Raw genomic sequence first — 72,089 nt, 5'->3', positions numbered from 1 at the left:
TACTTTAAAATTAAGAAAAACGTTAATCTTTTACTCTGAGTGAAGAATTTTTTAAAATTGTATTACGCTAACCCAGTTATATATAAATCGTATGGAACTCAGTTTAATGTAAACTGAATCAAGTTTCTTTATTCACAGTCAAACAATAAAAATCCTAACGCATTTCTTCCCACTAATAGACTTGTAAAACAATTATTTGTCCTTTGTGTAACATTACTCTGCTAATTCGCTAGTTTTCAAAACTATGGCCTCAATAACTTGTAGGTAAGGGATTACGTGCTAGTAGTAAAAACGTGAAAGTGAACATTGGGAAAGTTCACTGAATGGAAAGTAGAGAGCTGATGTTGGTCGTTAATCATGTGAACTTATAACTGGATAATGATGGTATTTACATCCCAGTTGGGTTTCTCGCCACTTTCCCTCACTTTCTGAAACTTCAATTTTATTGCCTACAACGTTTCTCCAAACAAATTTTGCGTCAAATGAGCCTTTTCTCATATGTTACACGTTTTATGGCACCAAAACGTATGTTGTTCGACAATTTCGAATAGTTACCTCTTTCTCATGTAGCTTTGGTGCAGGAAAATTTAATCAAATGGCAAATCTTTGTACTCAATCGGTACAGAATTCAATGCTCTACGTTTTGGTAACCTTGTTTTTTTAGATTAAACGCTTAGTTTCGGAAGAAGAAAAACGTCCGAAATTTTTTCGGTTTTCCTTTCATCACGACTGAAGTTTCACTCATAAATCGGGGCAAGATCAGTTTATTCATATCACAGACCTACTTGAGTGATTAAAAAATATGCAGAATTCTATTAACTTATGAAGGCGATCTCCTTTTTGGAGCTAATTTTACTGGCCTTTAACATGCTACATTGTGTTCAAATCGGAACTCTGGGCAGGCCAATCCATTTCAAGTACATTATTCTCCACAAATGGACATATATGTAGCTTTATGACACGGACCATTGTCACACTGAAGCAAACAATCATTGTCTTCTAACTGTTCATCTATAGTGCACATTGCAGTAGAACTTGTTCATACCATTCCGCATTAATCGTTTCCTTGTCACTGTTGCCAGTACGCCTGGTGACAAGCAATGTTCCCCAGGCATTCGCCAGGCCGAAACTCTTCCATCGGATTGCCGCTTGCCTCAGGGTACAGTATAGCGTGATTTGTCACTCCAAGTCGCTCGTTTCCTGTTATCTACCATCCAGTGATGTCGTTGTTTACACCACAGCAAGCGCCGGTTATCACTGACTACGGATATGTGTGGTTTACGAGGAACACTCATTTTTTTACTCTCTAATTACGGTCACTGCGCTACCTAGACTGTTGGTAGCACTTTGGAACTCACGACTCATTCTTTTCGCTGGTTTCATGCGATCTTTTACAGCCACCCTACGCAGTGCTCGGCGGTTTCTGTCCACCAGTATGTGATCTCTGTCTGATCTTGGTTTGTCTGTGGTTGTTGCTTCGCCTTTCCACTTCACAATTACATCATCAACTGTCGTTCTGGTCAGCTTTTGAAAGGTTGACATGTCCCTGATGAATTTGTTACTCTAGTGGCATCCAATAACTACTCAATGAACGAACTCACTGAGTTCTCCTAACGATCTATTCTGTTGTTAAATTTCATAGTGAAACCTTCAGCTGTCCTTTTCTTAGCGTAGTTCAAAACAAAACAAAAAATGGTTCAAATGGCTCTGAGCACTATGGGACTTAACATCTTAGGCCATCAGTCCCCTAGAACTTAGAACTACTTAAACCTAACTAACCTAAGGACATCACACAACACCCAGCCATCACGAGGCAGAGAAAATCCCTGACCCCGCCGGGAATCGAACTAGCGTAGTTCGCTACTAGTTTCGGTCAAATGACCATTATCAAGCTAGCTGTCATAAACGGCAGGAAAGCTATACCATTTCCTGCCTTCTATAACAGCTAGCTTGATAATGGTCATTTGACCTAAACTAGTAGCGAATTGTGCAACATAAAGGACAGCTGAAGGCTTCGCCGCCTGCAAACACACGTAAACCATTGTGTTGTTTCTGCTTCTTTAGTGGCAATAAAATACCCCACATCCTACCCTTATTTTATCCATGTCCGGTCCGTCGCTCGTGCATCCAGTGGTCAAATTTGCATTACAAAAGGATGTCCGGATATTTCTGATCGGATATTAAAGATCTGCTTGTAGATTTCGGCAATATTTAGATGACTAGACGATTAAAGAGTCGCACCTGGAATGTGAGCTACACGACACGGAAATTTGGCAGAGACAATACGTGCGAACAGAAAGTACGATTACGGAGTAGGCCGCCTTGTTTGCTAAAACAAACAAGATATACCATTCATTGGTTTGATACTGCAGAACTGCATTCCATGTAAGAGACAAAATGCTTATTAGATTACGGAATTCTGTACAAATGATCCATTCGATAGGGTATTTAGCGTGCTGAAAAAGATTCTACAAATTTGAACTAACAACTGAGAAAGATCTGTAATTCATTAAAGTCAGCTGAAAGGACCGCTTTTCCCACGTATCGATCAGTTCCCAAACTAGCTGTCGCTTAGACAGCTTGACCATACAATTAGGTTGCCAACTACTCTCACAGAGAAGTTTTTTTTTTCCTATGATCCACCAATGGTAGGTGTGAAAGGAAGGCTGGATATGATATAATAAAAAATACGCTTTGGTACGCACTTTACAGTGAATTGCATAGTATGTATGTCAGTGTAGAACGGTGTAATTGAGAACAAATGTCGTCATCGGAAATTTTCAGCGTGACGGTGAGTCATACAGTTTTCGTTTTCGTCCACTCAGGGAGAAGCAGCGACAACATGACAATTTTACGCGCTACTGTATACCGAGGCTACCCGCGAAGGCCCCCAATTTGTCGCATAGACTGTCAAGCTGTGCCTCGATTGTTATCAACGGAAAACAATTTTGACCTCAATTGCTATCGGTTGATTACCACAGACGTTTGCGCTGTCGGCTACATTTCCCGACAAAATACAGAGTCACAGTTGTTCTGGGCGACGCGGCCCAATTACGGCGGTGCTTTGTCATCCGCACGGAGTCTGTAACAGCTTCCTATCACCCACGGAAACTCTCCACTCTCGTGTTTCCAGAGAGCAAGCGGCAAACATTGTGGCTGTCGGACTGGACGGCAGAGAATCTGCGGACAGCTGCCGATGGCCCGCTGGCGCGCCGGCGAACTTGCGCGGCGCCGCACGCCAGCCAGCTGAGCCGATAGCTGGCGCGTGACGAAGCCCCGCCCCACAAACAATTGACATACGATCGATCCGGCTTCTTGCTTCGTCCGCTGTTCCTGCTTGCTTAGTTGGCGTCGCGCGGGGTTGGTGGGTCGGGGGCTCGGGTGGCAGCTCGGAGGGGGTGAGATTTGGGAGCCGGGGGCGGCGTGGCCTTGACTGCGAAGCGGAAGGCGCGGGGCGGGGGCGGGGGTGTGGGCGCCCCCGCGTAATACGAGAGGCGCGCAGCCCGTCCCGGACCCGACTGCCGAAGGCTACAGCCCCTTTAAAAGGTCCGGCGGCACCCGATTTTCGAAGCGCTTCGCTTACGCGCGTTATCCCCGCGGGGGAAATTGGTCACGCTCACTACACGTGTAGCGCAGCTCAATCAATTAGCCGGCCACGCGGACAAACGTACGCATCGGTGCGTTCTGAACGCGCGGCCGCGCGTGGCCGCACCCATTCCTACACGTGCGAGCGCGCAAAATTCGACATGTTTTCGGGTGGGACGTTTACGCACGGCAGTAATAATCTTTCCATTCACGCTTGTCCGGTGCGAATGCGAAATTCATTTGTCGTCCGGCCTTCACTTGTCGCCGAGCCCAGACTGGCGTGAAATAGTAGAAAATAAAAATGGCCGCCGCCATGTCTGATGAGTGGGTGCCGAAAAGCTTCGGGATGCGGGCCGTGTCAACATGGTACTGGAGAAAACTGTCGCCAACTGGTTTCGAAAAATTTGTCAGCTCTCTCTGCGAGTTCGCACGTACGTACCAGCTCTGCAGTGTTTGTTTTTACTAATTTGGGGAATAGTCAGAGTTACCTAACATGGCAACTCTGAGCACGTACTGCATTATGTCGAGATTCTTCAGTCGTCTGAATGATAACTATATACTACGACTGCTGTTGCACGATGTGAAATTTGTTAATGCAGTTCGTTATGGTAAATTTATTGATTACTATTTAATGTTTTCTCTGTATAATTATAATTCTTTACTAATGTTAATTCTCTGTAAATGTCAATGCTTTAATTTTTATTTGGTAAACAATTACATACACTCCTGGAAATTGAAATAAGAACACCGTGAATTCATTGTCCCAGGAAGGGGAAACTTTATTGACGCATTCCTGGGATCAGATACATCACATGATCACACTGACAGAACCACAGGCACATAGACACAGGCAACAGAGCATGCACAATGTCGGCACTAGTACAGTGTATATCCACCTTTCGCAGCAATGCAGGCTGCTATTCTCCCATGGAGACGATCGTAGAGATGCTGGATGTAGTCCTGTGGAACGGCTTGCCATGCCATTTCCACCTGGCGCCTCAGTTGGACCAGCGTTCGTGCTGGACGTGCAGACCGCGTGAGACGACGCTTCATCCAGTCCCAAACATGCTCAATGGGGAACAGATCCGGAGATCTTGCTGGCCAGGGTAGTTGACTTACACCTTCTAGAGCACGTTGGGTGGCACGGGATACATGTGGACGTGCATTGTCCTGTTGGAACAGCAAGTTCCCTTGCCGGTCTAGGAATGGTAGAACGATGGGTTCGATGACGGTTTGGATGTACCGTGCACTATTCAGTGTCCCCTCGACGATCACCAGTGGTGTACGGCCAGTGTAGGAGATCGCTCCCCACACCATGATGCCGGGTGTTGGCCCTGTGTGCCTTGTTTCGTATGCAGTCCTGATTGTGGCACTCACCTGCACGGCGCCAAACACGCATACGACCATCATTGGCACCAAGGCAGAAGCGACTCTCATCGCTGAAGACGACACGTCTCCATTCGTCCCTCCATTCACGCCTGTCGCGACACCACTGGAGGCGGGCTGCACGATGTTGGGGCGTGAGCGGAAGACGGCCTAACGGTGTGCGGGACCGTAGCCCAGCTTCATGGAGACGGTTGCGAATGGTCCTCGCCGATACTCCAGGAGCAACAGTGTCCCTAATTTGCTGGGAAGTGGCGGTGCGGTCCCCTACGGCACTGCGTAGGATCCTACGGTCTTGACGTGCATCCGTGCGTCGCTGCGGTCCGGTCCCAGGTCGACGGGCACGTGCACCTTCCGCCGACCACTGGCGACAACAACGATGTACTGTGGAGACCTCACGCCCCACGTGTTGAGCAATTCGGCGGTACGTCCACCCGGCCTCCCGCATGCCCACTATACGCCCTCGCTCAAAGTCCTTCAACTGCACATACGGTTCACGTCCACGCTGTCGCGGCATGCTACCAGTGTTAAAGACTGCGATGGAGCTCCGTATGCCACGGCAAACTGGCTGACACTGACGGCGGCGGTGCACAAATGCTGCGCAGCTAGCGCCATTCGACGGCCAACACCGCGGTTCCTGGTGTGTCCGCTGTGCCGTGCGTGTGATCATTGCTTGTACAGCCCTCTCGCAGTGTCCGGAGCAAGTATGGTGGGTCTGACACACCGGTGTCAATGTGTTCTTTTTTCCATTTCCAGGAGTGTATTTTTACGATTTAATCTGACTGCAAAAATCTGCTACGTGCAATATCTATTACAGAGCGAAGAATCCCATAGTCTTCGTGTTCAAGTGGATGTCATGATACATTTCTTCACATCAAGTGCGTGTTTCCGAAGCATTCAATGGTTAATGTGCCCTGTTTCACTAACAACTTGGCGGCTAGCGTTGGTTGAATGTGAGGCTCCTTTCATGCGGACGTTTTGTGGGAAGTTGTTTAATTAAAAGAATAAATCCACAGTTAATAATATTGCATTGCAAATTCTTCTTCTTCTGTCGTTTCACCCGAATTTAGGGTATGTTACATTAATCAGTTATTACTGTTCTCTACCTTTCTGTTATCCAGGCACGGTTTCTTTGTTTCTGATCTGGCTTTCCTTTCTTCTTCAGAGTTTAGAATGTTTGTTTGGCTTTCATTTTCCCTTAGAATCTCACCTTCGTGCCTTGTTTTTTTTTTTCAGTGTTATCAATGAACATATTTTCTGTGAGTTAGAGCTCCTTTAAGTCCTTCTCCGTTTCCTTAACCCATTTTTTTTGTGAGGAAGTAGTCAAAAATTTTTTGTTAATCTTTTGGGGTTCACTCTGAGGATGAGTCCATAACAATCAGTTCTCCTTTTCCGCATTGTCTCTCAAGAAAAAAAATGGTTCAAGTTGCTCTGAGCACTATGGGACTTAACATCTGTGGGCATCAGTCCCCTAGAACTTAGAACTACTTAAACCTAACTAACCTAAGGACATCACACACATCCATGCCCGAGGTAGGATTCGAACCTGCGACCGTAGCGGTCACGCGGTTCCAGTCTAAAGCGCCTAGAACCGCACGGCCACACCGGTCGGCTCGTCTCTCAAGAGTTTTCTAGTAGCATGGTAAGGGATTTTGTTTCTAGTATGAAGTAGTCTGTTGTTTTGGTATCTGTGGCCAAGGATTTATCCTGATATCTTCCGTTCTTTGATCTCCAGCCTTGCAACTGGTACGTGGTTTGTTAGCGACAGTGGTTCGGCTGCATACAGGGCTTCCGGTGTGATTGCTGTGTTGTAATCTCTTATTTTTTGCATTCTGTAAGGGAGACTTTTTGTTGCATGTTTTTGCATGAATCAGAAGGCCATTTCAACTTTACTTCTTCCAGATTCCATCGCCATTTTTTTCGGGGGTACTCTAGCTGATCCATTCTCCAAAACATTTACATTCTTTGACGATCTCTATTATTCCCCTACTTGAATTTGTTTTGGTTTTTTATGTCTGTCATTAGTATGGTCTTGCCGAAGGAGATTTTGAGATCTATTTTTTGTGCTTCTTTTTGTGGTTCGAGGTTCTGCTCATGCATCTCGTCATGTCTTGGCTAGTAGGGGCGTTTCAACTGCAGAAGCTAGACAATAGGCCTTTCTTTTTCGTTCCGAGCAGTGCTGGGAGTTCATCTCGTAGGCGTACACCAGTTTTTTTTTTGCGAAGGGGTCGGAGAGTTCTACTATGAATTTGACTTTGGAGTCTGGAGTGTGTATTGGGTTTCTCTGAATGAGTTTGTGGTTTTGTTGTCCAGGCATAATTCTGTTAGTATAGAGATGAGGGTTTCCTGGTCTGTTGAGTCGTATGCTTTGTGAAAGGCATTGAAAGTGATAACATATAATTTTGCTCTTGATTCTGGGTAGGCCATCAGGTTTCTGAGGTATAGCGGTTGCTCTTGGGAGGACCTTCTTTTCCTGGAACTCTCTTGATATTCTCCATCTTGATGGTCTGATTGAAGTTTTGCTTTGCTTAGTAGGACTTCAGAGAATATATTGTATGTTCCTCTGCAGCTGTAGGGGTCTGTTTGGATTTGCTTATGGAGTGGATGGATGAGGACCGTCATCCATTCATCGGGCATTCTTCCATTTATCCAGATTTCTTCAAAGATGTTTTGGAGAGAGTCTATGGAATTTTTGATGACGTTGTTCCACTATGATTTGATTTTCTCATGAGGCCTTGCAGTTTTTGAGATTCGAAATGAGTGTTTTCAGTTCCTCGCTGGGATTGGTTATTGTTGAGGTCATAAAGTCCATTTTTCCCATTGTTTCTTCAGAGATGAAGAGTTTTCTGAAATGTTCTACCAATATTTTCGTTGACAATAGTATTTCCGTTATTTTCATAGAGTTGTAGGGAAGATGGACTATATTTGGTTCTATCTTGTTTAAGTTCCTTGTGTTGTGTTTGCTGAAGTCTTCGTTGATCTGGAAGACGAGTTGATCTCCTTGGGCTTCTTTTATTCTTTTCAGAGTTTTCTCACTAATTTTCTTACATTTAGGAAGTTGTGTCTGCTATGCACATTCTTCTCGGATTGCAGATTCTGCCATGCTTTTTTTCTTTGTTAGTGGAGTCTGTCACATTCTTCCGTCCACTAGAGATGCTTTGGAGTTTGGATATCTGAGCCAATTTTTCGGACCTTCCTTATTGGCCTTTCTTTTATTTGACCCCAGTTTTGGTTTTGCATGTCTTGAGTTGCAAGGGGAAACTCCTTGGAGTTTATTGTCTTTATATAGATCGCATTTTCTTCTTTTTGGATGTTGGTTCAGTTTTCAATTTTCTAACTGACTTGAGTTTTACTTTAGTAAGGTAGTGATAAGAATCTGGATTAGCTCCTGTGAGGACTTTGACATTTTGTATTTCTTTATGGAACTTCAATTTGACTGCCACATTATCGAGTTAGAATTCACCTAGATGTGGGTTTGGTGAGATACATGTTTTCTAGGTAGCTTTCTAAGTACTGTGGATTTCAGAATCATGTTGCGTGCTTTGCATAGTTCCGTGCTATTTTGGCTAGTTCTGTTATGCGCTGGGTAGTTTACAACACTTTTTTGCACCTCTTCTTCTTCCCTGTCTTGAAATTGAGGGCTCCCACAAGTAGGACGTTGCGCTTTTCTGGAATTTTTTGCACCACATCACCTAGCTGTTCCCAAAAACGTTCTTCCTTTTCTTTTCTTTTCTGTTCTCGTTTATGAGGGCATGCGCATACAAGATGGTGTATACTTTGTTAGCAGATTTAAAAGTAAGTGTGGAGAGTCTTTCAGATTGTTATTCAGACTTGATAATGGAGTCCAACATATTTATCTCTGTTATGAAACCATTTCCAAGTTGCGTCATGTGTTTCGTAATTTTTTTGCCTACCTTCTGTTTGCATATTCTGAAGCGTCCAGAATCAAAATCAACCATTTATCTGGTTTGTTGTCAGGCTGTTAAGAGAATTTTCCCGTTCTTGCTAGAGAGATTACGTTGAAAGGTTCTATGTAACCTGGCTTTTATACGTGATCTGGTGTGAGGTTCCAAGACGTTCCGACTCGCCTCCGTGTAATGCAGCAAACTGACCAGAAACTGATATCTGCTATCGTACTTTGGTGCGGTGGATTGTCTGAGGTAATTTGTTTCACATCACGCTCTTCCATGACTGATAATGTTATGCATAGGGTAGCTCTTATTGTTAGAGTCACTGATTTAGAACCCTGGAGGTTTTTTTGAGCCGCCCCTAACCAGGGAAATTGACCCTGACCAATGTCCGCCCAGTCAGAGGACAGCCGCCTTTGAATTTTGATTTCTGAGCTGGTCCGCGAGAGATATCTCATTTCCCACCTACCCTGCATATCTGCAGAGCCCTTCCCTATCTGCTACCTGGGCCGCGGCCCTGTAGGGGAACCGAAAAACTGGCCGGGTTGCTGTAAATTATTATAGCTCACTTTACTTTTTCCACAGTAGCTGTTAATATGAAAAATTAATACCGATTTCACAATCTGGGTTAGTCTTGTACAAGATTTTGTCTAACATAGACATCACTGCAGTACGTTTCATTATTTTACATGTAGCATTTTCGCCTTTCTTTTACCCTGAACATTTTATTCCAAAAGGTAGTTTTATCAGTACTTTCGATGCACTCTCACGTTCCCCATAGTCACTAACTTCAGTGCTACCCTCCGCCTCACACTGTCGTAGCGTCCCTTCCGCGGGGTGGGTCTGCTTGTGCTGCACGATGTGATCCCCACATGAAGAAGAGGCACGGGTTAATGGCAACAAAATGTGCGCTTTTCGCATGTTCTTCTAAGCAACTGCCTTTGTTTACGGTACTTTTATACCTATACACTTACATCAAAGATGCGTCAAGTTGCGAGTTTAGATATACATTTACTTGCAAAGGATTTTAGTTATCCGCGAATTAATAAAAATGTGAAGTTGCGTCGAAGGTCTCCGAGGACATGGACACAGTGCAACCATCTCACGCACTGGCTGTCAGTGGCTGAACTAATGTAAGACTTTTTTATATGAAGTATATCAATGCTTTGTGTCTGCTTTTTTTTCGGACATTCATATAATTGATTGGCCTCGACGGGCAATTAAATCCTCAACCTTCAGTGTGGATGCACATTTACGTTCATTCTACAGTGGAAATCCAAAATTAGCGAGCATGGAGAACATGGTGATAGATGGCGCTGTGTGGGATTGAGTCGTCTGGGGCGCGTACCGAGACAGTCCGCGCATTTGCGACAAACACTGTGTTCGGGTGGCGCAGTGGTTGTGGGGGGGGGGGGGGGGGGACCTGGGTTCGAGTCCCGGTCCGGCACCCGTTTTCATTCGTCGCTGCTGGTTCCACCTTAAGTCCCGATGCAGCTGATACCATTAACTTATTCCCTTTCCTTTCCTTTCTTCCCCTTTCAACATCAATTTACCGAATACTAAACAGTGCGTTGCCGGACTTCCAATTCAAGACTTTCCACCCTGTGCTTCCGGAACAACAGTGACGCAGCGCTCTACCTACAAAGAAGGAAATCCGGTTGGAGTGGCCGTGCGGTTCTAGGCGCTACAGTCCGGAACCGAGCGACCGCTACGGTCGCAGGTTCGAATCCTGCCTCGGGCATGGACGTGTGCGATGTCCTTAGGTTAGTTAGGTTTAAGTAGTTCTACGTTCTAGGCGACTGATGACCTCAGAAGTTGAGCCAAAGAAGGAAACCCAGTTGGAACAGCTAAGAGGAAATAAAAATAAATGTGGTGGTGTGTCTGGTCTACGATCCATAATCGTTTGGGAAGGAGCGCCTGGTCCCCGGCATGAATCGGCTCGGCGGAATTGTATCGAGGTTCTTCCGCCTCAGCTACACTATGTCGGCGATTGCTGCGCAAACAAGTTCTCCATGCATGCTACACCACCATTACTCTACCACGCAAACATAGGGGTTACACTCGTCTAGAGTGAGACGTTCGCCGAGGAGGGGTTTGGGCATCGGGAGCCGAACCGCACAATAACCCAGAAAGAGTGGTTCGGTGTGGGGTGGCGGAGGGGTGAAGTGGACTGCGGTAGTCGTCGCGGGGTTGTGGCTGCGGCGGGGACGGAGCCTCTCCGTCTTGTCTAGCACCCTGGTTAACATACAATACAATACAATACCCATAATCGTCATTTATCTGTAGAATTCTGTTATCAGTGTACAACCGAAGTTTCGAGGTTAACGAATCCAACTATTGCAGTAGCACAAGTTGCTCAATAAAGAATCATCTGTGCTGTACGTACAATAAAACCTGTGACTTGGTGCTGGGAGCGATTCGTGACTGCGCCAGACATGGGTCTGACAGGGCAGGCAGCACAAGCGGGTGAGACAAAACATTATAACCAACTGCTACAGATCATATTTGTTCCGGCGCAAAAGTCGAGCGCCTGCACGGCGGTCAGGAACGTTAGAGCAGAGGGGGCTGTGAGATGAAGTACGCTGACCGACCCCTCTCTAAGACGACACCGAGACAGCATCGGCCTCTAGGTGAACATAAGACAGCAGCAGCTCAGCAACTGTATTATTTCACTTGTATTAGGAGTTGTGTATACTGAACAGATTTAGCTTAGGAACTGTATTATTTCACTTGTATTAGGAGTTGAGTGTACTGAACAGATTTTCTTATTTTGTCTGTCGCTCATTACTTGCGACACAGCATTGAAAATTCTCAAAGTTAAGTGTTCTCATTTATCTTACTGTAATAAAAATTCATTGATACGATTTGCTGGAATTGTTGTCTAGCGGTCCGAGAAGCAGGTTTCCTAGGCACTCCATTTTCGAGGAGGAGGAAGGACACAAGTGTCAGCTCACCTGTGCAACATAATACAGCAGAGATTCTGCATCGTATGGGTTCGAGAAGTGAAAGGTATGTTTCCAGAGATATGTGACACCAAGTGTGTACACACGGGTCATGTAATTTGTTCTCACGCAGCTGGCGCGCGATGGAGTTCGAAATGTGATCCATCGAGTACAAGTCAGGTGAATTTGGTGGCCAAGACATCATCATCATCCCATTACGATGTTTCCTATACCGTTGTAGCACTATACTGGCCTTGTTATACTGACATGTATCCTGCTGGAAGATGCCACCGGCATCAAGAAAGACATCAAGCATAAAGATATCCAAGTCCACATCATCTAAATCTGACATGGTGCCTTCGATTACTACCATAGGTCCCACACAAGCCTAAGTGAATGTCCCGCATAGCATCGGTATGCATGCGACAGTATGGTTTCCTAATGTGTTCCAAACCGCCGCGCAGGAAAACAGGATTTAACAATCCCCACATATCGAGTTCTGTTGGTGATAAAACGGTTGGCTCAAGTGTTTTGGACAGAACCATTCGTATACCCAGCAGAAGGCTCTTCTTACTGTCACTGCTCCACAGCACAGGATCAAAATATACACATTACACACTTCCTGCTGCTTAGGTGAATGGAGCAAATGGGTGGGTGATTTTCGCGTGTGATGTTGTCTACGGTGGGCTTGGTGGAACATACGGAGGCACCATTAGTTCCTCGGATAACAGCAAAAGAGACTTTTTTTACTACATTTTCGTCATCGATAGAGGACCAACACCCAGCGAAGCATTCCAAGACGACTATGCGTGAAAAATGGCTGTATATTTTGCGATGTATTGTTAAGATCACGATCTCGAACAACCTTTACAACTTCCTTCATATGTTTATCCGTTTCCGAGAAAATGGGTTCGAATTTACCCCACTTGTTCACGTAAAATACGGTGTGAGCTGCGGACATAGTTTATGAAGTGACGTGGCACGCAGAAATACGCTGTATAGTGTCTCCGTTACCATTCTGTAGTACTGAAGCACATGCAGAGGTTTTTCGGACGTATAATCCGGTGTGAGGTGTAAAATAAGTTGAATTTCACATAAGTAATCTGTTTAAATTATTCTGACCGATACATTTCTTTTACATGCCGTGCTGCAGCAGGTAAAAGAAGGGAACCAGCGGAAAATTGCCAGAATAAGCAGTAGAAAGAACAAATGCGAATATGCTCCTGTTTATTTAAAAGACTCTGACTTAAAAGTGGGGTTGCAGCTGCCTCATCCTACCTCCCTCAGATTCTTTTAAAAAATTTCCCAAAATTTTGGGCATGCAAACATATTTGCGCATTTATGTGCTTAGAGGGAAGTAGGCAGTGGCAAAGAAATGGAAAAGTAATAAATTCTGGAAAATTGTAGACTGTAGTTTTGTTACAGAAAGAGCGAATGAAACAATGACAGTGAAAGAGGAAGAGAGGGACACAGTGGCTGTGGAACGTAGTTGACAGAACAGTGCTAGGAAAAGAGTGGTGGAGACACTGCCAAGGACGGGGAGAGGGGGGGGGGGGGGCAGGTGGAACAAAGAGAAAGTCTAATTGGCTCGTAGCCGCTTATAAAGAGAGTCAGAGTATACGACAGTGACAACGAGGAAGAGAGAGATAGTCTGAGGAGACAGTAGCAGTAAGAAGGAAGGAACGAGATACTACCAGTGGGGGAGAGCAAGAGGGAGACAGTAACAGTGAGAGAAGATTTCAGTAGTAGGACAGGACGAAGGGGAGTGTGGCTGTGACACAGGAGGCAGTGACAGAGAGACTCAAAGAGATATTGACAATAAGTTGCGGTGAATCAATGAGCGAGTGGATGGTGTGAGCAGGGATGGACTAGCGGGTATGAGAGAGTTACCGTTAGTGAGAGGTGAGATGCTTGTCAAGAAATGCTAGAGTATAGTCACGTGCCCAAATTTTCGGGTGTGTGTATCCGGAAAAGAACATCGACCTAGTCTAACAAAAAAAGGGGTTCAGTCTGTCAAGAATTTTGCATTGGTCCATGGTGCAATCTCGACAATATGCGCTGAACGATTCGGCCCGCAACACTTTTGGCTGCACTACCACGGTACTTTGACGTCAGATCTGCCGCAGGTCACCTCCTGTTCTGCACGACAAAGCGGGCATGGCTCCGACCTCCAAGCTTCGTGAGGAGCTGTAGACATCGGACACCTCGTCGCCTACTCGTGGTTTCGCCGTTCTTCATCTGCTTCACATGGACTCTCACGACAGTAACACTCGAGAAGAGGAACGACTCCGGCGTTTCAGAGATCCTTGTATCGTCGCTGCAGTCATTCCCCATCCATCTCTGCTCCGGTTATATACTTTATTTGCTGCGTCATCTGCTGGCGACATCACGAGACGTCATTCATAATCGTAGTGGCCGTGGTCATAACGATTCACCTCATCACTGCAAAGAAATAAATATTTACATCAACTATGAAAATATTCTCCTTACATAGAGCCTCTTACGTCTATAATTTCATGTATATAGATTAAAGCTGTGAGTGAAAATTTGTACCAATGTCGGGAGTCGAATCCGGGTCTCCTGCTTATAAGCAGGTTCGTTAGCCACTAAGCCATCTTAACACAGTGGTTCATACACCTACACGGATGATCAGAGCAGCGCGAGGGTGGCTGATGCACCTGCATCGTAAGCAGGAGTCCCGGATTCGATTCCCAACCTCGGTACAAATTTTCACATTGCCTTCAGTGTATATACCTAAAACCATATTTATATGAGACCAGTAAAGTCTATGAAATTGTGTCATTTCATTTGCATAAGTACCTAAACCTGGTTTCAAGTTTTTACATGATATGCTGAGGTGCTATTCCAGGACTGCCTCGGTAATTTCGTTCATGCGTAAGAGGGAATAAAACGCAGTCTGGGGCGGCAGTGAGAATTTGGGTCGAGCAGGAAGGCGTACCAGGGTAATCCGTGCAGTTGTGTGAACCGCCGTGCCAGGCTGGCTTAGTGGCTAACGCACTCGCCTCGCTTTTGATACAAATTTTCACTCTCCCCTTCCGTCTATACACTCGTACATAAAATTATAGACAGAATACGGTTTTTTAAGGGTTACATCACTTAGAAAGTACTTCGAGTCGTAGAGACTCATATCAAGAAATGATCGTCGTCGGCGACGGTCATCCACATTGCTAAATGCCGAAACCGGTCATCACGTCGTCCAATCCGCGTTGCAGGGTGCCTATCTACCGCCTCCCAGGGGCAACAAAAATTTGGTTTTCAGTATTTCATGTAACTATTGACCAAATTCAAAAATTTGAAAAGTTGTCATAATCTTTTCGTTAAGAGGTATAGACTGACGTTAAAGGATTAATACGGTAATTCAGGTGATAAAGTTGGAAAGTATGTGTACGTCTAGCCGCAGCTCAACGTACGGCGCGCAAATTACCCAATAGTTGAGAGTGAGACCACACAGCGTCTTCCAACAAAATTCCACGTAACTTAAAACCATTTCAAAATCCTCCACCCCACCCCGCAAAATAATGATAGTAAGAAGTTTATCGCTTACTGGAATTTCGCTATTGAGGTAGTAAAAATTCACAATCGGGCAAGACGTCCTAATTTATTACCTCCTTAGTACTAACTCTATTCGAAACATTTTTGCAGACAGTTTCCACATATACCGTTAAATCTACCTACAAAATTACGTCATTGTGCAGGAGAAGTTCTAGAAGATAAGCTGTGATAAACACTGAGATGTATGAAATAGTATGTTTTCGAAAAAGGGAGCGTCTTCATACATAGAGGTTTCACATGTTCAGCGTCAGACATATAACGCATTAACCACTCAGACATTTTAAACTGTTCCATACACGGAAGTTTGATTCTTTAAGTGGTCGAGGGTGGCGTGGTTACTGGTCAAACTCTAATAATCCTTCCTTTGATTCCCTAGAATGGCTATTCAGATCACTATCCTCACTAAGTGGTGACGTCTAGACACCATACGGATCGTCACTGTAAATTTATCAGAAACAAACACTACACTACGCAAGCTCCATATTCGCTTACTACCTTGTTTCATTCTGCAGAAGCGACCGGCAGATGCGTGCGATCTACGGGCAAACAACGAAATTTACTACCCTTTTCGGGGTGTGACAAAAATATTTTGTGTACTAAACTGTGAGCTAGTACCTGACCAAATTGGAGCACACAATCTCCCGCTTAGTGCGCGGAGAGTTGGCCTATGGTGAGTGCAAGGTTTAGCCACTTTAAGTTTCTCAAGCGTTTTCTATATGGCGAGAATCGAAACCTTGCGTCGTGAACTATACTGTTTTTATATGAGGATCATAACAAAGAGGTTGAGAGTTATTATATTAATTATTTTTGGTGAGGACCCTCTGTGGGTGACTGTAGCTACAGACCGAACCACAGCTTTACGACCAATACAGCAAGAGCGCACGTAAAGCAAAATCAGCACACACAGCCAGAGATGTTGGCTTTAAAAAGTGGAGTGAAACCCGGTTGGTGAAACAAATATTGCTTTATTACATACGATACAGATGCTCTTTACCTGAAAATCTTAAATATAATACACTACTGGCCATTAAAATTGCTACACCAAGAAGAAATACAGATGATAAACGGGTATTCATTGGAAAAATATATTATACTAGAACTGACATGTGATTACGTTTTCACGCAATTTGGGTGCATAGATCCTGAGAAATCAGTACCCAGAACAACCACCCCTGGCCGTAATAACGGCCTTGATACGCCTGGACATTGGGTGCAACAGAGCTTGGATGGCGTGTACAGGTACAGCTGCTCATGCAGCTTCAACATGATACCGCATTTCATCAAGAGTAGTGATTGGCGCATTGTGACGAGCCAGTTGCTCGGCCACCATTGACCAGACGTTTTCAATTGGAGAGAGATCTGGAGAATGAGCTGCCCAGGGCAGCAGTCGAACATTTTCTGTATCCAGAAAGGTCCGTACAGGATCTGCAACATGCGGTCGTGCATTATCCTGCTGAAATGTAGGGTTTCGCAGGGATCGAATGTAGGGTAGACCCAAGGGTCGTAAAACATCTTAAATGTAACGTCCACTATTCAAAGTGCAGTCAATGCGAACAAGAGGTGACCGAGACGTGTAACCAATGGCACCCCATACCTTCACGCCGGGTGATACGCCAAAATGGGGATGACGAATACACGCTTCCAATGTGCGTTCACCGCAATGTCGCCAAACACGGATGCGACCATCATGATGCTGTAAACAGAACCTGGATTCATCCGAAAAAATGACGTTTTGCCATTCGTGCACCCAGGTTCGTCGTCGAGTACACCATCGCAGGCGCTCCTGTCTGTGATGCAGCGTCAAGGGTAACAGCAGCCTTGGTCTCCGAGCTGATAGTCCATGCTGCTGCAAACGTCGTCGAAGTGTTCGTGCAGATGGTTGTTGTCTTGCAAACGTCCTCATCTGTGACCCAGGGATCGAGACGTGGCTGCACGATCCGTTACAGCCATGCGGATAAGATGCCTGTCATCTCGACTGCTAGTGATACGAGGCCATTGGGATCCAGCACGGCGTTCCGTATTACCGCCCTGAACCCACCGATTCCATATGCTGCTAACAGTCATTGGATCTCGACCAACGCGAGCAGCAATGTCGCCATACGTTAAACCGCAGTCGCGATAGGTTACAATCCGACTTTATCAAAGTCGGAAACGTGATGGTACGCATTTCTCCTCCTTACACGAGGCATCACAACAACGTTTCACCAGGCAACGCCGGTCAACTGCTGTTTGTGTATGAGAGATCGGTTGGAAACTTTCCTCATGACAGCACGTTGTAGGTGTCGCCACCGGCGCCATCCTTGTGTGAATGCTCTGAAAAGCTAATCATTTGCATATCACAGTATCTTCTTCCTGTCGGTTAAATTTCACGTCTGTAGCACGTCATCTTCGTGGTGTAGCAATTTTAAAGGCCAGTAGTGTATTAACAACTGAGAATTGACACATCAACAACAATAAACTGTAAGCTACGTTTCTACATGTCTTTAAATACGCCAGTGATTTTTGTACAATCTTGCTTTATTGCGCCACACAATGATAGTTTCGAAGCTGCACGTGATACGACTTGGAAGATCATCAGGAGACTTAACGAGAGTGGCTACAAATCGCCTCGCAATGCACTTAGTCTGTGTTAACAGTACGGCGCTTGTTGATATAGACTGCAATCTAATCACATCGATTAGCTGCAATGGAGCTCTCCACACATGCCGAAGTCTGGCGCCAGATTTGGGTTTCAGTGTATAATTTTAATCCGTCCCTGAAGACTCACACATTTTTGTATGAGTATAACACCATCTTAGATTTGTGAAGAAAAGCTATCAGCAGTTTGAGTCGAAGGTTTGTAAAGGGTCCAAATCAGTTATTCGCCTGTAAGGCAGAACATTACGACCACTGCCCACCCCGTCACAGAATGCTACCTGTTAGCGTTATCAGCTGGTGATGCGGTTAGGGATGTACCGTACGTAAGTAGAGGAGAGACCAAATGGGAATCATTGTACAGACTATGCGGGCCACTAACATAAGCGACTTTGGCAAGGGGCAGATTTTTATGACACAGTGTGGGCAACGTACATCTCGCAAAGGGCGGAAGTTGTCTGTCGTGAGCATGTACGTGAAATGTCTGAGGAACGATTAAACAACACGAAGTCTTGCAGTGTGTCCAGAACTCCTGCACTTTTATAGCATACTTCCGTGATTCGTAAACCGAGTGTCAGCGAAGATTAAATTACGCTGCGTGCAAAATTCTCCAAGTCGGCTTTTGCTTTTATCCCTTCCCCCCAGCCCACGTTCTATTCCTACTTTTCCTTTGTCTTCCTTTGTTATTACCAAATTCCAGTCCTCGATCTTGATTAAATTTTCGTTTCCCTTGATTAGCTTAAAAATTTGCTTATGCCATTATAAATTCTTTCAATCTCTTCAACTCCGGAACTTGCTGCTATATAAGCTGTAACTACTTTGATGACTGTTTGTTTCGTGTATATCTTGGCCTCGACAATGCGTTCTTTATGCCCTACACAATAGCTCACCTGCATTCCTGTTTTCTTATTCATTGCGGAACATGCTCCTGCATTAGCCCTATTTGATTTTGTGCTGATAACTCTTTACTGACCAGACCAGAAGTTCTGTTCTTCCTGCAATCACCTCTAACTCCTCCCCACTAACACTAACTTCACCACCATTTACCACTAAATATAACTTCAGCCTACACACTTCCCTTTTTTAATTTTGTATCCTGGAACTCGTGGTCTAAGGGTAGCGTCTTTGATTCATAATCGTCTTCGGTCCCGGGTTCGATCCCCGCCACTGCCTAAATTTTGATAAATAATCAGCATTGGCGGCCGAAGACTTCCGGCATAAGAAGTCAGCCTCATCCTGCCAACGGCCTTGTCAAACAGGGCGGAGGAACGGATAGAGGTTCAGGGCACTCTCTTGTCCTAGGGGTGGGAAATTGCCCCTAAAGGAGGAAGAATCAGCAATGATCAACGACATGAGGATGCAGAAGGCAATGGAAACCACTGCATTAAAGACACATAACGTGTATCCATAGGACATGTGGCCTGTATTTGAAGAAGTGTCATGATGATCTCTCCATTGGCAAAAGATTCCGAAATAGTCCCCCATTCGGATCTCCGGGAGGGGACTGCCAAGGGGGAGGTTACCATGAGAAAAAGATTGAATAATCAACGAAAGGATAACGTTCTACGAGTCGGGGCGGGGAATGTCAGAAGCTTGAACGTAGTAGGGAAACTAGAAAATCTGAAAAGGGAAATGCAAAGGCTCAATCTAGATATAGTAGGGGTCAGTAAAGTGAAGTGGAAGGAAGACAAGGATTTTTGGTCAGATGAGTATCGGGTAATATCAACAGCAGCAGAAAATGGTATAACAGGTGTAGGATTCGTTATGAATAGGAAGGTAGGGCAGAGGGTGTGTTACTGTGAACAGTTCAGTGACCGGGTTGTTCTAATCAGAATCGACAGCAGACCAACACCGACAACGATAGTTCAGGTATACATGCCGACGTCGCAAGCTGAAGATGAACAGATAGAGAAAGTGTATGAGGATATTGAAAGGGTAATGCAGTATGTAAAGGGGGACGAAAATCTAATAGTCATTGTAGGGGAAGGAGTAGAAGAAAAGGTTACAGGAGAATATGGGCTTGGGACGAGGAATGAAAGAGGAGAAAGACTAATTGAGTTCTGTAACAAGTTGCAGCTAGTAATAGCGAATACCCTGTTGAAGAATCACAAGAGGAGGAGGCATACTTGGAAAAGGCCGGGAGATACGGGAAGATTTCAATTACATTACATCATGGTCAGACAGAGATTCCAAAATCAGATACTGGATTGTAAGGCGTACCCAGGAGCAGATATAGACTCAGATCACAATATAGTAGTGATGAAGAGTAGGCTGAAGTTCAAGACATTAGTCAGGAAGAATCAATACGCAAAGAAGTGGGATACGGAAGTACTAAGGAATAACGAGATACGTTTGAAGTTCTCTAACGCTATAAATACAGCAATAAGAAATAGCGCAGTTGGCAGTACAGTTGAAGAGGAATGGACATCTCTAAAAAGGGCCATCACAGAAGTTGGGAAGGAAAACATAGGTACAAAGAAGGTAGCTGCGAAGAAACCATGGGTAACAGAAGAAATACTTCCGTTGATTGATGAAAGGACGAAGTACAAACATGTTCCGGGAAGATCAGGAATACAGAAACACAAGTCGCTGAGGAATGAAATAAATAGGAAGTGCAGGGAAGCTAAGACGAAATGGCTGCAGGAAAAATGTGAAGACATCGAAAAGGATACGATTGTCGGAAGGACAGACTCAGCATACAGGAAAGTCAAAACAACCTTCGGTTACATTAAAAGCAACGGTGGTAACATTAAGAGTGCAACGGGAATTCCACTGTTAAATGCAGAGGAGAGAGCAGATAGGTGGAAAGAATACATTGAAAGCCTCTATGAGGGTGAAGATTTGTCTGATGTGGTAGAAGAAGAAACAGGAGGCGTTTTAGAAGAGATAGGGGATCTAGTATTAGAATCGGAATTTAAAAGAGCTTTGGAGGACTTACGGTCAAATAAGGCATAAGGGATAGATAACATTCCATCAGAATTTCTAAATTCATTGGGGGAAGTGGCAACAAAACGACTATTCACGTTGGTGTGTAGAGTATATGAGTCTGGCGATATACCATCCGACTTTCGGAAATGCATCATCCACACAATTCCGAAGACGGCAAGAGCTGACAAGTGCGAGAATTATCGCACAATCAGCTTAACAGCTCATGCATCGAAGCTGCTTACAAGAATAATATACAAAAGAATGGAAAAGAAAGTTGAGAATGCGCTAGGTGACGATCAGTTTGGCTTTAGGAAAAGTAAAGGGATGAGAGAGGCAATTCTGACGTTACGGCTAATAATGGAAGCAAGGCTAAAGAAAAATCAAGACACTTTCATAGGATTTGTCGACCTGGAGAAAGCGTTCGACAATATAAAACGGTGCAATCTGTTCGAGATTCTGAAAAAAGTGGGGGTAAGCTATAGGGAGAGACGGGTCATATACAATATGTACAACAACCAAGAGGGAATAATATGAGTGGACGATCAAGAACGAAGTGCTCGTATTAAGAAGGGTGTAAGACAAGGCTGTAGCCTTTCGCCCCTACTCTTCAATCTGAACATCGAGGAAGCAATGATGAAAATAAAAGAAGTTCAGGAGTGGAATTAAAATACAAGGCGAAAGGATATCAATGATACGATTCGCTGATGACATTGCTATCCTGAGTAAAAGTGAAGAAGAATTAAATGATCTGCTGAACGGAATGAACAGTCTAATGAGTGCACATTATGGTTTGAGAGTAAATCGGAGAAAGACGAAGGTAATGAGAAGTAGTGGAAACGAGAACAGCGAGAAACTTAACATCAGGATTGATGGTTACGAAGTCAATGAAGTTAAGGAATTCTGCTACCTAGGCAGTATAATAACCAATGACGGACGGAGCAAGGAGGACATCAAAAGCAGACTCGCTATGGCAAGAAAGGCATTTCTGGCCTAGAGAAGTCTACTAATATCAAATACCGGCCTTAATTTGTGGAAGAAATTTCTGAGGATGTACGTCTGGAGTACAGCATTGTATGGTAGTGAAATATGGACTGTGGGAAAACCGGAACAGAAGAGAATCGAAGCATTTGAGATGTGGTGCTATAGACGAATGTTGAAAATTAGGTGGACTGATGAGGTAAGGAATGAGGAGATTCTACGCAGAATCGGAGAGGAAAGGAATATGTGGAAAACACTGATAAGGAGAAGGGACAGGATGGTAGGACATCTGAAGAGACATGAGGGAATGACTTCCATGGTATTAGAGGGAGCTGTAGAGGGCAAGAACTGTAGAGGAATACAGAGATTGGAATACGTCAAGCAAATAATTGAGTACGTAGGTTTTAAGTGTTACTCTGAGATGAAGAGGTTAGCACAGGAAAGGAATTCGTGGCGGGCCGCATCAAACCAGTCAGTAGACTGATGACCAAAAAAAAAGAATCCTGTCAACATATGAGAATGGAGGCTGTTTTACCTCCTGAATATTTAACCGAAGAGGACGCCATCATGATTAAACCATACAGTAGAGGTTCAAACTCTCATGGAAAATAACGGCTGTAGTTTCCCACCGTTTCCAGCCAATCGCACCACCGGTAGAGCAGCGCCACGGCAAATCGACAGGGTCCATTGTTCATGATGGTGTACTAGTAATTGGTTCACTTTCATCACAAATGTTTAACACAGTACTTGTGCGTCGCCCGTCGCAATACGAACTCCTTCAAAATAAATTGGTATTGGCAATTTGTATTTCATATTTTTACTTTGATTCTTGCATATTCTTGGATTTAAAGTGGACTGAAAATAGCAATAATACTTTGAAACCGGTGTGCAAATAAATACATTTTTAGCTGCTTAGAAAAAAAATTCTCTTGTACGATAAAAAACGCTGCAGCGGAAACAGCACATTAAAATAGCAACGTGGGAATGTCTAAATTCGCGCAGGCGCCGTTGCCAAAAGAGACATATTTCAGTGAGGATATCCGTTTTGCAACGTATAATATGTGTTCTAGGTACGTCACAATTTTGTAACGCTATAGCTGATTCATTACGGCGAGGAAACGAAACTGAACGGTAAATAAGTCAAATAATGGGGCGAACGGCCACTAAATTGTGGTCAGCCATTTAGATGCAGATGAATGTGTATACAAACTGGCGACAATTTGTACGAGCGACGAACTATCTGCATACTGATGGGATGGTATTTAAAGCGCCGACCGATGCGGGCTGACTTCACGAGTTGATGAGAAAAGTCGGAAGCTTTTAAAACTGCAATAGGGCACCCATGTGGCAGGGACCGTGTACCATTATATCACGGGGAGGTCTGTTATAACACATTTGACACCTTGATACGTATTTAAAAACAATAATCTTCTATTCAGGAGTGCGTTACAGAGAGAACCGTGCATGCCAATAAAACGATTTGTAATGAACTTTTACAACCTGTCCAACACCCTACCTAAGGCAACGTTCTGAAAATTACAAGCAAGCGATGTCCCAACTGTCGATTCTGTTCATGAAGGCCTACTATCTTTGTTTTACAGTTCAATATACGCTAATCCTCTAGCAGGGAAGCATTTCGCCTTGTGTCTATAGATCTAATCCCAGGGGATATAAACGAGAAGCTCAAATGTAAGTTTTGTACTCTTTTTTATACATAGCTGAGGAAACGTCTTATGTTGCATTCACACATTCAGTTCTATAGCAACACTCTTGTAAGTTGGCACAACTTCTGATACTACGCCTTATTTCACATACAGCTGCCAACATGAGTGACGTAGAAGTGGCTCTGAGTACTATGGGACTTAACATCTATGGTCATCAGTCCCCTAGAACTTAGAACTACTTAAACCCAACTAACCTAAGGACAGCACACAACACCCAGTTGACGTAGAAGTAAATATCCTCGGAGTAGTGAAGTAACTTGAGTCACTTAATAAAAGCAAGTCTTCAGGTCCAGACTGTAAACCAATTAGGTTCCTTTCAGAGTATGCTGACGCGTTAGCTCCATACTTAACAATCATATACAACCGTTCGCTCAACGAAAGATCCGTACCCAAAGACTGGAAAGTTGCACGGGTCACACGAATATTCAAGAAAGGTAGCAGGAGTAATCCACTAAGTTATAGGCCCATATCGTTAACATTGATATGCAGCAGGATTTTAGAACATATACCGTATTCGAACATTATGAATTAGCTCGAAGAAAACTGTCTATTGACACACAGTCAACATGGGTTTAGGAAACATCATTCCTCTGAAACACAACTAGCTTTTTATTCAAATGAAGTGTTTAGTGCTATTGACAAGGGATTTCAGATCGATTCCGTATTTTTGGATTTGCGGAAGGCTTTTGACACTGTACCACACAAGCGGCTTGTAGTGAAATTCCGTGCTTATGGAACGTCGTCTCTGTTATGTGACTGGATTTGTGATTTCCTGTCAGAGAGGTCACAGTTCGTAGTAATTGACGGAATGTCATCGAGTAAAACAGAAGTGATTTCTGGCGTTCCACAAGGTAGTGACATAGGCCCTTTGCTGTTCCTTATCTATATAAACGATTTGGGAGGCAATCTGAGCAGCCGTCTTCGGTGGTTTGCAGATGACGCTGTCGTTTATCGACTAATAAAGTCATCAGAAGATCAAAACAAACTGCAAAACGATTTAGAAAAAAAACTCAATGGTGCGAAAAGTGGCAGTTGACCTTTAATAATGAAAAGTATGAGGTCATCCACATGAGTGCTAAAAGTAGCGCGGAAAACTTCGGTTACACGAAAAATCAGTCTAATCTAAAAGCCTTAAATTCAACTAAATACCTTGGTATTACACACATAGAAAATGTTCTGGGGAAGGCTAACCAAAGACTGCGTTTCATTGGCAGGACACATAGAAAATGTAACAGACCCACTAAGGAGACTGCCTACACTGCGCTTATCCGTCCTCTTTTAGAATACTGCTGCGCTATGTGGGATGCTTGCCAGGTAGGACTGACGGAGTAAATCGAAAAAGTTCAAAGAAAGGCATTACGTTTTGTATTATCGCGTGATATGGGAGAGAGTGTCACAGAAATGATGCAGGATTTGGGCTGGAAATCGTTAAAAGAAAGGCGTTTATCGTTGCGACGGAATCGTCTCACGAAATTCCAATCACCAACATTCACCCCCGAATGCGTTAATATTTTGTTGACACCGACCTACATAGGGAGGAATGATCACCACGATAAAATAAGGCAAAGCAGAGCTCGCACGGAAAGATATTCACTCCTGGAAATGGAAAAAAGAACACATTGACACCGGTGTGTCAGACCCACCATACTTGCTCCGGACACTGCGAGAGGGCTGTACAAGCAATGATCACACGCACGGCACAGCGGACACACCAGGAACCGCGGTGTTGGCCGTCGAATGGCGCTAGCTGCGCAGCATTTGTGCACCGCCGCCGTCAGTGTCAGCCAGTTTGCCGTGGCATACGGAGCTCCATCGCAGTCTTTAACACTGGTAGCATGCCGCGACAGCGTGGACGTGAACCGTATGTGCAGTTGACGGACTTCGAGCGAGGGCGTATAGTGGGCATGCGGGAGGCCGGGTGGACGTAACGCCGAATTGCTCAACACGTGGGGCGTGAGGTCTCCACAGTACATCGATGTTGTCGCCAGTGGTCGGCGGAAGGTGCACGTGCCCGTCGACCTGGGACCGGACCGCAGCGACGCACGGATGCACCCCAAGACCGTAGGATCCTACGCAGTGCCGTAGGGGACCGCACCGCCACTTCCCAGCAAATTAGGGACACTGTTGCTCCTGGGGTATCGGCGAGGACCATTCGTAACCGTCTCCATGAAGCTGGGCTACGGTCCCGCACACCGTTAGGCCGTCTTCCGCTCACGCCCCAACATCGTGCAGCCCGCCTCCAGTGGTGTCGCGACAGGCGTGAATGGAGGGACGAATGGAGACGTGTCGTCTTCAGCGATGAGAGTCGCTTCTGCCTTGGTGCCAATGATGGTCATATGCGTGTTTGGCGCCGTGCAGGTGAGCGCCACAATCAGGACTGCATACGACCGAGGCACACAGGGCCAACACCCGGCACCATGGTGTGGGGAGCGATCTCCTACACTGGCCGTACACCACTGGAGATCGTCGAGGGGACACTGAATAGTGCACGGTACATCCAAACCGTCATCGAACCCATCGTTCTACCATTCCTAGACCGGCAAGGGACAATGCACGTCCGCATGTATCCCGTGCCACCCAACGTGCTCTAGAAGGTGTAAGTCCACTACCCTGGCCAGCAAGATCTCCGGATCTGTCCCTCATTGAGCATGTTTGGGACTGGATGAAGCGTCGTCTCACGCGGTCTGCACGTCCAGCACGAACGCTGGTCCAACTGAGGCGCCAGGTGGTAATGGCATGGCAAGCCGTTCCACAGGACTACATCCAGCATCTCTACGATCGTCTCCATGGGAGAATAGCAGCCTGCATTGCTGCGGAAGGGTGATATACACTGTACTAGTGCCGACATTGTGCATGCTCTGTTGCCTGTGTCTATGTGCCTGTGGTTCTGTCAGTGTGATCATGTGATGTATCTGACCCCAGGAATGTGTCAATAAAGTTTCCCCTTCCTGGGACAATGAATTCACGGTGTTCTTATTTCAGTTTCCAGGAGTGTAGATGTTCATTCTTTCCGCGCGCTATACGAGATTGGAATAATAGAGAATTGTGAAGGTGGTTCGATGAACTCTCTGCCAGGTACTTAAATGTGATTTGCAGAGTATCCATGTAGATGTAGATATAGATAACCGAAATATGCAGGGTGAATCAGCTGCCCCTACTGATGTGATTTTATGCACCCTGCGATTTTACATCCAGCCTCCAAAACCTATGATCGGGATTTTAATTTTCTCTCGCTCGCTAACAGCAAATTTTTAGTCCCACAGAAATGATTAACAGCATCTTGTTGTGGGAAATTTGAAGCAGTTAAATTCTGTACTGCGATGCGTTTTCGCTAGAGACGTCTTTTTTTCGATTTATTCGAGAAAAACGTACAGGAGAGACCTTGAAACGATCCCCCGGCCCCACACTCATTCCTCACACAGGGTTTTTAGTATCTTGCTCGCGACGCTCCCTCCTCCCACAGTACAAAGATTTTCGGCTACACGATCTGTTCCCGATATTCCTTTCTTGGTCTGTACTGATGCGGCTGTTAAACCACTAGCAGAGTCGCCTATTTTGTTAACATTATTAACTTGAACGTGCGCATGAAGATGATGGATGAGAAATCAGTGTTGTAAACGTTACTCTAAAACTAATTGCTCTGACAGCTCGGTCCAAACCTAACCCTTACTGGGACAATGGTTTTATAGTTAAAAGGCCTGACGAACACAAGTGTGCGATTGTTCATTTTATGCTGTTAAAGATTCAAAAAACAGTTAGTAAAAATTTATACAAACATCAATATTACGATTTGTAAATGCTAAACTAAGCTGGCGACGTAATAAAGCCAGTTAATGAAGACCAAAGACGTCGAATGTGCAAATAAATCTTGGAGTCGGAAATTTTTGTGCAGTGGAAAGAGGGAGTGCCATGAACAACATAACAGAAACCCTGATCGGTGGATGCTGAGCATGGGAGTGGGGGTGTCTCTGAAAGTCACTTTTGTACATTTGTCCTGAATAGCTTGGAAACTACAGTCTTTAGTGAAAATGTATGCCATACAGAATTTCAGTACATTAAATTTCCGACATAAATATCCTGTACCTTTTTTCTGTGGCACTAATAGTTTGCACGTAGAGTGAACGAGAATAAGAAAACCCCGCGCGTGCTTTTTGAAGGCTAATTAGAACATTGCGGGTTGCATAAGATGACATCGGAAGAGGGGGAAGGGGAGCTGAATCACCTGTATACTTCGGTAGATAAACTCTCAGAGGATTTTAGATGCCTCTGCAAGAACTTCTAAAGCAAGAAGGAAAAGGAACTAATACTATCTTTCACACCTCAAAACTATAAGAAATAAAGAGCTAATCGCTGCTGCAAGCATGGACCATATAATAACCAAATACGGAATAGACAAACAATATCTCGACTTACTAAACGTTCACTTCGAAAAATTAGATACAGTTAACTCTTAGAGATAAATAATTTAAGAAATGGTTCAAATGGCCCTGAGCACTATATGAATTAACTTGTGAGGACATCAGTCCCCTAGAACTTAGAACTACTTAAACCTAACTAACCTAAGGACATCACACGCATCCATGCCCGTGGCAGGATTCGAACCTGCGACCGTAGCGGTCGCGCGGTCCCAGACTGTGGCGCCTAGAACCGCTCGGCCACCCTGGCCGGCGATAAATAATTTCTTGATTGGGAAGAGTTCAACTTCTCCACCACCTAACACACCTCATACTATGCAGAATAGGTTATGATAGAGTTTGGTTTGAAAAATTCAGCAAAACACGCTTACGAAAGATGAATCTCAATGTTGAGATGTGAAAACCTGCTTTGGAACAGTGATGACATTTGCTGTTAACGTATTGTTAATGGAACCTTCACAGAGATTAAGAGGTGAATAGTTGTTTGATAAGTATTTATTTTCAATATTGTCGGTTAGAGAATGCGCAGCTTAAGCATAAACCGCTGCACAGTGGACCTTCCACATCGAAGAGGAACTAAAATACTATTAGTACAATTGTATTACTGATATTTGGCATACTATCATGTAATACATTTTGTGCCTGGCTAAGTTCTACACAAATATAAAGAGCAGTTATTCAGTGTCATCATTGCAATTACCGTCTGTTCCGTTGGAAGCTGACGACTTTCACGAACCCTCTGTTACAATTACATTTCTTGCCCCATGTCTCTAATTTCGTTCTGAAATCCAGAAACCCTTTTGACTAAAGTCTCCTGTCCTTTGTCCTAAATCTTTAGCCCTGTTTCAAATTTCTTCCTATTTGTAGGGTATTTATTTCTCTTTATACATCGCTTTTACATGTTTCTTTGTGCTGGTGTTTGTAAACTATGCCTACCATTTACCTGAGTTAAAACGTTGAAAGTGTCCCAACTATCATTTGCTAGCGTCTCACGTGTTTCAGTTTCCAACACAGGTTTCATTTAGGTGTCTACTATCGACCCTGACTGCCTCCTTTCTTTTCATCTTTCATTCTTTGATGACATCTACTTCGGTTCTTTTCACTCCTTACTACCACAATTCCTTCCAGACTACGATCTCCTTTTATAAATGTAAGAAACAATTGTTAATTAATCATGTTATGACGCCGCAACAAATCCAACATTATTGCAATTATGTTACCATTTTAGTGAACTCGATATCAGAATAGTAACATTTTCTGTTCTTCCTAAAATTGACACGTGTTCTGGCGATCACTAGACATCACCTTCCACGTGTACGTGCAGCCATAAGTAACCTTCACCTCTCGTTTAAGGACCGATTATGATCAACCTACTAATACAAGTTGTGACCGTGGTGGGGGTTGGGGGGGGGGGGGGGGAAGAGGTACGCTGTAGGCTACAACTGAGTGCAAATAAGAGTTACAGGTGTAGAAAACAGAAATAATGACAGAAGTCGAAATTACAGACACTAGAAGCTAACCAGTTAATGTAACAGTACTGAATTTAATGACAAAACATGCTGAAGGTGTAGAACTTTCTTGCTATTGCACTGGCAGGCACTGCTCAATAAACATGAGATCGAAACAAGAAAGTCAGTTTTCAGTTGTTCCTAAACAAATGAAAATGCAAGGTATTGCCGAATTTAGTTCTCGCGCCACTGCAAATGATGGGTGGTATATTAGTGTAGGTGGTGTTGAGAAACAGCTGAAATTAATATAACTGAACAGAGGTCAAGGCCCCTCTGCAATTGCATTCTAATTCTACACAGATTTAGCCGTTGAGTTGGACCTATGTTAACCTTAATATTCCACAGATCCTTTGAACAAGAATCCATGCCTAGTAGTTGAAGAAAGCATGTAACACACGTCTACTAGAATGATGACAGAAGTGATCTACAAAGCTGCCATCCAGAATCCTTAACTTCAATTTCTTGCAGATTGTTAGAACACTTTCAGAGTTCAGACACAACGAAGTATCTCAAACAGGCAGTCAGAATGGATTCCGAAAACATCGTTCATGTGAAACCCAAGCCGCACTTTTTTCACAAGATATCCTGAGATCATGGATCAAGACAGTTAGGTAGATGCAGTACTTCTCGATTTCCGAAAAGCATTTCCTTTTCAGAGTATGGATGGTCATACAGATTGAAATATAGAAAACGTGAGGGTGAACTAGAGACAATTTCTGTCAAATGTGATCCAATGAATTTACAACTTTTAATTTCACGTGAGTGATCGAGGAAAGTGGCGCAGTAGTTCACTCGCATTCGTGAAGACGGTTCAAATCCGCGTCCGACCATACTGATTTAAGTTTTCCGTGATTCCTGATTCCCCTAAATCACTGCAAGCAAATGCCAGGATGTTTCCTTTGAAAGGGCGCGGCCGATTTCGTACCCCATATTTAAAGTAATGCGAGGTCCTACTCCAATGACCTCGACGGAACGTTAAACCCGAATCTTCCTTCCATCCTTTTGACTGAGTTGGAACATGTACGACCTCGTGGCTTGTTTCGCTGAAACCTCGGTGCTAACATCGGAATTTCGATTAAACTGTTTGCTAGTTGAAAATCGACAGCATTTCTTTAACCTCTGAGACCTCAGTACTCTGGAGTACAACATGGCGTCTAAGGTGCAGGTTCCTGTGATCTAGGGGTGCCTGTACCTTTCGCGAAAATCCATGTTGACCTCTACACAGTTACCCAAAAAGTCTGAGCTAACGCTCTCTTTGGCTGTTATTTAAAACCTCTGCTGCCAAGGATAACAGTCTAGGGACCACAGTGGCACAATATTTTATAGCTAGTCTCGTTATGTCGTTTGCAGCAGTGCTGAAAGGACCAACGGCGAACTTAAATCGCCACGCACTAGCATCTTCTAGGACTCAGTTTCGCTTTTCAAGTGTATCTCACCAAGTGAAAACTTAAAGTCAATACAAACCCTAGGTTTTTACGGAAATCGCCATACTGGCGTTACTTTATAACTTGTAGATGGAACCTTCAAGTATGAGGGCAAAATATAGCTGTACCTATATTATTATTATTATTATTATTATTATTATCATTATTACTAACGTCAATTGCCCGTTAAGAAGAGTACTAAAACACAGTCAATTTGATGACTTTTTTTATTTCTCCTTCTTTTTCCTCCCCAAAAACCTCTTCCTCCCTTCTGTCCATTTTTACTTTTTTCTCCACAAAAACCACTTCCTTCCTTCTCTTCACTCTTTTCCTGTTTTGTTCTCTTTGGGTGTTTGGTGGAATCTCTGTTTCCAGATTTTTTTTCTGTATCTTTCCCTGCCTGTCATGTCATCTATGGAGAAGTTACGTTTCTTGAGGTCTTCCATGATTCCCCTTACCCAGTTAGTTTTCACTGTATTAATTCTCACTACGGTAAAAAACCTTCTTGGTCAATGTATTTTCGTTCATCTTATGTATCCGTAGAACTTTGCCCTTCTTTTCCTGGTGTTATTTATAATATAAATAATGTAATTTATTTACAATATATATTAAATAATATAATTTATAATATAAAGTAAAGGGACGAGAGAGGCAATTCTAACGTTACGGCTAATAATGGAAGCAAGGCTAAAGAAAAATCAAGACACTTTCATAGGATTTGTCGACCTAGTAAAAGCTTCGACAATATAAAATGGTGCAAGCTGTTCGAGATTCTGAAAAAAGTTGGGGTAAGCTATAGGGAGAGAGGGGTCATATACAATATGTACAACAACCAAGAGGGAATAATAAGAGTGGACGATCAAGAACGAAGTGCTCGTATTAAGAAGGGTGTAAGACAAGGCTGTAGCCTTTCGCCCCTACTCTTCAATCTGTACATCGAGGAAGCAATGATGGAAATAAGAGAAAGGTTCAGGAGTGGAATTAAAATACAAGGTGAAAGGGTATCAATGATACGATTCGCTGATGACATTGCTATCCTGGGTGAAAGTGAAGAAGAATTAAATGATCTGCTGAACGGAATGAACAGTCTAATGGGTACACAGTATAGTTTGAGAGTAAATCGGAGAAAGACGAAGGTAATGAGAAGTAGTAGAAATGAGAGCAGCGAGAAACTTAACATCAGGACTGATGGTCACGAAGTCAATGAAGTTTGGAAATTCTGCTACCTAGGCAGTAAAATAACCAATGACGGACGGTGCAAAGGGGACATCTAAAGCAGACTCGCTATGGCAAAAAAGGCATTTCTGGCCAAGAGAAGTCTACTAATATCAAATACCGGCTTTAATTTGAGGAAGAAATTTCTGAGGATGTACGTCTGGAGTACAGCATTGTATGGTACTGAAACATGGACTGTGGGAAAACCGGAACAGAAGAGCATTTGTGATGTGGTGCTGTAGACGAATGTTGAAAATTAGGTGGACTGATAAGGTAAGGAATGAGGAGGTTCTACGCAGAACCGGAGAGGAAAGGAATATGTGGAAAACACTGATAAGGAGAAGGGACAGATGATAGGACATCTGCTAAGACATGAGGGAGTGACTTCCATGGTACTAGAGGGAGCTGTAGAGGGCAAAAACTGTAGAGGAAGACATAGATTGGAATACGTCAAGCAAATAATTGAGGACGTAGGTTGCAAGTGCTACTCTGAGATGAAGAGGTTAGCACAGGAAAGGAATTCGTGGCGGGCCGCATCAAACCAGTCAGTAGACTGAAAACAAAAAAACAAAAAAAAATTATAATCGTCGATGTCTCTTCCTCAGGTCTTTTCTCGTTCTCTTTATCCTGATCTCCGCTTTCTGAACTGGCCGTAGATCTTTCTCGGTATTTTCCTTTCTTGTTTTTCCATATCCTTAATTTTCGTTCTTCCTTTGATTACTTTTGTTTCTGAGGCGTACAACACCTCTGATAAGACTACTGTACGGTAGTGTCGTAATTTTCCATTAATGGAAATACGTCTTTTGTTGTAATGGTTCGACGTAAGTTTGTGTGCTTTTTGTAGTTTTGTGGTCCTTCCTTCATCGGGTGATGCGTTCAGTCCTGTTTTCTGTATAATGTCTCCCAGGTACTTGAAACGATCTACTTGTGTTATATTTCCACACTTTGTTACCAGTGCGTGTCTGTCTGTGGATTTTGAGTCCATGTATTGCGTAATGACTGAAGATTCTGAATTAAATTTTAGCCTCAAATGCTTGATTTCCTTTAATGTATTTTTGAATTTTTTCCTTTCGTAGACAACCCTTGAGGATGTGGTAACACAGAGTGTTATACTAGTTTTCCTATCACCCGGAAGTTGGTAAATCTTCTATCTGTTACTCTTCTAGCCTCGTCAAGCAGCTTTCTCCACAGCTTTCTGACGCCCTCTTCCCTTGCAAGGTTGATAGTAAAAGATTCAAAGGCTGTCAGGCGTAGATTGTAGCCTACCATTGCGTCACACCTACTGCCTTCTATCCCAGTAATGTCCTGAATCCATAAAATAAGTAACAGTGTACAAAACCCTTTTTTGTATTTTTCCAGCCGCAGTGCACACAAACTGTATCGCGACTATTGTTGACTTTTATTAAGTCATTATCAGGTGATCTGTTCAAAGGAAAGAAAAAGATAATGTTGAATCACGGGGAGACCAAAATACAACTTCAAGAGTGTGGGGAAGCAAGTGCTGAGGCTACATGGCAACATGGCGCGCGAGTGAGAGCGCGGCTTTCCCGCCACTCGGGTCACTGCCAATCCGGGCGCACCACACGGGTGCACAGGAGCTCAGTCAAAGGATTGAGCAAATGTCTAAAGTGACGTTAAATATTAAAGTAATTCCATAATACTTATCCAGGTGATGTAAAAGCATATCATATTTTGAGTTTCAGTATGATCCGTTAGTTTAAACAAAGACCCACTTTTTATGAAATTTCAAAAGCACGTAAGATTAACGGTAGAAAGTGATCCTTTTTGAAGTAGGTTCAGTTCTAAATAAAAACCTAAGGTACAGATCTGTGTCGAGTTACCTCTTACATTTTCTAGTGATTATATATATTATGATTTTGGTACTGAAATTGGGAAAAATATGATACATTAACTAGTCTTTAGAAATTAGTTACCATGGTGAAACTGCAGCACTATCTTTATACGAAGTAAGGATGGAGCCGTAACTAACTACAAGACACTCGTGTTGCTTTGCTGGCAGAGTTTCCAAAAGTGTACAGTCTCACTCGTACAAAAATTCGAATGTTTGCTATTGTTCAATTAAAAATACTATGTGACAATTTATGCGATAATTTTTGTCAGAAAGGATGGCATGTAAGTTCTAACTACATGTGTTGAGCTTGCCGTCCGGTCCGGAGCAGCACCGAGGGTATTAAAGGATCACCATGGCCGTACAGAGAACTGATTCGATCGTCAACACTCTCCAATGACGTATCTCGCTTCGCTTCATAACGTGGCGTAATTCTGTCCGCGGCTGCGTCCGCTAAGACTCGATGACTGACTTTAGAGAGTTTATCGATGGAATTAGTTATTGCGTATATTTTCCCAAATGTGTAATAGAGAACTATCATGAATTAATAATTCGTAAGAAAGCCTGTGTTTCGTTTTCGATGTCTTGTTTCGTATGCCACCTTTGGTGTTGAAGAAAACTGCGTGGCAAGTGGTGTAGCTCATTCACCGCTTTTGTGGCGAACAGTCAACTGCAGTCGATCAAGATGGAACGCTTATTAGCAGTACTTGGAAATTCGAGTAGAAATCATCTGTGAATTGTGCTGAGTACTGATACGGACAGGCAAACTTCAACGCTGCGACAAAAATGGTTCAAATGGCTCTGAGCACTATGGGACTTAACTTCTATGGTCATCAGTCTCCTAGAACTTAGAACTACTTAAACCTAACTAACCTAAGGACAGCACACAACACCCAGTCATCACGAGGCAGAGAAAATCCCTGACCCCGCCGGGAATCGAACCCGGGAACCCGGGCGTGGGATGCGAGAACGCTACCGCACGACCACGAGCTGCGGACAAAACGCTGCGACAGTAGCTAACGGTTATTACTGATGCAGTTACCCTTCTTTCAAACAGAAGTCCATTTAAGCGCACCAGTTGCTTGTCTACCTGCGGTTTCTTGCACTTCAAGCACTTCGGCTATGCACGGCTCTGTTTAAATAGAATAGTTCGGTGTAGAGTTGAGCCGAGCATGTCTGCTTTCACGCCCCGCGGCTAATTCGCTGCAAATAATAACCTGTAGCTATGATCCTTTGGCGATTTTGCCACTTGGCCTGACTGCCTAGGCAAACAAGGAGTGGGCAAGATGAATGAAAATAGTCTACGGTTGGTTGAATTCTGTGCAAAGTATCAGCTGTGTGTCACCAGTACGTACAGGGTCATTACAAATGACTGAAGCGATTTCACAGCTCTACAATAACTTTATTATTTGAGATGTTTTCACAATGCTTTGCAGACACATACTAAAACTCAAAAAGTTTTTTAGGCAATCACAAATGTTCTATATGTGCCCCTTTAGTGATTCGGCAGACATCAAGCCGATAATCAAGTTCCTCCCACACCCGGCGCAGCATGTCCCCATCAATGAGTTCGAAAGCATCGTTGATGCGAGCTCGCAGTTCTGGCATGTTTCGTGGTAGAGGAGGTTTAAACACTGAATCTTTCACATAACCTCACAGAAAGAAATCGCATGGGGTTAAATCGGGAGAGCGTGGGGGCCATGACATGAATTGCTGATCATGATCTCCACCACGACCGATCCATCGGTTTTCCAATCTCCTGTTTAAGAAATGCCGAACATCATGATGGAAGTGCAGTGGAGCACCATCCTCTTGAAAGATGAAGTCGGCGCTGTCGGTCTCCAGTTGTGGCATGAGCCAATTTTCCAGCATGTCGAGATACATGTGTCCTGTAACGTTTTTTTCGCAGAAGAAAAAGGGGCCGTAAACTTTAAACCGTGAGATTGCACAAAACACGTTAACTTTTGGTGAATTACGAATTTTCTGCACGAAGGCGTGAGCATTCTCTACCGCCCAGATTTGCACATTGTGTCTGTTCACTTCACCATTAAGAAAATCAGATTCGCACTGAACGCATCCTCTTCCATGAGCTGTTGCAACCGCGCCGAAGATTCAGAGCGTTTGTCTTTGTCATCGGGTGTCAGGGCTTGTAGCAATTGTAAACGGTAAGGCTTCTGCTTTAGACTTTACCGTAAGATTTTCCAAACCGTCGGCTGTGGTACGTTTAGCTCCCTGCTTGCTTTATTCGTCGACTTCCGCGGGCTACGCGTGAAACTTGCCCGCACGCGTTCAACCGTTTCTTCGCTCACTGCAGACCGACCCGTTGATTTCCCCTCACAGAGGCATCCAGAAGCTTCAAACTGTGCATACCATCACCGAATGGAGTTAGCAGTTGGTGGATCTTTGTTGAACTTCGTCCTGAAGTGTCGTTACACTGTTATGACTGACTGATGTGAGTGCATTTCAAGCACGACATACGCTTTCTCGGCTCCTGTCGCCATTTTGTCTCACTGCGCTCTCGAGCGCTCTGGCGGCAGAAACCTGAAGTGCGGCTTCAGCCGAACAAAACTTTATATGAGTTTTTCTACGTATCTGTAGTGTGTCGTGACCATATGTCAATGATTGGAGCTACAGTGAATTTATGAAATCGCTTCAATAATTTGTAATAGCCCTGTACTTTAAAGGCAAACTGAACCACAAGGTTTCCAGGATGCATCCCCGCTCGAAACACTAGTACCAATTATATCTTATTCTAACGTAAAGGAAAGATCTGCGTTACTTTCTTCATATACGTTCTTCCCTTAGTGCAGATTGTGACCAGACCATGCACTAGTAAGGACGAAAGTGCGCTTTGTGACTGAAACGTTCCACTCTACCAGAACTCCTTCCAAAACAAAAATTAATCTTTGCCAAACAAGAAACACTGCTGCAGTAGAAGTATTTAGACATGACATACGAAAAGAGGAGGATCCATGGGACCCAGCCGTTCCTAGTTTTCAAGACTGGCAGAAGATTAAATCGCTTCTTACTGTTACGACTGGAAATGTGAACGGTAATCTGGAAGCATAAACCCAGGACTGGTTCATCGAGAACGTAGATGTCCTGAAACCTCACCTTGAGGGTAAGCGTTAGGCCACTGTCATCCGGCATAAAAACCCGTGTAATTCTACACGCAGGGAGCTAAGCAAAGCATAGGCAGCTGTTCAACGCACTGTCCGCAAGTGCATCAATTCCTGTTGGTAGCAGCTTTGCACTGGCATACCGGAGTGTTTCAGTGCTGGCGACATTGGTGGGTGTGTACTCGGGCATCAAACGGGCCATTCGACCCATTCCAAAGAAGAGCACACCACTCAAGGAAATAGATGGAAAAGTCGTCACACATCGGAATCGTAAATTGCACCGTTGAGTAGAACCTTACTCCAGCCTCTACACACATCCCATCAACATTAGCCCAAACGCAATTGATGAAATTTCCTCAGATGACATCTTACCGTGACTTTGATGCCACGCCAACTATGGAGGAGGTTCAAAGAGAAATTTCACAGCTCAAATGTGGGAAGTGCGCTGGCAAAGACAACATCTCCATAGAAATTGTAATAATTCAGCCAGTTTTTCAGCTGCTTTTCAAACTTATACTGAAATGTTGGGCTGAGAGTACTGTGCCACAAGACATGCGCGATGCCAATATTGTTACTTTATACTAAGGTAAAAGTGATGAGCAACAATGTGGGTTCGTCCCCTCTGCAGTTGATGTGATCTGCACACTCTGTCAAATTCAGGAAAAGTGCCACGAGCAGAAAACCCCTCCGTTCATTGCCTTTATCGACCTAAACACATCTTTCGACACGGTTAGCAGAGGACTGTATGAAATGCTTTTGAAGATAAGGTGTCCCCCAAAGCTCTTAGAAATGATCACGGCTTTTCACGAAGATATGGATGTTTGTTGTTTTTTTGGGGAAGGAGACCAGAGAGCGTGGTCATCGGTCTCATCGGATTAGGGAAGAATGGGGAAGGAAGTCGGCCGTGCCCTTTCAGAGGAACCATCCCGGCATTTGCCTGGAGTGATTTAGGGAAATCACGGAAATCCTAAATCAGGATGGCCGGATACGGGATTGAACCGTCGTCCTCCCGAATGCGAGTCCAGTGTCTAACCACTGCGCCACCTCGCTCGGTGAAGATATGGAAGTAGCTTGGACGGAATCACATCTGAAACGTTTGCTGTGAAAAGAGGGGGTTCGTCAAGGCTGCGTATTGGCTCCCACTCTGTTCAATATTTTTTTCTCAGCGCTCCTCAAAGTCCCTTTAGGTGAAACTAACCTGGGTATTCATCTGTATACCAGAGCTGATGGGAAATCTGCAACATTTCTCCACTCAGATCTAAGGGCTTCCGATAAGACTTGCTTGCAAATAGCCTTTTCTTTGCTGACGATGCTGCGTTTGTAGCCCATACTCAAGACGATCTGCAAGAACTTGTGGATAAATTCTCTACTGCATGCAAGCTCTTCTCCGCGTCCATAAACGTAAAGAAGACGGTTGTCATGACACAGGGATACACAGATCCGCCTGTCATCAAACCGGACGACTACTTGTTGATGGTAGTCGATAAATTCTGTTACGTTGGTTCAATAATGACAGATGATCTCCCCCGGGATGACGAGATAAATGCACGAACAGGAAAGGCTGCCAGCACTTTCGGGAGGTTCCGCACACGAACATGGGACAAGAAACATATTACATTGTCGAAAAGAATACTTGTGTATCAATCATGTGTGCTGAGTACTCTCCTGTACGTATCTAAGATTGGACGTCGTATGCCAAACAGAAACTAAAGCCAAAGGCCTTTCACCTGCCATGCTTACGGAGCATCTTGGGGATATCATGCAAGGATCATGTGACAAATGATACTTTCCTGAAAACTGCAGTATCACTGCCACGCTGAAGCAACGTCGCCTGCGCTGGTTAGGACATCTGCATCGTATGGATCACTCCCGTCTACCGCGGCGCACATTACTCAGTAAAATAGCAGGGGCAAAGAGACCTCGCGGAAGACCTGCACTACGCTTTATCCATGGCGTCAAGAGTGATATGTGCGCATTTAATATTGACTGTGGCAAGTGGGAGCAACTCGCTGACGGTCGCAGCAAATGGAAAAAAATGACTGCAGATGGAAGCAAGATACATGACCAAGTATGGCTAAACAACTTAGTTGCAAAACGATCGCGCAGACATGAGCTTATGACTAACCCTCCTGCTGGAGCGACTCGTATTGGGCGCCAAGTCGGCTCTCGCGTCGGACTTCTGAGCCACCAGCGAAAATGGCTCCAATATGTCACTTGAATCTCCCGACAGGAAGCATCAGGTCATTATATATACAGGTATTAATAATGAACCATGCTGGAACCAGCCTTCACATGAATGGTGACCACGTGGAAAACTTGCAGGCCGAAAAAGAAGTTGACATACGGGAACAGTTTGATGCACAGGAGGAAAGCTTTTAACAGAATTTTTTGAAGCAGATTTCGCATAAAGATAGTAAAATTAATAAATAATTACATTCGAAATTATGACATGTTATACATCAGTCTGTTACTGAAGTGTTCCAAACAGAGTTTACTACTGAAACTCATACTCCATCCCAGGTACAAAACAATGGGTGGTCACTAAAGAAATATGAGAAACATTATAGTGGAAAATTATATAACCATCACTGTCGCCTTCTTGCAGCCCTATATTAGCAGTAAGTAAGTATGGGTGAAACGTCTGTCATGGACTAGATGCATGGGCTACTAATCAAATTATATTCGCAACATGATCTTAACAGTATCTACACTCACGATTAATCCTATTTCTTCACTAACACTCGAGAAATATGAATAATTAGTGGCATATTAGCAATTAACTTGTGATTCGTGGAGAAAATATTAGAATTAATGTACTCTTGCACATGGAATCCACACGGACTGGGAGAAATCTCTGTCAGCATTGATGTTTACATTTGAACACTTTTTGCTTGCAGATGACTCCGCTGACTAGTGCGTACATTAAGCAATCTTTGTTACAATAACAGCACTTAAGAGACGGACTAATTATCGGACACTGCTCTGTCTGCCACACAGCATGCCTAAGTCCAATTTATACAAGGGTGAACATTAATAAAACTGACCAACTGTAGGGGTGTATTCCTGAGTGTAAATGGAGGAAAAAAGGTCCAATTAACATGTGTCGGGAAATGCATTTTTTCCATGGTAGATGGCGCTGATGAATGGAAGTTTCTCTGACCACGTGCCATATGTTGCTTGTACGTTTCTGGCTGCGTGGTTGACTGTATGCAACATACTGGTCAGTTATTCACGTCGGGAACAAGGCGAGATGATATTTGTGTGTAGCCAAGCAGATCGAAACGGTCGAGAGGCAGCACAGATACACGAAAACACGTACCCTCACTCGCACTAACCACACCACACAACACCTCTAGCTCGTTTTTGGCATTTGTGTGCTCATGAGTCCTTTCAGACAAATGGTTCAAATGGTTCTGAGCACTATGGGACTTAACATCTGAGGTCATCAGTCCCCTAGAACTTAGAACTACTTAAACCTAACTAACCTAAGGACAGCACACACATCCATGCCCGAGGCAGGATTCGGACTTGCGACCGTAGCTGTCGCGCGGTTCCGGACTGAAGCGCCTAGAACCGCTTGGCCACCGCTGCCGGCCCTTTCAGACAGACGAACAAGCAGGGAGGAGGTGGGCAGTGGAGAACAGGCTACTACAGCCTGGATCGCAAAAATATCTCCTCATTTATGTCAACAGGTTTCGACAGACTGTGCTGTGATTTTCAGGTCTTAAAGATCGTTTCGCTGTGGAACGTGTTCATTTTATGTTCAATCTCACGCCAAGTTGTCATGTGGAGGGAGGTCCAACTTAGAATAAACAGGTTTCATAAAAACAAGATTTGATACGTGCTGAAGGTGACGGCAAAGTCTGTCGAAATCGATTTTTATGAATAAAGAAATAGTTCTGCGATCTAGTTTGTTGAATATTTTTAGGAAGTAAACAGTCACTCCTCCGGTCTTCTCAAAATGAGAAAATTCGTTCGAATTCTGCAAGATATTGAGACGAACCCTAGTATAAGCTCCAGGCAGGTGGACCGCCAAAATTGTGTGAGCCAAAGTACGGTTGTGTGTAACGTGCACGTCACCCGCTGCTACCGCTACCACCTACAACAAGTGGAAGGATTATCAGTAGCGTATTTCCCTCTACGGGAAGGATTTTGTCGATGGTTTTGCACCAGACCACACAGTTATGGAATTTTTGTCATGGGTCCTCTTCAGCGACAAGCCAACCTTTAGCAGAACTGGCATCATCAGTCTGCATAACCGTCATCTGTGGGCTACGGACAATGGTTGAGGCACCTCATCAGCTTCAGTTCGGCATCAATGTGTGGGCAGGAATGCTTAGCTACCACGTACTTCGGCTGGCTATTATTCCATTTCGCCTCTACGGAGAAATGTGCCTAACTTCCTGTGGAGTACTCTGCATGGGCTTCTTGAGAATGTGCCTTGCGCAGTACGACAAGTTATGTGCTTTCTGCATGGCAGAGCACCAACCCACTTCCGCATTCCAAGTTGGCCGACACCTCAATATCATCTTACTTGTATGTTAGATAGGACACGGAGGCCCCGTACCAGGGCATGCTAGATCACTGGGCTTACGCTCCGGGAGCGTCTGAAAAGCGTCGCGTACACTGATGTGCAGTACATGTAGCAGCGTGTTCACAACATGTCGCGCTTGGAGCTATTGTATTTTCATTTTCATTCTTCCGTGTTCTTTCGTTTTCAAGAAAATACGCCGAAGTTTTCTTCAGATACTTAGATAATGTCGTCATGGCCTAGCTGAATAGTGAAATTCAAAGGGATATTAATGTTTTAAGACCTCAGAGCAGAGTCGAAAGAAAACCTAATGCATGGTGTGGAATCTATTGCTTATTGCGTACCACCGATATATATCCTAGTAAATTATGTACATATTTATCCTGTAAATATTTTGCCTGTGTTCTGCTTCATCAAAATATGGAGATCTATGAGAATGGAATTAATGAAATTTATTGTAACAAATATGTACTGAAAGACTATGGTTAAGTGAACACAGTCTTGAAATGTTTTTGCAGTGAGTGCATGGGGAAGATATAGAACCCTGGTAAAAGAGTACGATGGTATCAGGTGCTGAAATGGACAACGAAACTATTACACTGACAATAAACTCTTTGAAGAATTTTGGCACTTACCTGAGTTGAAATCAGCCAACTGCTGTCTTGCTTGTGGTGCTGTGTAGGGGGTTAAAATCTTATTCGAGTGAGGCGAGACAGTTTTATGCGCGCTTGCGCTCGCTGAGTGACTGTGATGGGTGTGTACTGGACACTGTGTTCTGGCGTGGAGGGCTCGAAACCCGATTGCCGAAGCAGTGTAACCTGTGTGCTCAAATGGTTCAAATGGCTCTGAGCACTATGGGACTTAACATCTATGGTCATCACTCCCCTAGAACTTAGAACTACTTAAATCTAACTAACCTAAAGACATCACACAAGACCCAGTCATCACGAGGCAGAGGAAATCCCTGACCCCGCCGGGAATCGAACCCGGGAACCCGGGCGCGGGAAGCGAGAACGCTACCACACGACCACGAGCTGCGGACTTATAACGTGTGTGCTGTCATTATTGATTAAACTGTGCGAGTAGACATAGACAAAAGTTTCGTCGACACAGTCACTGTCTGTACATGTTGTGGACATTAGCTATTCAAAATTGATACTGACTTCAACTTCTGATTCAAAGCTATAATTGATTGTTAAATCGCAGTACACTGAACACTACTGCTTTAAAAAATGAAATGTGGGAGGCCTCTGCAAAGTTAAACCCAGATCCATTTCACGTATTTTAGTTAATCTCTGTTTTTGTTATCTATGTGAAAGATTACTTACTTGTTAACGAAGTTCTTCTTTTCAGCACAACTTACTTAAATTGTGGATTACTTAGTTCTGATTCCTTTGTGCAACTGTTACAAGTAACTCGATTGCGAGTGGTTACCTGATACCTCTTTGAGATGTGACCTAACTACACTGAGGCATGCTACCTTGTGTTCCGGTCATCTATCTCACTCTCTGGATGTCACCAACCCGATGGTCATGTTCTTGGAGCCATCTCATCTTGTTTTCGCCAGCTGAGTCATTCGACCACCACCACAATCCAACATCTCCAGCTCCTGAATGCCTTCGTTTTAAATATGAACTGAGGTTGTGCTATACTGCACGTGTGAACAACAAACTCAAAGCAAATACACAGTTTAGAGATTGATACATCCAATGTGGTATAAAATGATAAATATTTGTTTGTAGAAAATGATAAATAATCTTCACATACAGAGACTTTTAAAACCTCTGGTAAACATCACTTCCTTAACCAATATGTTTTGTTGAATTAACTCATCAGAAGAGCAACAGCTAAAATACTCAGTATCTGCACTACATTTCGCTAAAAAATTTAAATGAATTTAGATTTACTTTGCAATGACTTGTAAAGCTTTTGATCCTCTAAAGTGTCTGAAGACCACGTCGCAGCTTTTTTTCCTCAGTTTTCATGATGACTAAGCACAAATGGGGGAACTATTCAGTTTAAAATATTCCTCATAGTACAACTAATTCCAGACTTCAACACTACTTGATGACACCTAGTATTTTATTAAATCTCTGCTTTTCAAGACACTTAGAGGAATGTCACGACAAAGAAATCTCTCTTCATTATATTAATTTACTGAACTGTCTATTGTTTTAAAGAAATTGCTCCATGCTCCTGTCTCAACGCCTCCGTGATTGCTATTACTGTGTATCGACTGTTTCGATTCCCTGAGTGAAGAGGGTAAAGTGAAGTTAAATGGCCCATCCATGTCCATCAATACACATTCTCTCCGTCATTCAAGTGGGCGGTGAAGCAAAACAAAGTGTCACAACGACGATAGCGACAAGACTGTATCTCAGTGTATGAACTTTATCTCGATGTCATAATTATCAGGGAAAATTTTGATTTTCTCGTGTTAAAAGATAAGACAACTATAATTCAGCCTTTCTTCTTCTAGTCTGACCCTCAGTATTCGAAGGTTGTGTCATCCACTGTACGATGAAATTTATTATGAAATAATACGTATTATCTTTATGTAACTAACAAATTTACTATAAAAGTTGAGTTCATAACCCTGTTCACTTCTAATGTGAAATCTTTTGTATATTTTTCAGCCATTTATATTTGTTGGAGGTAGTCAAGGTGGTGAAGTCATAAGCGCGTTACCCCATTCCAAATCCAACTCTCATAGTTCGAACCAGCAGTCTATGTTTTAGATGAATTTCGATTGTAATTATTATTTATCACGCAAACAATTTCTTTGCGATTAACAGCCAACACTAACACAGTCTTGTGTCACCAAGTTAATTGCTTATCAGTGAGGGCTTGTGGGCCTGTAGCAATAGTCGTATCAGTAATGAAATGCTCTCTTGCAGAAATATTTTATGCCACGCGGACTGTGGCTGATTTTCAGATGCACAAGTTTCCTGATCTTGCTGTGAGTGCCAGGTTTCCTTCCTTCATCAACATTTTACTTTGTTATTTAATACTAAAATCACAAAAATTAACGCCCTATCACGGAGGCAACATTAAAGGCTCTGTTATAAGGTATTCATGTACTCACAATGTGTAATAACGGGAAAGTCACTGGATGCGCACCTATGTTTGTTATAGTTATTGGCTTGTTTCAAAGCCGTTTATTCAACCCTTCCGTTTCTGCCTATGATAAGCAAGCACACAGTATAGTCTAAATTAATTGTCATCCATAAGGTGTCTTACATTCATTATATCAATTTTCTCCAGTCATTTTAGTCCACAAAGGCTGTAACTACACGGTGTCCAAAATTAAAGCACTAAACCGCTAGTTCCACGTCCTTTGCCTACTCCGCGATATAATCATACGAGCTGTCTACATATGCCCGTACGGTCGTCTTCTGCATGGAAGATGGCGTTCCGGTCAATGGATTACCATGCCAGCGATGACGTCAGGACCCCTATGAAACGAGTGTTTGCAGAGTAGCCCCAATTCACAATCGCTGTCTACAAAGTAACAGACTGTGAAGTAAGAGGTGCATTCAAGTGCTAAGGCCTCCGATTTTTTTTCTCCGGACTGGAAAGAGATAGAAACATGCTCATTGTTTTAAAATGAGGCCGCGTTCATTGTCAATACGTCCCAGAGATGGCAGCACCGTATGGCAGAAGGAATTTTACCGCCAGCGGCGAGAATGAGAACTGTTTTAAATACTTAAAATGGCGACGTTTTCCTTACTTGAACAGCGCGCAATCATTCGTTTTCTGAATTTGCGTGGTGTGAAACCAATTGAAATTCATCGACAGTTGAAGGAGACATGTGGTGATGGAGTTATGGATGTGTCGAAAGTGCGTTCGTGGGAGCGACAGTTTAATGAAGGCAGAACATCATGTGACAACAAACCGAAACAACCTAGGGCTCGCACAAGCCTGTCTGACGACATGATCGAGAAAATGGAGAGAATTGTTTTGGGGGATCGCCGAATGACTGTTGAACAGATCGCCTCCATAGTTCGCATCTCTGTGGGTTCTGTGCACACAATCCTGCATGACGACCTGAAAATGCGAAAAGTGTCATCCAGGTGGGTGCCACGAATGCTGATGGACGACCACATGGCTGCCCGTGTGGCATGTTGCCAAGCAATGTTGACGCACAACGACAGCATGAATGGGACTTTCTTTTCGTTGGTTGTGACAATGGATGAGACGTGGATGCCATTTTTCAATCCAGGAACAAAGCGCCAGTCAGCTCAGTGGAAGCACACAGATTCACCGCCACCAAAAAAATCCAAAGGGCACTACGGTAACAGGTGCATAGTACGAAAATGTTTTGAAGAACAAATTCCTTCCTGCACTGCAACAAAAACGTCCGGGAAGGGCTGCGCATGTGCTGTTTCACCAAGACAACGCACCCGCACATCGAGCTAACGTTATGCAACGGTTTCTTCGTGATAACAACTTTGAAGTGATTCCTCATGCTCCCTACTCACCTGACCTGGCTCCTAGCGACTTTTGGCTTTTTCCAACAATGAAAGACACTCTCCATGGCCGCACATTCACCAGCCGTGCTGCTATTGCCTCAGCGATTTTCCAGTGGTCAAAACAGACTCCTAAAGAAGCCTTCGCCGCTGCCATGGAATCATGGCGTCAGCGTTGTGAAAAATGTGTACATCTGCAGGGCGATTACGTCGAGAAGTAACGCCAGTTTCATCGATTTCGGGTGAGTAGTCAATTAAAAAAAAGATCGGAGGCCTTAGAACTTGAATGCACCTCGTATGACACACAGAAGATGCCTACCATACTCGCTGCGGTCTAGTGTCACAGAAAGAAAGGAAGCAGGATAATCGCAAACTGATTCAGGCCGATGGTTTAATGCGAATCTCTCTGTTGTTCCTTGGACGTGGCGAAAGTTTATAGAGAGCGAAATTGTATCCCGAAGACCAGGGCAGGGCCGACCGCGTGCGACATCAGAAAGAGAGGACTATTATTTGGCAGCAAGGGCCAGACATTACCACCTTAGTACTGCATGGTAACTGGCGTGCGAGCTCGCAGCCTTAACTGGACGTGTTGTATCGAGGCAAACGGTGTGCAGAAGGCTTCAGCAGAGTGGCTTTACTGTTGGAGACGTGTGGTGTGTCTACATCTGACGCGTCTTCAACATGCCACTTGGAGGGTCGAAGGATGGGCCAATGTTGTTTTCGCAAGTGAGTCCTGATTAAGTCTGGAGAGTGATTCTCGGCGGATTCGCATCCGGAGGGAACGTGGAACACGTTTTTGGGACCCAATCATTGTGGAAAGATACCGAGATCGGAGAGGATCCCTAACGGTGTGGGCAGGGATTGAGTTTACCACTCCAACAGGTCTTCATGAAATTGTACAGGTGAATCGGCAAGGTTTAACTGCTGTCAGGTATCGTGACGAGATCTTATGACCCCATTTGCGGCTGTTGCGCGTTGTAGTGGACCCAGACGTCATACTGATGGACGATAACGTTCGACCTCATAGGCCACGGGTGGTTGATGTTTTCTTCGAAATAGAAGATGTTGGACGCATTGCGTGGTCTGGTCGCTCTCCCGATTCGAATCCCATAGGGGATTGTTACGGGGTAAATTCAAGCGCCGGCACGCCAGCCAGGAACAATAGAGAAGTGGCTGTGTGAAGACGTCAGGCAATATGACGCTGACCGACCCCTCTCCAGGACGACAACGCGACAGCAGCGGCCCCTAGGTGAAGACAACATATGCGCCGCAATCTACTGGTCGAGGCCCAGTTCTACAGCAGCTTCAAGACTAGCAGCTTGGATCGAAGTGTCTGCTTGTGCTGTCTATGTAACATGGGCTTGGGAATTGTTATACTGAAGAGATTTCTTATTTTGTCTGTCGCCCTTTGCTTGCAACACGTGTCTGTAATAAGGAGATAAGTATTGTATTTTTTCATTTTATAATGAAACTTATTAATACGATTTGTTAGAAAGTTGTCCAGCTATCCGAGAAAGCAGCTTTCCTAGACACCCCACATTTGATAGGTATGCTGGATTTACCAAGCATGTTTTTATTTATTTTATTTACCCGTCAAGTTCCGTAGGACCAAATTGAGAAACTGATCTCTACGGTCACGGAGCGTGTCAGTACATGAAATTAGAACATAAAAGTAATAACAGATATAAAAATGTTTACGAACCCGAGAAAAGTCAAGCATTAAAATCCAGTAAATGTAGTCAACAATATAACTTAAGAATCAGCTTAATTTTTCAAGGAACTCCTCAACAGAACAGAAGGAGTGACCGATGAGGAAACTCTTCGGTTTCTATTTGAATTCTTGTGGATTACTGCTAAGATTTTTGAATGCTTGTGGTAGCTTATTAAAAATGGATGGAGCAGTGTACTGCACACTTATCTGCACAAGAGTTAAGGAAGTCCGATCCAAATGCAGGTTGGATTTCTGCCGAGTGTTAACTGAGTGAATGCTGCTTATTCTTGGGAATACACTGATACTGTTAACGAGAAATAACAGTAAAGAATATATGTGTTGAGAGGTCAATGTCAAAATACCCAGACTAGTGAACAGGGGTCGTCAAGAGGTTCCCAAACTTACACCACTTATTACCCGAACCACACGTTTTCGAGCCATCTCGGATGCACCAGGTAGACGGCTTGGTTCGCATGTCCTGGTCGTGCGGTAGCGTTCTCGCTTTCCACGCCCGGGTTCCCGGGTTCGATTCCCGGCGGGGTCAGGGATTTTCTCTGCCTCATGATGGCTGGGTGTTGTGTGCTGTATTTAGGTTAGTTAGGTTTAAATAGTTCTAAGTTCAAGGGGACTGATGACCATAGATGTTAACTCCCATAGTGCTCAGAGCCTTGCAAAGTTTCCTTTTGTTGCTTTAATTTTGGACACCAGTGTACTTTGACTGCCAGCCGTTGTGGCCGAGCGATTCCAGGCGCTTCAGTCCGGAATCGCGCTGCTGCTGCGTTCGCAGGTTCGAATCCTGCCTCGGGCATGGATGTGTGTGATGTCCTTAGGTTAGTTAGGTTTAAGTAGTTCTAAGTCTGGGGGACTGATGACCTCAGATGTTAAGTCCCATAGTGTTCAGAGCCATTTTGTTACATTGATTACATCACTCGTTGATTAATTTACGCTGTCGTAACAGAGTGTGGCATGGGTGGAATGGGTAACCTGTCTCGCTAGAGGTGTACACAGCAACAACAGCGAATGCAAGCAGTTCGGTGCGGATATCAAATAATGGCATGAACGTTACTCCACGCCGAACTTACTGTGCAAGAGAGATTTTGTGTTCTAGGGTGACAATGTCCTCGGGCACCTCAGATGTCACGTCGCATATTTATTGACACACATATATAATTAATACTTTAATATGAAAATTAGTAACTTAATAGGCCCCTGGACTCATGCCCCTTTGATTTAACTGTTTTGTTACACCACTACTGCGAAAAAAAGAATCGTAAAAAAGAAATGGTTCAAAGGCTCTGAGCACTATGGGACTTAACATCTGAGGTCATCAGTCCCCTAGAACTTAGACCTACTTAAACCTAACTAACCTAAGGACATCACATACATCCATGCCCGAGGCAGGATTCGAACCTGCGTCCGTAGCGGTAGCGTGGTTCCAGACTGTAGCGCCTAGAACCGCTCGGTCACTCCGGCTGGCAAGAATCGTCAGGCCAGGTGTTGAGCTCATCACGCAGTAACGTAATAAATGAATGTTTCCCTTCTTCCAACACTTGCGTGCTGCTCACGTGATCAGAGAATTAGAGCAGGTGAAGGCGACGTGCTAAAAGGTTTCCAGCGGGGAACTCGGAAGTTGGCAACCGTCAGAGAGGGACGGAAACGAGAGGCAACAGTTCATGGCATGCACTCGCGGCCGTGTGCCGCGGGCGTGGGCGCGCGCGCGCAGTGTGTGTGTGTGTTCACAGTTTTTATTCAGATTAACGACAGTCAAAAGCTCACTTTGAGAGTGGAGCAAAGGCGCGAGTATCGCGAGTGAATAATAGGCAAAGCGTTTATTTCAGTGTTCGCTGAAGCGTCAAAGAGGTTTGATACAGATGATACATTTGGGATTAGCTCTTGTACGTTTAACAGCTGGTGCCAGAATTCGAAGTGTTATTGAAGAAAATATCCTTACCAGTTGCACTTTTCTTTTGCATTAAAACTGTAGTGTCGTGGAATAGTAAAGAGTTGGAAACGTGGAATATTGTCAAAATTTCGTTGCCTATGCCGAGAGCCAGAGGCAGTAGGTAAGAAGATTGCACATATATCGGAATGTGTCGCCACGCCGGAGCAATGGCCCGGTTACACATAACAGCCGAGAGAGAATTGCTTAGTACGCGGGTTTGTGTTAAACGGAGACTTCCGTAGAGTGAAGACAGAGGTACAGCGTCAGCTGTACTGCATTTCACAACTTCACGTAAGTCTGCCGTAACAACATGTAACTCTGTCGCAAGAACACCTAAGGGGCGAGTACGACTGATGAATCAGCAGTATAAGTGGAATGAATGCGTTCATTACAAATGAGCATGACGTCAGGACGTCGTTCGTGCTTCCTTTTAATACGCCAGCTTTGATAGCAACAAGGCACTCGCAGTCCGACTTGCAGTTAGATGTGTACTGGGTCGCTGCGTAGCGCTCAGCTCGGTGATCGACATGTTAATCTTTATTAAGGAGATGTTGCAGTAAGGGCGGCCCATCCAGCAGCAGACGTGAGGGGACAGTACCAGCTCTGGTCCTCTCTGCTGCCGCTGTCAATCATCAACCCAGGATTAGCAGACATCGCGGCAGACTCGCTCGCCGCCATTGCTGACCACATCAGTGAGCCGACGTCGAGATAGTGCGGGGCCTAGGCCCTGTGCATCCGCCGTCACAACCGGGTGAGCCGACGACGCTGGGGGACTGCAGCCCGTTCCGCCCGTCCACCGCGGACGAGCCACCAGGAGGAGCAGGGAAGACGACGGGGTGGGATAGAGTACACTCCACACTACGAGAACGCCTCTCGTGCCGACAGCGCCGGGACTCCTATGCGCAGCGGCTAGCTGTCCGCAGCCGAGCAGGCTGGCCAGCTGGGCGCCGCCAGCCATGCGCGGCCGAAGTAAGGGCATTCCACGCTACGTCACAGCACGCGGCGCTGCGCTAGCAAGACTGTGCGGCCCGGAGCTGGTGTCATCGCTACGAGTCAGCAAAGACTCGGGAAGGTCTTTTATATCACCAAGACACATTGTACTCAGCAGGAATAAAGGTGTTATGAATATTAATAATGTTTCTTTGACGTTTCTGACGCTTCTACAGCCATTTCCTAGCATCCTGACAACTGTAGAGGTCACCGTTCGGCCATCCAGTCCACTGTAGACGACAGGGAGAACCCTGGCGCCTACTAAACAACGACCGATTTTGGCCCCGAGGCCATTATCTTGTGGTATCCACAAACACTGAGGAGAGAAAAGTCATGGGATACCACCTAATAACATGTCGGTCCTCTTTTTTCCTGGTATAATGCAGTAACTCGACGTGGCATGCAGTCAACAAGTCGGTTGGAGTCTGCTGCAGAAATATTGAGCCAAGCTGCCTCTACAGCCGTCCATAATGGCGAAAGTGTTACCAGTCCAGCACTTTGTGCACGAACTGGCCTCTCGATTAGGTCCCGTAAATGTTCCATGGGATTCATGTCGGACGACCTTGGCGTCCAAATCATTCTTTCGAATAGTCCAGAATGTCCTGATATAGCGCATTGTCACCCATAAAAATTCCATCAATGTTTGCAAATACTCTCCACGTAGCGGAACATAGCCATTTCTAGCCAGTGATCAGTTGAGTTAGATCAGAGAACCCCGTCCATTCCATCAAAATGCAGCTCACATCATTTGGGAGCTACAACCAGCTTGCACAGTGCGTTGTTCACAACGTGGATACATTGCTTCGTGTGGTCTGTGCCACTCTCGCATCCTACTATCGACTCTTACCAACTGAAATCGGACTTATCGAACCTGGCCACTGTTTTCCAGTCGTCTGGGGTCCAACCGATATGCTCACGAGGCCAGGAGAGGCCCTGCAGGTAACGTCGTGCTTATAGCTGCCTCAGTCCATTAAAGCCAAATTTCGCCACAACGGACATATTCTTCGTACATCCAACATAGAACTCTGCGTGTGTTCCAGGCAGTGTTGCTTGTGCGATAGCAATGATAAATGCACTCAGACGCGGCTGCTTTCGGCTGTTAAGCGAGGGCCGTAGGCCATTGCGTTGTCCGTAGTAATAGTTAATGCCCGAAAATTGGTATTCTCGGCACACTCTTGACACTGTGGTTCCCGAAATACTGAATTCCGTAACGATTTCCGAAATGGAACATCCTATGCGTGCAGCTCCAACTAGCATTCCGCGTGAGAGGTCTGTTAATCCTCGTCATGCAGCCGTAATCACGTCGGAAACCTTTTCAGATGAATCACTTGAGTACAAATGACAGCTAATGTACTGCCTTTTATACCTATTGTACACGATACCGCCATCTGTTTATGTGTATATCGCTATCCCATGACTTTTATCACCTCAGTGTAGTATTAAATGATAACGTGCAACAGAAATTATCAAACGATAACATTAAGCATCATCAACAAAAATTCTAAAACACAAACGTTCAACACAATTCGTCCACATCTATACTAATACAATGTAGCGTGAAATCTTCTTCTATTGAAATGGATGTACTCGTATGTTATGTAAATTAAAGACTACTGAAAGACGACACGTCAACAGACATCATAAGCCTCCATACCACCACAACTATTGCAAGAATATTTAAATGGATAAATGTTGCGCCTTATGAATAATGTTGAAAGACAACTTGTAAACAATCGATATAAAAACAACATAAAAATTGTAACAAGTCGGTTACACTCCAGGATGACATGTACTGCAAATGTGGTCGACAATGGAAGCGAGTGGTGTTATTCGGTATGAACTCGCATGTGGGACTACTGTGTCTGTGATCCGAAACGCCTGAAGACTTTAATGACGAGGTCATGTCTCGTCAAATGGTTGGTCGCTGGTGTTGTACGATCAGAGAAGGAAGGCAGAGTGTGGAGGATGAAGGTCGAAGTATGTGTGCCTCTACATCCACGAATGAAAACAACGTTGCTAGAGTACGGGACATGGTGTTGGCGGACAAGTGGATACCAGGGTCAGACGTGGCATCCACACTGTGTACTGGCCGAGCTCATTCCCACCGCATGCTCCATTATTTGTCGTAATACTGAAAAGTGTATATAGTGTGTAGAAGATAAGTGCAGGGAAACCTGACTCGGAATCACATGGGCATAAGAATTTGAATCAGCCCAGATCACCTGGTGTGGTGAGCAAGGAACGAAAATGAGTTCGTGTTCACAATCAACACAGCCCATGTGGCTGGGTGCACCGCTTTACTCCAGAATCCAAGGCTGCGTCAATTACGTGGAAGCTTTCCAGTTCGCCAGTGAGGAAAATATTCAATGTGTCAGTCGATGCAAGAAAGGTTGTACCCATATTGTTCTGGGATCCGAAAGCTGTGGCTCTCCTTGATTTCCTCCAGCAACGGACCATCACCAAACTCAGGTCCACCATTCGACGAAAGAGACCAGGACTCTGGAGTGAAGTTGTTGTGTTCTTGAACAACAAAGCTAAATCACCCAGAGAAAGGGCCACACAGGATGAGATTCATCACTTCAAAAGGGAATGAATCACCTGGCCTATATGCCCGATTTATTACCATCGGACATTGACTGCATTCGCTGCATTGAAAGCCTAGTTCTCAGGACGTCATTTCCAAAGTAATGTCGAGGTGGAACAGGCTGTGCGAAAATTCCTTGCATCGTAGGAAACCGAATTTTCCCAGACTGGCCTCCTCAAACTAACCGCATGCTGCGCCAAATATATCAGTGTCGGTGGGGACTATGCCGAATATTATAGTGCAAGGTGAACGAGATTCCATGGTGTATTTTTTTTCGACAATAAGTTTTCTGAAAGAAAACAGTCACCGAACTTACTTTAGGAATGTCCATTGTAAAACTGTGCGTGGCAGACATGGCTAGACGAGGTCTGGCTTGACAGGCAGCGCGGTGCGGTGCTGTGCGTTGCCAGTACAAACACAGTCGAGCGTAGCTGGAGAAGGGGTACGGTGTGGGGCTGTTTGACCAGCAGTTGACACCTGAGCCTCTGCTACTGGCGAAATATATTGAATGTGAATTACGCCAGCACACAGTTGGCGAGCAGGTAGTCTGAAGGACTACTTAGGGTGTTGTTGTTGTTGTTGTGGTCTTCAGTCCTGAGATTGGTTTGATGCAGCTCTCCATGCTACTCTATCCTGTGCAAGCCTCTTCATCTCCCAGTACCTACTGCAACCTACATCCTTCTGAATCTGCTTAGTGTATTCATCTCTTGGTCTCCCTTTACGTTTTTTACCCTCCACGCTGCCCTCCAATACTAAATTGGTGATCCCTTGATGCCTCAGAACATGTCCTACCAACCGATCCGTTCTTCTGGTCAAGTTGTGCCACAAACTTCTCTTCTCCCCAATCCTATTCAATACTTCCTCATTAGTTATGTGGTCTACCCATTTAATCTTCAGCATTCTTCTGTAGCACCACATTTCGAAAGCTTCTATTCTCTACTTGTCCAAACTATTTATCGTCCATGTTTCACTTCCATACATGGCTACACTCCATACAAATACTTTCAGAAATGACTTCCTGACACTTAAATCTATACTCGATGTTAACAAATTTCTCTTCTTCAGGGTGCTTCTTCTTAGGGTGCTTATCTAGAAAAAAAGTGGCCTTTATAGGTCCTTGAGTGGTGTGAAGGTACTGTCATGGTGAAAACTCAGAGGCTGGAAATTATTTAGCGGCTGCTGCGCAAGTTTAATCCACAGTAATGATGGTACGGAATAGTCAATGGCACCACATGAGATAGAGAAGCAAGGCGGGGTAACACACTCTGCTAACCCACACCACTCTGTAGGTGTGTCAGTGCTTTATATACTGACTGGAAGAGATGAATGTTCTTAATTCCTTCAAAAAATTAATAAATTCTAAACGCCATAGGTGAACTTAACGAACAAAGTGTCAGCTGACAGCGCTTCAGTGGCACAATTGGAAAACAGCTTCAGAATTTGTATTAGAGTGAAACAATTCGAGATATGAGTTGGAATTTTGATTTTATGTATTAATAATAATAATGAGCGTATGGCATTGGTGGCCGGGAGACCCATCGCGGGGCGGTTCGGCTGCCACTCCACAAGTTCTTTAACGACACTACGGTGACCCGCGAGTGAATGAGGATGAAATGATGATGAAAGACACACAACACCCAGTCATCTCGAGGCAGAGAAAATCCCTGACCCCGCCGGTAATCGAACCCGGGACCCCGAGAACGCTACCGCAAGACCACGAGCCGCGGACATTCTTTGTATTAATAAACACATTTTAGTGCAAAAGAAACTCTGAAACAATAAATGTCTCTGCAGTATTTAGTAACAGACTACAACAGTTGTCTGTGCAGGTTTCATTCCTCTTAGTTCAAAATAGAGAATAGTAAACAATACTAACTTTGACAGTTTAAGTAAGTAAGATACAAATAACACAAAAACCAAGGATTCTGCTAAAAGCTAATGTCACCACAGGAAAGTGTGTATGTGTGTGTGTGTGTGTGTGTGTGTGTGTGTGTGTGTGTGTGTATGTGCGCGCGCACGTGCAATAAATCCAGTAGCGACACGTCATTTTTATTCGTTATTACGTCCACGCGCAATCAGCCAAAGCTATTATTTTGGATTTACTACTACAAAGACAAGGTATTTTCAACAGCTCAAACAAGCATAAGCTCGAGTCTTCAACAGCGTAAGTTGCGTCAGCGGACAAGGAATGACGGCCACGGAGAACGCCGAAGAACAGAGAGTAAAAACAGACCGACATGCCCGAGGTTATTCGAGTACTAATCACGGTGGCAGACGGACGTGTCTGGGAATGTGCTCGCCAATGGAAGCGAGTCCTAAATCATTTATACAGATAACGAACAGCAGTACAGATTCAGCAGACAATACAAGCTGCTGCCTTAGGTTGTTTGCAGATGATGCTGTCGTTCATCGTCTAGTAAAGTCATCAGAAGATCAAAACAAATTGCAAAAAGGATTTAGAAAAGATAACTGTATGGTGCGAAGATTTCCTATTGACCTTAAATAACGAAGAAGCAGGTTCGAATCCTGCCTCGGGCATGGATGTGTGTGATGTCCTTGGTTAGATTTAGGTCGTTCTAAGTCCTACGGGACTGATGACCTCAGAAGGTAAGTCCCATAGTTCTCAGAGCCAATTTTTTTTATGGCAGGCATATCGAACATGTCATAACCTGAATCCGAATATCTGTAGTGACGTTTACAGGGTGAATGAAATGGGTAGATCCCGTAGTTTGTAAATATATTAAGTTTTCTTTCATATAGTTCAATAATTGTAACCCTTTATGTAACCGGTTGCTCTATAGCTCAGTTGGCAAGGGTATTAGGATCGATTGCCAGAGCGCCACACACTTTTAATCTCTTATGAAGTTTCATAAGCACGCTAGAATGGAAGATTCATATCGGCTCCACCGAGACCATCGGCAGTGCCTGCTCCTATATGAAGTGTTCGGTACGGCCCTCCCACATGCGGCCCCCCGCCGTGGCGGCGCGGCGTCAGACAGTGCCGCCAGCCCTGAACAAGTCCCGCCTGCTGCACCGGTAAATACAGCAGGGTTGGCTTCCGGCCCGCGGCGCGCGCCGGCGGCGGCAATATGGCTCGCTTAGCGGCGGTAAACACAATATATGCTTCACATGCGGCGACGTCAAAGCCCCAGGCAGTCAAGTTCCTGCCTCTGCCTCGGCGCGCTCGCTACGCTGTTTGGCAGCCGTCCGCCGACTACTCGCTTCCAGTAGATACCCTGTGTGTGTGTTACGGTCTAGCGTCTACGCCCCAAACCCGCCACTTCGCGTGGTGCTGCAAGATGTCCGAAATCATGGTGTGGTGCCACAATCTGGGACACCTCTACTGAGGGGGGGGGGGGGGGGGGGGAGTTTTTGACAGTAGGAGACTTTGTACCTGAGCGACGGCAGACTGGGGGAACTCTCTAACAGAAATGAAGCCATGACTCATTAAAAAAAAAAAAACAATTTAGCAACGCCGTAGTTTGTGCTGGTGTTGATGCTGATGCTTTTCAACTGTAATTTTGTATTTGAAAAAAATTGTTTACAATAGATAAGAAATGTATTAAATTACGAGCACGGATATCGGCAGAGATGGCTGTGTCATCACGATTAAGCACTCTTTTGTGATCTCAACACGTATCCATTCAGTCTATCCCAGTGCAACATGATATGAACACTTAACTCATGGTCAGATAACTAATTATGTTTCTGTAAGTGAGAGTGATGTTATCCATAATCGTCTCATATATTAAATGACTAGGGCCAAGGAAGCAACGGAGAGCATGAGACTTGTTGGGGACGGAAGTTTCTCGTCTGCACGGACTCTCTTAGAGCTCTGCAGGCTATTCAGTTCAAATGGTTCAAATGGCTCTGAGCACTATGGGACTTAATATCTATGGTCATCAGTCCCCTAGAACTTAGAACTACTTAAACCTAACTAACCTAAGGACAGCACACAACACCCAGCCATCACGAGGCAGAGAAAATCCCTGACCCCGCCGGGAATCGAACCCGGGAACCCGGGCGTGGGAAGCGAGAACGCTACCGCACGACCACGAGATGCGGGCGGCTATTCAGTAAATTTCCCCAGCAGGTAGGATGTTTCTGGTGATGCACGACACTATGAACCTCGTTGTACAGGCAGGTGCATCACTGGACCCAAGGGAATCGAGAGAGTGACACGAAGAACTTGTAAGCGAATGGGGGAGATTGAGGTTATTGTTCCGTCTGAGTTGGCTGTGTGTTCCCACTCACTTCGTAAATCCAATCGTAATACACTTCTTCCCTTGCAGTCTAGGAACAGCAGCTTGAGCATTGCTGTAATAAACGATAACTAACAATGGGAACAAAGCAGTGCCAAATACCAAAATTCAAGTTTTAGCCTAGTATAATCCATTGATGTATTTTTTAAAATTTGCACTGCACAGGTTTGCACTGTTGCACTCTTCACAAAATAACAAATGTGTTGATACACTGATACATACAGTAACACTGCACCACAGTACGTCATCCCACACTGCAACCCAGATGCGGCGTCCGTGGCAATACAGGTAATTCAAGTTTCATTTACCGGCGCGGATGAGATGCTCGCGGGCATCTCATCATGTTGTCGCGATTGTTCTCGTGGTTTTTGACTTCACGAACCGCGGATTACGTCTCATGAGGTAAACGAATGATTACACAGCATCAAACACCTTTATAGTCACAAAATTTACTTGTTCTCCCTGCCTGATCTCTTACCATATTCACAGCAAACACACGGTTAGAAAACCACCAGGTGACTCCCTCGCTCGTTCTGGCGCAAAAAAAGAACAAAAGAAGCGACCATAGCGATGTTATCATAATCGATATCAGTGTCACTCGATACATGTTTATAAACGTATATCAAATAGTGAGTGATGAGGGATGAGTGTTGGGGTAGAGGTGCGTTTGAAGGTCGCTTTTGTACGTTTTTCCTGAATAACTCGAAAAGTACAGCCTCCAGCCGAAACATATCCTTATACAAAATTAGACTAAATAACGTTTGCTACAAAAATTTTCAGTTCGTTGTTTCTACACAAGTGGCAGTTTGCGCGAAGCCAGCAAGAGAATACGAAAACCTTGCATGTGTTTTCTAAAGACCAGATATAAAATTGCGGGCTGAATAAAACGACGTCGGTAGGGGCACCTGAATCACCCTGTCATTAACAGTTGCTGCCAACAATCAAAGCCAAAAATAATTATTTATAACTCAAAACGAACAGTTGTTTGATTCATTTAATCATTTTCTCACAAGACGTCTCCACCTTAGTAGCAACTCAGTGAACCATGGATCGACGCCATCTTGAAGATAAAACAGTGTACATTATTGGCATGCTCTCCAAACTATGAGACCAAGCGAAGAAGACGTACGGCAAAACACTTTTAACATAAGGGCTATGGGCGCCGGTACTCAAGTATAAGTATTGCTCGTAGCAGTTCCTTTCACTAACATTTGGGAGTCAGATTAGATAATAAAAAAAATTAAAGCTGTTCCACAGACAAAAGTAAAAACTGACGTTTACAAGGCCATCCACTTTTAATGGACAGTCGATATACGACGAAACAAACATTCACAAGTGGTACAGTTAAGTAACCATACTACGTCTGTCAATTAATGTAAGAAAGCATAAGACGCATGCAACAATAGTACACATGTCTCATCATGCCATCTCACTACGCCGGGCGTTCAATAATTAATTCTACACGGTTTTTCCTCAATGATGCTGGTTTTTTGAGGTTACCCTCCATTCAGAGGATGTTGCACGTAGCGACTGTTATATTGACTTGTAAATAATAGATTCAGCTATCAGTCGTCCTTTCGAAATTTTATTGGAAGATCTAGATTTCGGCTAGAAACTGGCCATTCTCAATGCACTATAATTTTTGATCAATGAACTGTGGATGAAGCCCGACCAACAGGCATTACATGCATTTACAAGTCGATGCTGGTTTTATTTAGGATTGCCATACAGCGTATTATTCCTCATTCTTTTGGCTTCAAAAACCTACTTTCCAACGAAATCTCCTATCAATGCCACAGCCAAACACCACTGTACTGGGAGGACCTGTAAACCCGCATGTTACCATTACACTGGTCGACGTCGAAGCCAACGCCTTGCTGAGTCAGTAGCCTCCCCATCAACCACGTATTGCTTCCCGTATTGCTCTGTATGGTCTCCCATTAGGTGGCGTGGAAACTAGCAAACACACACCTGTAAGTACCTCAGATGGCGGACGAGCGTGTCAGCACAGCCAACAGAGACACCCAGATGTGCTGTGAGCTGTTTGATTCTGATCCGTCAATCACCTCGCATAAGAGTGTCCGCACGCTCCAACATTGCTGCAGTCACAGTTATGTGCGGTCGGCCGTAACGGAGATTGGAGATTGCGCGAACTTGTTGCGATGATGACACACGCATTGCCCAACGACTCACCGTGCTTGTGTTCACTGCCAAGTCGCCATAGACTTTCTACAAGTGTCTATGAATACCTAAGATGGTCTGGTTTTCCGCCAAAGGAAATTCAGTGACAGTTCAAATGGTTCAAACGGCTCTGAGCACTATGGGACTTAACTTCTCAGGTCATCAGTCCCCTAGAACTTAGAACTACTTAAACCTAACTACCCTAAGGACATTACACACATCCATGCCCGAGGCAGGATTCGAACCTGCGACCGTAGCAGTCGCGCGGTTCCGGACTGAGCGCCTAGAACCGCGAAATGACAGTTCTTTACTGGGAACTCAGTTCCGCTGTAGGTACCATTCTGAAGCGCTGTGTATCAATAGTCCCGCCTCCTATCGTGAGGCGGGAATATTTCACGATGTTCCACAGCAAATTCAGCATTCTTCAACCGAAATTGGGATAGACGGGAAAAAGGGGGTATCATTACTTATTGGTCGTCCCTCGCTTACAGAGTTGTTGTACGGAGCCACTGGAAAAAGGCAACGGCTTTGCTTCTTCCGTTCAACGCCAGGCTGAACCGTGGGATCAAGCGAATGACTTTGATCCCGGGCTGGGCTTTGGCCAACTAGTTTCGCCGCGGTCAGTTGGCCTAACTCTTCCCTTTCGCTGGCCCCACATTCCGAGGGAGGTGTTGGGCGCGCCGTTACGTCGGCTCTGCGACCTCAAGTTGGCCTCTGTGGTCCGGAGATGTAGTTACCGGCGAGCTCGACGACTTAATGCTGTTACACGAGTTTCGGTCGCGGTCGCTTCGCCGGGAATTGGCGGTGCGGCTTTGCGCCCGTGGCGCTGATCCCCCGGCGCCACCAGACCGCGCTGCGGCTAAGTCCTCCTGAAAGCGACGCCGCGCTTTTCCTATCGCGCCACGCCGTTGCGCTACGAGCCAGTTTACCTCGGCCGATCTGAACTGTCGACTGGCACCGGCTTTCACGTCTGGTGTTTGCTGCAGATTAGCAAGTGACATCGTTTTCTGGAATTCGTAAGTGGAGTTACGCAAGCAGTAAATTACCATAAGTGTCGTCATAGACGATAGGAGAAGCTACCTCTCTAATATCAGTCTTTCAGAGTTACTAAAATCGTTACGGGAAAGTTGTAACCAAGCGATTATTCAAGTTGATCTTTAGTATTTACGTACTTCCTGAAAAATTTCACACACACATTCGCGAAGATAACAAAAGCAGGTAAGTACCAGAACTGTCACAGTCAGCTTAAAATCTCAGGCATCCAAGTTAGTGAGAAGAATGATGAAATATAAATCTGAGGATCTGTTAGACGACGGCCTGTATGAAAGGAAAGGCACATGAGAGGCAGTTCCGACGTGCCACTTGATAATGGAAACAAGATTTAACAGAAATCATACATCTTTGTTAGGATTACAGGGAATTTATTGGCAGTTGAGAATACGGACAACCACCATTTGTACAAGGGAATGAAGATAATGATCATTTGTGCCTGATCGGCACTCGATCCCGGATATTCCGCTTCACGCGAGCGGTCTCCTTCAAAGCTTTTTCTCAGTTGGCGCAACATTTTATTTATTTATTTATTTTTCTCTACTAATTGTTTTCTTTTTCCGCCCCTGGACAGGAAAGGAAAAACTACAAAAAAAGGGTCTACTAGAAACCGCCACTTGTGTCCTAACAAAAAAATAAAATGCACCTCTTCAGGTGTTGGCGCCTATCTAGGCCCACCCCAAAACCACTAGTAAAGGATGAAACTAAGGGGGAAGAACATAGAGAGTAGTGATGAAAATTAAAGTAGTTGTGAAAGGGCTTTTTTTTAGTTTTTCTTATTCCATTTCTTGTTTTTTTTTGCGTTTTTGTACACAGTCTCTATTTATTTATTTTTGAAATTAAACTAGTGTATGTACCACAATTCCAGGAGTCGGTAGCGCCTTCCGATTGGCAGAACATCCAAACGTGCCTTCTCGAAAATTTAATGGCGATTCCGTTTGAAGTGCGTTCAGAAAATTATGTCGGCAAAAAAGTCTCAGCATCTCATGGTTTGGACGTTCGACCTGGAAGGCGGGTTATGAAAGGCCCTCCGTAGAAAATTGGAAAAGAACTGCTTGTATCTGGGGTTGCGAACAAGTACACGTTGTGGATCGTTAAGGTAGGTCCAGTAATTTAGTTCCGATTTCTCGTCGGGGCCAAAAAGTAGCGGACCGTATGACCGGCTCAAATGGCTCTGAGCACTATGGGACTTAACATATATGGTCATCAGTTCCCTATAACTTAGAACTACTTAAACCTAACTAACCTAAGGACATCACACAACACCAGTCATCACGAGGCAGAGAAAATCCCTGACCCCGCCGGGAATCGAACCCGGGAACACGGGCGCGGGAAGCGAGAACGCTACCGCACCACCAAGAGCTGCGGACCGTATGACCGCGTATCCAGTTCACAGCGCTAGTTTTTGTTGCGGGGTAATGAATCACAAGCGGGAATAAAAGTGATCTGAGCAGTTGTCTGTCGGGCAAGGAAAACCAAGGTACGCAGCGCCAGCCTCCAGACGTCAGACGACAGACCACATTAGAATTTATGAGCGTCTGTGTCCTCCACACTACAGTGAACATACGGGGGTGTGTCAGCGAGGCGCCGGCATTGGTGGCCGAGCGGTTCTAGGCGCTTCATTCCGGAACCGCGCGACTGCTACGGTCGCAGGTTCGAATCCTGCCTCGGGCATGGATGTGTGTGTGATGTCCTTACGTTAGTTAGGTGTAAGTAGTTCTACGTTCTGGAGGACTGATGATCTCAGATGTTAAGACCCATAGTGCTCACAGCTATTTGAACCATTTTGTCAGCGATGCGGATGCGGCGCAAACGAAACTGTTTGATCTGTTTGCCATTGACGGTGATATACCAGGTGGACTGGATGTTGGTGTCGAGATAACCAGCATGCACCGCTTACCACACACGACGCCATATGATCTGAGGAAACTTATGTTCCATGGGTTTGGTGTTTCGACACATTTGTAATGTGTAGTGTACAGTCTTTGTCTGCAGTATACGTGAAAGGGGTAATGGGTGCAGTATGTAATTTAATTCGAGAAAGAAGTGCCGAATGTGGTAAAAGGGGGTGGAATATCTGGTGATATGAATGGGTCCGACATAGAGACTGGTGCATATTCACGCAAAAGCACTCCGGTCAGGCTCGGCGGGCAGTGACGCAAGGCTTTCTATTGGGAGCTAACACAAAGCGCCGTATCTGGCTCACAGAATAAGCCCACTCCATCACGCTCTCGCGGGAGGGCGAGGGAGGAAGACTGAACTGTAAATAACATCCCGGTACAGACAAAGGATCCCATCGCCCTCTACATACGACGTGCGAGGGTAATCTGGGAACACTTGTGCCACATGGGGCGTGGTAAACATTCACGTATTGCACACGCTGTACAATGTCGAGGGATCTAAGCCGGTGGTCCACAAGGCCAGCCCTGATCGTTTGGATTCATAAAATCAATGTCCAAACAGCTGAAGCTGGTGGCCACACTTCGAGGAGCGACATATCGCTGAGGTAGACCATCACTAATGAGCAGAACCTTCGATTTGGAAATGTTAAGAGGACTGCCCGATGTCCCCCTATATGTCACCACCCAAGTCAGAGATGCGCGAACATCGTCTTCATTGCGGAGGTAGAGAGCTAGAGCGCCAGCATAGGCTGTACAGCAGAAGCAGTGCCCATGCAGTGTTATGCCCACCAGGCGTTGGCGAAGCCCTTGTAGTAGGGGCTCTGATGCCAAAGCATACATTATCGTGGAAAGTGGGCAGTCCTGTCGGAGACAAACCGCTCAATCACTAGAGGCGCGGTGAGGAGACCATTACAGAGTATTCTTGAAGTCGCGCCGTTCAAGTGCCGCATTACCAGTATTACTATACGAGCCGGAAAACCCATGTGTTGGAGGACCGATTTCAGAAAGGTATCAAATGGTTCAAATGGCTCTGAGCACTATGGGACTTAACATCTATGGTCATCAGTCCCCTAGAACTTAGAACTACTTAAACCTAACTAACCTAAGGACATCACACAACACCCAGTCATCACAAGGCAGAGAAAATCCCTGACCCCGCCGGGAATCGAACCCGGGAACCCGGGCGCGGGAAGAAAGATATCGTCGACACGGTGGAATGCCTCGCTGAAGTCAAGTGATGCTAATGCGCCAGGCAAATATAGCGACCGCGAGAGTGCGAACAAATCCCTGTAACGGCAAAAGGGCCGTATGGATGTTGTTGTCACCTCCCAGCGAAGTCCGATCAAGGGAAGTGACGTATCTTGCAGCCTTCTTGAGTCGTGAGGCCAATAAAGGGGTAAAATGTTTGATGTCACTGTTGAGCAGAGTGATGGGCCGGTAATCACATATCCCTGATCACCCATGAGGCATAGGGACCAGGATGATGACCCCATCATGAAAGGTGCCTGGGATCGTCGTTGTGGGTAACATCAGTTCGCGACAGATGGACGTCCAAGTAGGTATCAAAAGATGGCCAAAACACTTGCAAACTTCGAGGGGGAGACCGTCAGGTCCAGGGGACTTGTTGGCAGCTCCCACTTTGATAGCTTGTACGACTTCATCGGAGGTCACTTGTTCCAGAAGTTCTTTAGCCACATTCTCTGGAATGGTGTTGACAGTCAGTGATGCTACCTCCTCTATTAGGGTCAGGGCACAGCCGGCGGAAATGAGAACAGAAAGCATGACCAATGGCGCGTTGCGTAGTGTATCGTCGTCCTTCCGCATCGGTGAGGTCGTGACAGCCTGTAGACGTCCACACATTACGTAGTTCCCTGTGAAGGGGAAAACATTTTAATTGAAAGTCGCTACCTCAGTGGATAAACACTATATTGCAGTACCTGTGTTGTTACGAACGATGAAGTTTTCTTTCGTACATGCAACCGTTGCCACACGTAGGGGAAAGTGGGTAATATAAAATACGTGCAAAAATCAACGAGGAAAAAAAAATGGAAACCAAAAACAAAGTTCTCCGATTAGAAAGAGTGTAAGACACGGATGTAGACTTTCATCCTTATTGTGCATACTATACAGGGTGATTTTTTCAGCCGTGTACGAACTCTAGGAATTGATCGACGAGAGAATACGGAACAAAAGCGGCCTAAGGAACTTATGTCCGGAAATGCATGGTATCAATGCTAGAGACCATTTATTCAAGCATACTTTGTTACGGAGCCTGCGGTCTAATGCACGCTGTACCTTGCAGCCACAGTTACAGTAGGTGCTGAAAATAGTTTTCATGTGCCTCAATGCATGCGTGTACACGCCGTAGCATGTTCTATCTCAAATTTTCACATCGGGCAGGCTGCATCCGAACAGTGTCAAAGGCAGCGTGAATACGCTACTCCAGTGTCTTCAGATCTCGAATGGGCTCTGCATGCACGATGCTTCTGAGATGGCCCCATATCCAGAAATCGGAAGCGTTGAGATCCGGTAAACGAGCAGGCCATACAATTGGACACCCTCGTCCGATCCATCGAGCAGGGAAGACATGATTGAGACGCGTCCGGACGTTAATGGATAATTGGGCTAGACCACCATCATGTAGAAGCCATATATAACCCTTCGAAGCATCAATGGCGCTTCTATCGCCGCCTGGAGTGGCCGCGTTTTTAGAGGCGCCATGTCACGGATTTCGCGGCCCCTCCAGCCGGAGGTTCGAGTCCTCCCTCGGGCATGGGTGTGTGTGTTGTGCTTAGCATAAGATAGTTTAAGTAGTGTGTAATTCTAGGGACCGATGACCTCAGCAGTTTGGTCCGTTAGGAATTCACACAAATTTTTTGCTTCTTCTATCGGGGGAGGTAAAGTCACCCGCAAGAAACGCCGATAGCTTTGGCCTGTTGGACGACGTCGAAGGAAGACAGATCCCAAAATACGGTCGCCAGTTATCCCGTCCCCCATATTCCGGCTGCACCGATACTGCTGATTGCTGTCACTATACCATGGGAGTTCTGCATACTATCTCACACATGATAGTGAAAGTCGAAGGTACCACTTCGCATAAAGGTGGCATCATCAGTGAATAGGATAGATGAAACAAATCCCAGAATCGCGGTTGCCTAGTAAAGAAACCAGTGACAAAATAGCTCCTTGGTGTGGAAAATCTGTCAGTACTAAGTCCTGCAGAGTTTAAGGTGTGATGCAGTAGGTGGATGTTGAAAGTTAAATGGACTGTGTAACGTAGCAAAATATTACGAGTTGTCACCTTGCACTGAAAAAGTAGTTTGCCGTGGAGACGGGATGACTGCACTTTGGTCCTCACACACGCACAGCTGACGAAGGCTCCTGGGCAAGGTGAGCCGTGTGCTTAACTAAGGCTGAGTTCAGTACGTTGCACACACTCTCTATGAATCTGAAGAAGTAGTATTAAATATTAATCGACATTTTCATACTTATTGTACCAAATCCTATTGGTAACACAACCATACTGTTAAAAATTCATATTAATAACTTCAGTACTTTCTGAGATATATGTCTTTACCTAAAACATGTGATAACCGTGCTGCCATCGTGAAACTGCGTTTGGGACTGTAACATGTTCATATGGAGGATCGATTAAAACTACAGCCAAGAGGATAGGTTCATATAATCTAATTTTCTGGAACTTTCTTTAGTTCCATTACCACAGATTACCTATATAATTAAAAGTACTATGAGAAATTGTTATTTCATAGTGTTTTGGTTGTGCGTGTGTTTTGGAGAGACTGAGAGAATGAGTGGAGGAAATACCTAGAGCGAGAATGTGATATTTTACTGAAATTATTTAAATGTAAGTGTGAGGAAATAGGAAAATTTGTGATTTATGTCCGAGTGAGCTTGATTTTTAAAAGGCAGCCAGAAGGGGCGTTGAGTGTTAAATTTATTAGTTATTTATTTTGTGGACAGTAATTATATTTTGTTTTCATTAAATTCTGTTTAGTTTCGGAATTACGAAATGTCTAATCTAAATTACTTGTGGTAACCTGACTGACCGACGTTGGAAATACCGCAAGTATACAAGTTCTCTAGATGATCTGACTGGCTCCTTAACATACTAACCAACAGGAATTCAGCATTTCCCGCGCGCCTCAGTAGTGCTGTGTGTCTGAGATCTATGAAAAAATCTACATAGTCGCTCGCGAGCCATCTTCTGGTAAACACCTACACTATGTGATCAAATGTATCTCGACAACTGGCTGAAAATAACTTACAAGTTCGTGGCGCACTCCATCCGTTATGCTAAAAGTCAGTATGGTGTTACACCCTCAGCCTTGATGACAGCATCCACTCTCGCAAGCATACGTTCAATCAGGTGCTGGAAGGTTTCTTGGGGAACAGTAGCCCATTCTTCACGGAGTGCTGCACTGAGCAGAGGTATCAATGTCGGTCGGTGAGGCCCGACACGAAGTCGGGGTTCTAAAACATTGCAAAGGTGTTCTATAGGATTCAGATCAGGACTCTGTGCAGGCCAGTCCGTTACAGGGATCTTATTGTCCTGTAACCACTCCGCCACAGGCCGTGCATTAAGAACAGATGCTCGATCGTTCTGAAAGAGCAGCGCGGGATTAGCCAAGCGGTCTGAGGCGCTGCAGTCATCGACTGTGCGACTGGTCCCGGAGGAGGTTCGAGTCCTCCCTCGGGCATGGGTGTGGTGTGTTTTTGTCCTTAGGATAATTTAGGTTGTGTGTAAGCTTAGGGACTGATGACATTAGCAGTGGAGTCCCATAAGATTTCACACACATTTGAACATTTTTGTGCTAAAAGATACAATCCTCATCCCCAAATTGCTCTTCAACAGTGGGAAGCAAGAAGGTGCTTAAAACATCAATGTAGACCTGTGTTGTGATAGTGGCAAGCAAAGAAACAAGGGGTGCAAGCCCCTCCATGAAAAACACCACCACACCATAACACTACCGCCTCCGAATTCTACTGCTGGCACTACACACGCTGGCAGATGAAGTTCACCGGGCATTCGCCATACCCACACCCTGCCGTCGGATCGCCATATTGTGTACCGTTATTTGTCGTTCCACACAACTTTTTCCACGGTTCAGTCGTCCTATATTTACGCTCCTTACACCAAGCGAGGCGTCGTTTGGCATTTACCGGCGAGATGTGTGGCTTGTGAGCAGAAGCTCGACCATGAAATCCAAGTTTTCTCACCTCCTGCCTACCGTCATAGTACTTGCAGTGGATCCTGGTGGGGTTTGAAATTCCTGTGTGACGGTCTGGATAGATGTCTGCCTATTACACATTACGACCGTCTTCAACAGTCGGCGTTTTCTGTGAGTCAACAAACGAGGTCGGACTGTACGCTTTTGTGCTGTACGTGTCCCTTCACGTTTCCACTTCGCTGTCACTTCGGATACTGAGGACCTAGAGATGTTTGGGAGTGTGGAAATCTCACGTACAGATTTATGATGCAAGTAACACCCAATCACCTGACCACTTTCGAAGTCCGTGAGTTCCATGGAGCGCCTAATTCTGCTCTGTCACGATGTATAATGACTACTGACGTTGCCGATATGGAGTACTTGTGCAGTAGGTGGCAGCACAATGCACCTAATATGAAAAAGTATGTTTTTGGGGGTGTCCTGATACTTTTGATCACATAGTGTATGTTAAATCGCGCTGATCAAATTAGTACCAACAGGAAGAAATTCGCGCGTTTGATCGGTTCTCCTGAAGTTGACGAAAAAGACTACAGTACAGGATTTGGTGAAATTTTGAGCTTTCTGAACCATATATTTTAAGAAATATTTGCTTGTGAACATTTCATTTCGTACATAACTTCCTCGTGGCGCGTTTCCTGAAGAGTACGAGACATTATGGCGAACACTTCTTTGCAAGAAGCCTACTTAACGACTGAATATGTTAACTCGCAAGTAGCCGTGGGTCAGTGACTGTTTAGGGCATTCAAAATGTCGGGTAGGACTAAATAGTTTGGGTGTGAACTTATTACAGAGACAGTCAGTAGCATTCCATAATTGGTGTCGGTATATTAAATACGGACTTGATAGCCATTACCTTATTTTAAAGACAATAAACCAATTAGAAGGAAATTTTTCCAATATTTCTAAGGAGTCATGCAAGAACTCCGAACGCTCGATAGCTTAACTAATTTTCAGCTACTGCCCATGGACTGGCGCTTTGTGATCTTTGCGTAGTAGGTATTTAGTCGAATTTTCGTCAACGCTGCTTTTTGTCGGCTAAACCAGTACCTACCATCGCAGAGTGAAGGGGCAGACAACCTGAAAGCTATCCACATAGGTGGACTGATTGTTAAAAGTGTTGTGTCTAGACAAGACAGCCTAGACACAAACAGGATACGTAATGAATGCTATAAAGAAAAGTACGTAGCTTCTGGAATACTTAACTTTAATCCATCCTTTTGGTACATCTGGAGATTGTGGCGATACAAGTGAGACTCTTTAGATACATGCAATGTTACTAATGGCGCCTTGCTAGGTCGTAGCCATTGACTTAGCTGAAGGCTATTCTAACTATCTGCTCTGTAAATGAGCGAGGCTTCGTCAGTGTGCATCGCTAGCTACGTCGTCCGTACAACTGGGGCGAGTGCTAGTCAATCTCTCGAGACCTGCCTTGTGGTGGCGCTCGGTCTGCGATCCCTGACAGTGGCGACACGCGGGTCCGACATGTACTAATGGACCGCGGCCGATTTAAAGCTACCACCTAGCAAGTGTGGTTTCTGGCGGTGACACGACAAAAAGGATAGTGAGAGAACGACTCGCCCCACCGCAGCTAATAAATGAAGCGGTTTTCCGCAGAATTGTGAAAACATTGACCAGGAGAAGAAACAGTATGTAGCATACGTCTTAAGAGATCAGGGAATAATTTCCAAGGTTGCTGAAGGTCCTGTATGGGACGAAAACTGTAGGAGAAGACACACATTAGAATACGTCCTACAAATACTGAGGACGATTGGTTCACGTGCTATTGTGAAATAAAGAAGAGCTGGGTGGAGGAAAGGAGTTCGCTCTGGGCTGCATCTAATCAGTCGGAACACTGAAAACTTTGCCTCAAGGTCCATGTAGTGTGTCCAAGTCCACCTCTTTACCCTATTCTACGGAAGACACTTTGATCATTCGGCGAGTCCTTCGTTTCGAAAGTAATATGTTTCCTACTGCTGTACTCTTTACTGTGGAGTTAACTGATTTCTTACACTATGAGTTTCATTGGTCAACGGTAATCCTGAAATCAGTCGTTATGCTCGGAAAGATATAGAAGCAAGTGCCTTACCTTGATCTTTCGCAGAAGTGTTGCGAGCTGTCAACCGTGCAGCAGATCCGTGTAGGTGACGTTTGTAATCAGAAGCAGACAATGAAATGATCTGAAAAGTGAAATGAAGTGTCGCGACGGAGTCTACGCGTGCCAAAGACGTCAAAGAGGCCACCAAGTGTAACGTCTTAAGCACACTGATTGTTCATTATCATTATCATCACTATCACAGTTGAGTCAGACACGGTGAAGAATTTATGGACATAACGTACGGCATTGGCGTTCAGTCTTGTTGTCAGAAACGGTACACCATAATTTTTCTTTTCCTTTATGACCAAATACTAGTGGCAAACATTCCTTGCATCATCAGGATTGAGAATGGTTGCGAGCAGTTCGCGTGCTGCAGCAATGGCGTTGACTTTCGGCGTTAGAAGGGATGGGAAACATTAACATGTTAATTGTCATTCGAAAATGTTGTTGTCCCTGTATCAGGGTATGTATTTGTATCCATTTCCGGGACGAAGCTTTAGGTGGTTGCTATCATGCTGCAGTTTTCATTGTAGATACTCAAGATTCAAAATAACTCTAACTGGAAATTTTAATTTTCACTATACAGTGACAGATAACATTGTTCGCATCTTGATTTAGACGTTGTGAGGACACAAAGCTACATATCTGTTTTTCTGCCAATATCCACTACAGTTTTTGGTATTTCATCGATGAATTCTGTGAAAAAAAAAATATATCCATCATCTGATATCAAAATTTGCCCTAACAGAACGGATGAAAATAGCCACATCTCATCCCAAGGAAGCGGTTCAGCTCGTCTTCTCTACATATACGGTGGACCTCAAGTCTGAATAAAGGGACTTTGCCTTAGCCGGCAGCGTTGGCCGAGCGGTTCTAGACGCTTCAGCTATGGTCGCAGTTTCGAATCCTGCCTCGGGCATGGATGTGTGTGATGTCCTTAGGTTAGTTAGGTTTAAGTAGTTCTAAGTTCTAGGGGACTGATGACCTCAGATGTTAAGTCCCATAGTGCTCAGAGCCATTTGAACCATTTTGACTTTGCCTTGGGCGACCTCAGCTACAGGCAAGAAATGTGTTCATAGAAAATATTAAAATCTGGGTTATTTACGGAGGGTCCCGTCGATGCTGATAAGAAAAGATCATATAAAAAAATTTAAAAAAAAAAAACAAATTAATCGTCTGATGGTGGCCTAGAGATCCGAATGCCAGTTGACGGCAAAATATAAATTAAATACTTTTGTGGAACATTAATACCACGAGTTTCACTTTTTAATACGATGTAAGTCATCTTGTAACTAATATATAACTTTGCTTGTACATTATTAATGTACATGTACGTTATTAACATTGTACATTATTAACATCTTTTCACATCCTATGCACTTCCATCAATTTCACAGAAAATGAATATTAAACATATCCAGAATAGTTGTAAAATCTCAGCTTTGAGTAAATTTTAAATGTAACTAGCTTCTTGCCTACAGGCTCGCCTGCGTACACATATGTCACATATACTTCACACACGTATAGTAAATTTAACCTATGTAATTCTGCCTGGGTAAAAAATACGCAAAAAGTCGTTATCAAATATTTTTACGTGTCACCTTTCCGGTCCCCACCAAGACCCGTACGAGCGCTAGAGGTACCTAAAACCCACTGTATTTTTTATACAAATAGACAATCATGTATACACTAAACTTAGTCGGAATTGCTCCAGGCGTTACTGAGTCATGCTTTTATGTCGCTCCCTTTTGCCTCAACCCTCAGCCGGAGGTCACACTGTCTTTGCACCCCTAGAAGCAACCCACAGTGTCGGAACGTCATCGTGACTGTCACCAGTGATTCTAGCGACCCTGAAAACTGTAGACTCAACAGTGGCTTTGGTCGATATCGATTACATTTACATATCACGGCTTCTGCCCGCCTCCCCCTCTCCTTCCAT

Source organism: Schistocerca serialis, chromosome 4 (genome assembly GCF_023864345.2).
Source record: "Schistocerca serialis cubense isolate TAMUIC-IGC-003099 chromosome 4, iqSchSeri2.2, whole genome shotgun sequence".
Taxonomy (NCBI): Eukaryota; Metazoa; Arthropoda; class Insecta; order Orthoptera; family Acrididae; genus Schistocerca; species Schistocerca serialis.
This window is presented reverse-complemented; position numbering follows the sequence as displayed.